This window comes from Oncorhynchus mykiss, chromosome 1 (genome assembly GCF_013265735.2).
Source record: "Oncorhynchus mykiss isolate Arlee chromosome 1, USDA_OmykA_1.1, whole genome shotgun sequence".
NCBI lineage: Eukaryota > Metazoa > Chordata > Actinopteri > Salmoniformes > Salmonidae > Oncorhynchus > Oncorhynchus mykiss.
In genome coordinates, this window is record NC_048565.1 from 14951311 (window position 1) to 15023399 (window position 72089).

A 72089-nucleotide genomic window follows, 5' to 3' on the forward strand; every position below is an offset into this window, starting at 1 on the left:
GATACAAAAAGATTTCCCAAGCTTTAAACATCCCAAGGAGCACTGTGCAAGCGATAATATTGAAATGGAAGGAGTATCAGACCACTGCAAATCTACCAAGACCTGGCCGTCCCTCTAAACTTTCAGCTCATACAAGGAGAAGACTGATCAGAGATGCAGCCAAGAGGCCCATGATCACTCTGGATGAACTGCAGAGATCTACAGCTGAGGTGGGAGACTCTGTCCATAGGACAACAATCAGTCGTATATTGCACAAATCTGGCCTTTATGGAAGAGTGGCAAGAAGAAAGCCATTTCTTAAAGATATTCATAAAAAGTGTCGTTTAAAGTTTGCCACAAGCCACCTGGGGGAGACACCAAACATGTGGAAGAAGGTGCTCTGGTCAAACGTTATGTTTGGCGTAAAAGCAACACAGCTGAACACACCATCCCCACGTCAAACATGGTGGTGGCAGCATCATGGTTTGGGCCTGCTTTTCTTCAGCAGGGACAGGGAAGATGGTTAAAATTGATGGGAAGATGGATGGAGCCATCTTGTCCTGTTGAAAAACAAATGCTAGTCCCACTAAGCGCAAACCAGATGGGATGGCATATCGCTGCAGAATGCTGTGGTAGCCATGCTGGTTAAGTGTGCCTTGATTTATAAATAAATCACTTAAAGTGTCATCAGCAAAGCACCCCCACACCTCCTCCTCCATGCTTCACGGTGGGAACCACACATACGGAGATCATCTGTTCACCTACTCTGTGTCTCACAAAGACTGGGTAGTTGGAACCAAAAATCTCACATTTGGACTCATCAGACCAAAGGACAGATTTTCACTGGTTTAATGTCCATTGCTTGTGTTTCTTGGCCGAAGCAAGTCTCTTCTTATTATTGGTGTCCTTTAGTAGTGGTTTCTTTGCAGCAATTCGATCATGAAGCCCTGATTCACACAGTCTCCTCAGAATAGTTGATGCTGTTGTGTCTGTTACTTGAACTCTGTGAAGCATTTATTTGGGCTGCAATTTCTGAGGATAGTAACTCTAATGAACTCATCATCTGCAGCAGAGGTGACTCTGGGTCTTCCGTTCCTGTGGCAGTTTCATCATAGCACTTGATGGTTTTTGCGACTGCACTTGAAGAAACTTTCAGAGTTCTTGAAATTTTCCAGATTGATTGACCTTCATGTCTTAAAGTAATGATGGACTGTTGTTTCTCTTTGCTTATTTAAGCTGTTCTTGCCATAATATGGACTTGGTCTTCTACCAAATAGGCTATCTTCTGTATACCAACCCAACCTTCTCACAACACAACTGATTGGCTAAAACACATTAAGAAGGATAGCAATTCCACAAATTAACTTTTTTCAAGGCACACCTGTTAATTCAAATCCAATTTTATTGGTCTTATAGACATGGTTAGCAGATGTTATTGCGAATGTAGTGAAATGCTTGTGTTATTTCATAGTTTTGATGTTTACACTATTATTCTACACTGGAATGAGTAGGTGTGTCCACATTTTTGACTGGTACTGTGTATATATATATATATATATATATATATATATATATATATATATATATATATATATATATATACATACATACATACATACATACATACATACATACATACATACATACATACATATAGTTGGAGTTGGAAGTTTACATACACTTAGGTTGGAGTCATTAAAACTCATTTTTCAACCACTCCACTAATTTCTTGTTAACAAACTATAGTTTTGGCAAGTCGGATAGGACATCTACTTTGTGCATGGCACAAGTAATTTTTCCAACAATTGTTTACAGACAGATTATTTAACTTATAATTCACTGTATCACAATTCCAGTGGGTCAAAAGTTTACATACACTAAGTTGACTGTGCCTTTAAACAGCTTGGAAAATTCCAGAAAAGGTCATGGCTTTGCACGCTTCTGATAGGCTAATTGACATAATTTGTGTCAACTGGAGGTGTACCTGTGGATGTATTTCAAGACCTACCTTCAAACTCTGTGCCTCTTTGCTTGACATCATGGGAAAAAAATTGTAGACCTCCACAAGTTTGGTTCATCTTTGGGAGCAATTTCTAAATACCTGAAGGTACCACATTCAACTGTACAAACAATATTACGCATTTATAAACACCATGGGACCACGCAGCTGTCATACCGCTCAGGAAGGAGACGCGTTCTGTCTCCTATAGAAGAACATACTTTGGTGCGAAAAGTGCAAATCAATCCCAGAACAACAACAAAGGCCCTTGTGAAGATTCTGGAGGAAACAGGTACAAAAGTATCTATATCCACAGTAAAACGAGTCCCATATCGACATAACCTGAAAGGCCACTCAGCAAGGAAGAAGCCACAGCTCCAAAAACGCCAACAAAAAAAAGCCAGACTACGGTTTGCAACTGCACATGGGGTCAAAGAGTGAACTTTTTTGAGAAATGTCCTCTGGTCTGATGAAACAAAAAAAGAACTGTTTGACCATAATGACCATAATTATATTTGGAGGAAAAAGGGGGAGGCTTGCAAGCCAAAGAACAGTGTTGTGGGGGTGCTGTTGTGGGGTGCTTTGCTGCAGGAGGGACTGGTGCACTTCACAAAATAGATGGCATCCTGAGGCAGGAACATTATGTGGATATATATCGAAGCAACAACTCAAGACATGAGTCAGGAAGTTAAGGCTTGGTCGCAAATGGGTCTTCCAAATGGACCATGACCCCAAGGATACTTCCAAAGTTGTGTCAAAATGGCTTAAGGACAACAAAGTCAAGGTATTGGAGTGGCCATTACAAAGCTCTGACCTCAATCCCATAGAACATTTGTTGGCAGAACTGAAAAAGCGTGTGCGGGCAAGGAGGCCTTACAAACCTGACTCAGTTACACCAGCTCTGTCAGGAGGAATGGGCCAAAATTCACCTAACTTATTGTGCGAAGCTTGTGGAAGGCTACCTGAAACATTTGACCCAAGTTAAACAATTTAAAGGCAATGCTACCAAATACTAATTGAGTGTATGTAAACTTCGGACCCACTGGGAATGTGATGAAAGAAATAAAAGCTGAAATAATTAATGTATATATCTATATAGCATTTTCGGGATGTGAAAACGTTCAGAGTAAACTTAAACGACTAAAACCAGATATAACATATGTAGAAAAATATAATGAACTAATAATATATGTTTAAAATAAGATCATCTTTGAGAACTAACAATCACCAAAAGAAAAGATAGACAGTCTGGAAGAACCTAAAATTCCATAAATTTGTATTTTTGTCATGGCATGGGTCCCACATTGATTTTGTTATAATGTTTGAGTCACTCATAAGCCACGGCAAAATGTGTAGAATTGCAGGAAATAAACTTTACAACATTTTTCACTGCAGCCAACCTGAGGGCCCCTGTTCGGTCAGCAACCGCATCATCGGCAGCCACCATAAGTCCCCTTTTGAGCCAGAAAAAACCCTGCCCACCTAAAAAATGTCTGTCTTACTAGCTAGGTTTCCATCCAATGTCGTTACAAACCACGTTTCCATCCACAGTTTTTATGCATATAAAGTCATACTGTATGATTGTATCGAAACAGGAAGTTAGGTTAATTTGTTAGTTAGACATGGTGGGATCTTTTTGTGTTGGTAAAATTAATAATGAGAGAAATGGAAGTGTAAACTCCTCTATGTGCAAATATTGATATAATAACCATCATATTGAAGTAAACTTGGAATCACGTGATGATATGGAGTGTGGTCCTCTCCCACACTACTCAGGAAACCATGCGGTTCATCAGGCTACAAATGGATTAAATGATGAACTTCTCCGGGTGGTTAAAGTGCACCGTGATCTTGATGTTCCTTTCCAATAAACATTGAGGGTCTTATTCTCTAGTGAGCGCACGTGCCAAAACCAGCGTAGGCACATTTACTATTTAACAAAACAGTTTTTGTAACAAAACAGTCGGTAGAGTTGAAACTGCAATGGAAACACATTGAACTTCAGATTTTTATTCGGTCCACTTACAGGAAACAATATATTTTGTGTGCACTGTCATCGTGCACTGATTTTTATCCACGTCCATTTGGTGGAACCACACCACAGGTGGGAAAATTTGTATATTTTCTTTCCCTTGAAAATCTGTCACCAATTGAATGGAAACCTAGCTAGTTTATCTTATTACATCCCTGTATAAACAGCCAACTGATGCTTTGGATAGTCAGAAGATAATGCACTGATCAGTAGGATGAACAGCTATAATGATGATGAGTCAGAAAGAACCGGGGGGGGGGGGGGAGGTGGAGAAAATATACCCCATTGGAGAACATATGACACACACACTCAAATGTGGTAACATTCTTATATTCTAGGCCTCTGTCTCTGGGCAGAGTTTGGATATTAATAGTGGAACAAGTGGAGTTAGGTTGCCATCTGGTGGCAATTCTTTGTTATGTCCATACTGTAAACTTTTCAAATCAAATCGGCAACATTTGAAGAGAATTTGGGTTCATTCCATTTGAATTATTGTTATGTGAATGGCTAGGTCAAATTTAAATTGCACCCAATAAAACTCCTGAATTGCTGAAGTTGCAATAGGCCCTGTTCTGTATCCAGTTTTTCATAATCCCACTGATTTAGAACCTTCACAATGACCAAGTCAGTTTTGGTCAAAGTTTCACTGTTTTTATTTTCATTGTTATTTGAAAAGAGCAAACAGGAACAGCCTAAGTGTCAGAACAATCGAACAAGGCTACCCACCACCAACCAGAGGGCCTCGGCCCTGCTGCATCCACACAGCACTCACTACTAGTCTTCAACAGGGAACACAAGACTTAATACACACAGACTTTGAACTCATTCCCAACACGACTGTAACTTCTGTATCACACAGACCAAAGTATTGACAAAGGAATGATATTGCCGATCACAATGTCCATACAGTTGACAGAGAGAGGATGGCGAGAAAAAAACCATGAAAACAAGTCAAAACTGCATTGGTAACAAATTAGATATTCAAACTGAGAAGGTCATTGTTATATTTGTTAGATCCAGTCAGAGAATTGAAGTTTCAATGAGGCCTTAATCATGTGACTAACATCGCTAGCATTAAATACAAGATTAGCACAGACTGAATGGAATGCAGACAGAAAAACACCTTGAGACGAAACAAATCGTATTACACCAGCAAACGATGTGATCTGGCATCCCAACAGCTGCTGTTCCCAGCTCAGGTGCAGCATTTACATTCTTACAAAATATGACTGTTTCTAGTACAGACATACTGTTTCTCCCCCACATCCACCCCCAAATTATTTAGTTAGTAGTTTTACACTTATCCCAGAAACACAATCACAAGTTTCGCTTCTTGAATAGCATCCAAAATGACTTATGGAGATACATTAGGGAGGGTATCAGGGTGATCAGCCAGATTAATGGGCCTGCTACTTTAGCCAGAGCAAAATGGCAGAGATATTGACATTGTTTAAAGGGTACAATCAATTTTTCCAATATGTGTAATCACAAGAGAGACACCTAGGAGTATTCTCAGCAGGATAGCTGCCCTTTTGAGAGAACTCTCTCTTCTGATTATCGGGAAAGTAACCTCACATTCTACTATCAATAGTTACCTCCTGGAAAGAAAGGTACAATTAACCAAGATTTTACAATGTATGTCATATCGTTGGGTTTCCCCCTAGCAATTGCTATGGAAACAAGTACAGTAGTGACAGAGACTTCCAGGGATCCACTTAAAAAGTAAGTGCTTCAGCAACTTGAGTATGGTTTGGAAACGTAATACACAATAGATTCAAAAACTTATTTTGACTAACCAAGGATTGGTAAAGGATTTTTTTTTTTAAATAATGTAGTATCTTGTTTTTTTGTTCTCTGGACAAAACACAGTGTAAATGTTTCAAAAAGTGAAAATGAACTTCATAAACATAAATACAATTTAAATCAGTCAACAGCAACCATGTGTAACAAAAAGCAAAGAACCAGCTCTGAAATTAGTCATTCTTTAGAAAATCCCATCATGTTTTTTTTCTCTTTACAGTTTAACTGATATGAGTAACATCTTCTCTTACAAAGTTGCAGGTAAACATAAAGGAGGGCGTGATATTTATGATCGCCAGTGGAATTGCATATTGATTAGCCTGCATTTCCTAAATAAGGTGCTATAATTAGAGACAAATTCCATACTGTCTGAGATTGTAAAAATGTCTTAAGTCTTGCTTTCTGAAAAACTCCTTTGTGTTAATAGTATTGTGAACATATTAGGTCTGGGTCTTCCAAATAGAGCAGGTACATCCTACAGTACAACATTCTGGTGCTGGTGCATAGTTCAAATGGGGTGGGGATATTGGTAGGCTGGTTTAGTTTACAGTAGTTTGTAAACACAATCAGGCTATTAGCCACTAGCCTAACTAATGGTCCAGGTATGATTCAAGGTGGACATCAAAATATATAGGATGACATGGCAACAGTATTTTGAGACAAAGAAATAAAACCTTGGCAACACCACATTGACCGGGTTAATTGAGATATTTCATTTTGTTCATTGTTGTCTTTGTTATGCACAGTTCAAGATGGGCAGAGGGGACATAGTGGTCCACTTAACACAATACAACGCATTGTCGCTGAGCTGATTTGAAAACATTATTCTGCTCACATTCACTCAAGCAGCTTTGGCATCAGACCCAGCACAACTGGTTTGGTCTTGTAATGTTACAAATCCCATTTCTTCCTCTTCAGATAGAATCAAAGGTCGGTTTGGTCACCAAAAACACCATGTCTTCTTCATACCCAGGCAGCTATACAACATGAGTGTTCATCAGAGGATAGAGCAGTCATTTTGATAGCCAGTTTTGCTGTTTTCATGGCCAAGAGAATAAGAAAAACAATGATATGCAATAATAACCATTGAAAAATATGCTTTGGGAATGTCTCCATTCTTTCCCTAGTCCAATATGTGTTCTTTGACAAGACCCGGACTTATCTGGCAAAGATAAAACAAAGACAGACAGAGCACAAGTTAGATCAATCAAGTAATAATGACACTAACAAGGTTTGAAGGTGTAATAATTGAATCAGGGGTCATTGTCTAATAACAAACCACACATGTTGACACAATAACATGTTCAATGTGATTGGTGGACCAAGTTACATGAAAAAAGCTGTCCTTTAAAGTTTGAGGTACTGTTATTTTATTTGAGTGATCTTTAGTCTCAGTATCAACTTGCAAAGTAAAGGACTTTGTATAGTTAGTACAGGAGTAACATTGCGTGGACTGTAGACATGGTATCTAACTCACTTTCTCAGGGACCTGGCTTCATATACAGTATCGTCCTCCTCCTCATCACTCTCCAGAGCAGCCATCTCCACGCTGTCATCATAGTTTGACAACAGGCCATATTTCTTCCGAGAGGTTGTTGTTTTCTTCAGCCTAAACATAACATAATTAAAATGTCATATACACACTGAAACAGGCATTCAAAGCTGAAATGAATTAGGCAACCATTGCTACCAACTACTAGTAGTATGTTAATATCAACTTGTTATACTCACCGCACAGCTCTCACGAGGAAATAGAGCACTCCAATTGTGGTGATTCCAATAAGGACATACAATGTTCTTTGTATCATTGAATTATCTACATTGAAAGCGTTGAAAAAGTTCCGGTGATTGTTCTTGGACGTCGTGTTGTTGGCACTCGAATTCGTGATATGTTTGGTGTTGATGGCAGTAGTAATGCCTGTTGGCGAAATCGTGGATTCCTCTGCTATGGTTGAAATAGCCCACAACGTCGGTAAAATAATCCTCATGACTCCTTGAAATGGCATTTTTGTTGTCGGTTAACACTAAAAAAATATGGAGTAACACTAGAATTAAATCGGCACGTTGTTTCAATCGAGGTAATAGCAAGTTCACTCGAGCATTTCGTTGAAAGCATACGTGGTTTTGTTTGTTTTGATAAGTACATTCATCCTCTGGGAAGTTCTTCCTGTAGTGACGCAGTTGTCCAGCAGTGTCACGGGTATTCGTGTACGTTTTAACGTTTAAATGTATACATGTCTTATTTTACTGTCAGGTGGGTCTACCTTCATTTACAATGTTTGGGGAAATGGAAAACGTAATGAAAGTAATAATACAATAGTAATTTTAACTAGAAACCTAATCAGCACAGTGTATCATGATTATCATCAGCCCAAATGCCGGCAGATGGCGATATTGAGTCGTTTAATCTGTAACGACCCAATATCGCCATCTGCCTGCATTTGGGCTAGATTATCATCTAACTAATTAATACATTGCTTAAATAGGCTCATCAGAAAAAAAACTATAATATATAAAAAGTGTATAATTATACATCTGACCAGAGAAATCTCAAGGCCCTAGTTATAGCCACACATTTTCCTGGTCAGGCTGTCAGGAAAAAAGGGCCCCTATCTATGACATGAAACAAAACTAGCAAGCTACTTACTACACAATGCAGTTAATAAAGAAGTTGGCTCTCAGCGTTACTAGTATTTAGGATACAATACATTTACTCAGACTTTACTGAATTTGACCACCAGTGCCCCCTCAAACTTGTAATGTATGATGCCACACAAGGTACCTTCCAAAAGTAGTTAGGGACACAAATGCTCAGGCTCATAATACTCAAAGTATTGTATGCAAGTTTTACCATTTCAAATCATTACTTTTTATTTTACCTTTAACTATTAACCTTTATTTAATAGTGCTGCTCATGTCCAGTTCTTTCATAAGCATTTGGACAGATAAGCTCAAATAGGAACTATGGTCATTCGTGTGTGTTTGTAATATATTGAAAATTATGAGCATGCAGGGCTCTATTGCAAAAGAGACCTTGGTCTCAATGGGAACTCCTGTTAAAATAGATTCAAGTTAGTTAGTATTTAGCCCAGAAACCAATGGGAGCAGTCTTTATAGATCAAATGCTTTGCGGGACAAAGAAGAAACAGGTGAAGAACCTAAAGAGGAAATGACAAGTAAAAAGCAGAGAAAATATTTATTGAAGGCACAAGAACCAGGTAAGTGTGAGCTATACAGAACACTACACAATGACAAAACAATTTACATGTGTTACAAAACAAATGTAATTTGTTTTCTATGACACTTAACTGAGGCTCAAGAATGGTCCCAAGCTATAATCAAAATATTCATGTTTCATTGATATAAAACCTATATTGCTTCTGAATAGATACTTTTTATGGTACAAAAAAGAAAATCATTATACGCAGCTTTTCATCCCCCCCCCGGCAAGCAACATCACCTTGAAGAAAATCTGCCATCTTTAGTGATCGAGGTTGTAATTATTTTAAATGCTTTGCAATTTTGCATAATTGGTAAACCCACTCTGGCTATGGCCTGGGGTATGCAAAGTACGTAAAAGGGCTTTATTGTCAACACATGCTACATATTGATATAGAAGCAAGTGTCACTTATCCTTAAGTCAGGTTGAGAAATTGTGATTCTTTTACATTGGAGTCCATGCATAGGTTAGCATGTAATAAACTGATATGGTCAAGGAACCTCAAGTGATTGAACAAAACGGCTGAGCCCTAAGACGCTGAAATTCTATTATTGCTTTTGCACCAGGTCAACATTGTGAGAAACTGAGGAGTTGATGCACAACTAAATTGTGAAAAACTAAAAGAACCACTTACTCAACATTTCCAACAGAAAATGATGCACAAGTGAAATATCTATGAATTAATACCGACCTTTCAAGTAACTGTTCATAAGTGGTCTACAACGTGTCCAATGTAGCCAGCGTATAGAGTCACTGCTGACGTATTTTGTCTGACGTGTGCAATTCCTACAAGTCTGAGGGCTTGTAAGCCAGAAACAACATACAGTGCCTTGCGAAAGTATTCGGCCCCCTTGAACTTTGCGACCTTTTGCCACATTTCAGGCTTCAAACATAAAGATATAAAACTGTATTTTTTTGTGAAGAATCAACAACAAGTGGGACACAATCATGAAGTGGAACGACATTTATTGGATATTTCAAACTTTTTTAACAAATCAAAAACTGAAAAATTGGGCGTGCAAAATTATTCAGCCCCCTTAAGTTAATACTTTGTAGCGCCACCTTTTGCTGCGATTACAGCTGTACGTCGCTTGGGGTATGTCTCTATCAGTTTTGCACATCGAGAGACTGAATTTTTTCCCATTCCTCCTTGCAAAACAGCTCGAGCTCAGTGAGGTTGGATGGAGAGCATTTGTGAACAGCAGTTTTCAGTTCTTTCCACAGATTCTCGATTGGATTCAGGTCTGGACTTTGACTTGGCCATTCTAACACCTGGATATGTTTATTTTTGAACCATTCCATTGTAGATTTTGCTTTATGTTTTGGATCATTGTCTTGTTGGAAGACAAATCTCCATCCCAGTCACAGGTCTTTTGCAGACTCCATCAGGTTTTCTTCCAGAATGGTCCTGTATTTGGCTCCATCCATCTTCCCATCAATTTTAACCATCTTCCCTGTCCCTGCTGAAGAAAAGCAGGCCCAAACCATGATGCTGCCACCACCATGTTTGACAGTGGGGTTGTGGTGTGTTCAGGGTGATGAGCTGTGTTGCTTTTACGCCAAACATAACGTTTTGCATTGTTGCCAAAAAAGGTCAATTTTGGTTTCATCTGACCAGAGCACCTTCTTCCACATGTTTGGTGTCTCCCCCAGGTGGCTTGTGGCAAACTTTAAACAACACTTTTTATGGATATCTTTAAGAAATGGCTTTCTTCTTGCCACTCTTCCATAAAGGCCAGATTTGTGCAATATACGACTGATTGTTGTCCTATGGACAGAGTCTCCCACCTCAGCTGTAGATCTCTGCAGTTCATCCAGAGTGATCATGGGCCTCTTGGCTGCATCTCTGATCAGTCTTCTCCTTGTATGAGCTGAAAGTTTAGAGGGACGGCCAGGTCTTGGTAGATTTGCAGTGGTCTGATACTCCTTCCATTTCAATATTATCGCTTGCACAGTGCTCCTTGGGATGTTTAAAGCTTGGGAAATCTTTTTGTATCCAAATCCGGCTTTAAACTTCTTCACAACAGTATCTCGGACCTGCCTGGTGTGTTCCTTGTTCTTCATGATGCTCTCTGCGCTTTTAACGGACCTCTGAGACTATCACAGTGCAGGTGCATTTATACAGAGACTTGATTACACACAGGTGGATTGTATTTATCATCATTAGTCATTTAGGTCAACATTGGATCATTCAGAGATCCTCACTGAACTTCTGGAGAGAGTTTGCTGCACTGAAAGTAAAGGGGCTAAATCATTTTGCACGCCCAATTTTTCAGTTTTTGATTTGTTAAAAAAGTTTGAAATATCCAATAAATGTAGTTCCACTTCATGATTGTGTCCAACTTGTTGTTGATTCTTCACAAAAAAATACAGTTTTATATCTTTATGTTTGAAGCCTGAAATGTGGCAAAAGGTCTCAAAGTTAAAGAGGGCCGAATACTTTCGCAAGGCACTGTACATTCATTACAACTAAACAGACCAAAAAAAGGCTCCAACATTTGAAAAGCACCTGTCCAAAAATTGCTAAATGGATCTCAAATTGAGAGGCACGTTGTCCAGACGAGTCCAGTTCCTAGACTACCATGACAGAGAGGGTGCCGTATAGCCGCTTTTAGCATTGACTGAATGTAACATAAGTCCACTAACCCCTCATGAGAAGGCCTTTGTGAACACTTATGAGTGACAGACTTTAGAAAATATTCACACATTTCTTAACATGTAAAATGACCATCATTCGTTCTTAGACGCAATTGTAAATGATATGACCGTCATTCATCTTGGCATTAAACCAACTGAGAAGCTTAATTCATAGATCACAGCAGCACAGTCGCAAATAGTCTGAGTGAGACTCAAAAGAGCCTTGTAAATGTGCAACAATGTGCGGGCAGACTCCCACACTGGTAGTGAACTATGAATAAAGCTGTGAGTCTCATGTTAGCTACAATAACTTGCAAAAAAAGCCTCATTTGGTTGAGCTGAAGTGTATGACAGAAGTTGTACAAATGTACTAAATCAAACAGTCACTGCATCAGAGGGAGGCAAGCAATTAGGACAAAAATCATAAATACACTTTTATCAGGAAAGCTCAGCCAATAGACCTTTTGCAAAGGCACAGTGGTTAAGGCAACCACTGACCAAGACCTGCAACCACTGACCAATTGGCCACAATTGTTATATTGGAATAACAATTGTGGCCAATATTAGATTTGTACAAAAATTATTGCATACATTTCAGAAAATTCTAAAAACAACCTACATCTAGAGATACATTAAACAAGACTAGGAATATGAATCACATAACCCATTGTACCGGCGTGTGGGTGTGTATGTATATATAGCATTGTGGATTGAATCTTGCAACTAGTTATCTCAACTTTTAAAACGAGTCAAAAAAATTATAAAAAAAAGACACCTTCATGATATATGGGGGGGGGGGGGAGAAATGGACAACCTTGTAATACATTTCATACAAAATGGTAAACCCATAAATCAGCTGTAAACCTGGTCTTTGCAAACAAAGGGTTTGAGAGGGGATTATGGCCAAAACAATTATCTTGTAAAATGCCCAAAATATACATTTGAAGGACGCAAGACTTCTTTAGTAAGGCACAGAAAACATCAGAAGGCAAAGACGACATGAGGCATCACAGAAGTACCTCAGTGCCTAGTGGTTCTGGACCCCAAAGGCAAATGGAACTTTCCAGTAGGCTGAAGTTTAGGCTAGGCGAGTGTCTTTAGTCAGACTCAGAAAGGCAAGTGTAAACTACTTGTGTGTGCAGAGAGACAGAGCAAGGAATTCATTCACCTCAAAAAGGCAAGATAATAGAAAACTAAGAATGTAAAACCCAAGTAAAACCAGGTGTTAAATTACTTTTTCCATAGGTCAATGTACATAGCTTTGCGTATATAAATATCATATACTAGGAATGATGTAAATTAATTCTGTGGTTGAGGCTACTATGAAGAGCCGAGTCACCACAACTCACTACGGCCCGTTAAGCAGTAGCGTTTTGGGCTGCCCCCTCAGATTGTGGATTTGGAGAAGGACACCCTCAGGTGGTGGTTCTCGCCCAGGTCGTGATTGTGGAACTTGATGAGGGACTCGATGGCCTCCTCCACTGAGTCCATCTGGACCAAAGCCATCTTGCGGTCTTTCCTAAAAAAACAATGCACCAAAACGTTTCACATACGGTCCGATATGCAGACATTCCTTAAAACATCATCCATACAACCAGATAGAAAATAGACGGGGTTTTTTAGAAATGGGGAAAAGATAACTTACTGGAAGAACTTGAAGGCCTTGACCATTGCACCAGAGCTCGCAAACAGCATCTTAAGGTCATCCTCAACCACAGAGGGACTAAAAAGAAAGACACAATTGTAAAACTTGACAAGACTTTAGCAGTAGTTCACAAAGACATCCTGTAGCTATTGGCTGAGTTTTTCCTGTACCATGAAAGTGGTACCTGAGGACTAGCAGCTATCGAAAGAGTCAGTGGGCTCATTGCAGCAGAAACGCCTCCAGTCTACTTACGGGATGTTTGAGAGGTGCAGGGTGGCTGAGGGAGGGAATATGTTTGAGTAGTTCTTGGAGCCGGGCTTCTTGAAGCGGTGCAGAGGGGAGTTGCTGTAGTCCTTTGTCAGGCCCTGGTCCTCGTGGCCCTCACGGGGCAGCTGAACGTTGGTGTGTTTGGACAGGGTGACTCGCAGCGCTGTCCCGTGTAGCCTCTGGCCATTCAGGTGGCTCATTGCTGTTGGAAGCAGAGGTTAAGCACTGAGTCTTCTAATCCAAGATGTACATCGCTCCCTACATATGGTTTTGTTTAGCACTACTTTTCCTGGATTATTCCTTTCCAATAAAGTTTAGCTGGGCCTTACCTAGCTGCGCCTGAGTCCCATCAGACATCTGGATCAGAGCATTCTCCTTCTTGTTGAACAGGATCTTCACTCTCATTACATCACCATATACACCTTCACATAAATTTAGGATGGGGAGAGAACAACAACTGTTTGAAACCATGTCTTTGAGCACCTTTAAGATTTTTACACCTATTTGGGCCACATTGGGAAGCTTGTGTATATGAATAACTTCAGTTCACAATCAAGATGCTCCTCCATTTAGTCAAATGAGAAGGGGGTGAAATGCATTCTAGCAAGAGAGACTGAAGCCACTGATCATTAAAATGTTGCATCATGGCCACTATTGTGAATTACTCAGAGGTACAGTTTGTGTGACTTCACTACACCATAAATGTTAATAAAGAGTAGACTACCGTGTGGACATCGGTTTAAATAAACTCAAGGCAGTGGAACTGTGAAACGTAGCTACACTTGGATGGAAAAGGGGAAAATGAGGGTTTTATGTAGTTTATCAAGGAGGAAATGACGTGTGTCTACCAAGTGACCCCTCCCTGTTGAATTGGTAAATAACATTGAAGACTGAAGACCATTAATGGTTTAAAAAAAACTCAAACTAAAAAAAACAGGGACTGAGTCAGAAATAAGGATCCTAAACAATGCAAAAAAATTGGCCATATGTACTCTGACCATTAACCAAAAGCAATTGATACAGCGTTCGTAAAAAGGGCATGCAAAATGAAAAAAATCCAGCATGCAAATTTACCATGAAAGCTATGACTGAACAGACAAATTATAAAATCTCATGTAAGTTACAGCATCACTGAATTTCCCACAAGATATTCTTATCAATTCAAATGCACAACCTGCAGTCTTGTAATTTCGACTATGCTTAAGAGAATAGTAAACTCTGATAAAAACAATTATTCATAAGTTCTCAGGTCATGAAATTGGTCAATAGTATTAAAGAGACTAGTCAGCAATATCTATATAGCGTGGGACCTAAAAATGCGGCCTTGAGAGATCGGCACAACATTTGCATTGCTTTTAAGGTCCACATATATTCTTTACCAATTTGGCTGAAGTTGACGACCAGACTCAAACCATATCAACTATAGACATTTCAGATAAGGAAACATTTTTGACCAATCTATTCCTTATAAAACATTTGCTATGCCTGTGGACAAACATTGAAAATGCTGCAACTTTCCACCAAGTTTCTCAAATCAACACGCAAAACGCATGAAACCAAAACATTTGAAACAAACTGGTTATGAAAAATAGAACTGAACAAACAAGTAGTAATAATTTTTAAAAAAGGTGCCAATGACAACATACCGAAAAGAATAAAGAGGCTTTGGGGCGTAACTCTCTTTATAAGACAGCAGAGGAAGGCAGCGGAGGGAGGAAGGGACAGGAAAAAGATTGGAGGCAGGAGAGTGGAGGAGGTTCAACATATCATCCACAGCGGAGGCAGTTCCACGGGGTTGGATCATGAGGAGGGTTAATAAATTGGACAGGAGAGAGGAAGGGGAGGGGAGGGGGGGGGTATGTAACAACATGATATGAGCAGAGATGAGTGGATATGTTTATATATGGTGTGTTGAAGATGTGGTGTGTTGAAGATGTGGTGTAATGGTTCAGAGAAAGAAAGTGGATACATGGGGCGTGCAGTCAGTTTGGCAAAAAAAAAAGGTTATATATATTTTTTAAAGAGGGTGAGATAGGGGGAATGGGGACAGAGAGAAACAAGAAAGAGGTAAAAAAAACAAAACAAGGTCAGTATACAAAGAAATATGAAGTGTTCCATCCAGCATAGAATGTGCTTTAAAAAGAGTTTAAATGATATAAAGATCACCAAACCTACAATGAAACTAGGAAGAATGATACACAAGTGGCTGAGACAATATTTATTCTATAATTCTGTCTGTTTAAGTGTACCATTGGCATTAACATAAATAGATACTCTTTAAATGAATGATTGTAGAAATATAGGTTGGGCTTAAGCTGAAGGCCATGCAAACGATAAAAGCAATGTTGGCTCTAAATTGGATGAAAAATGGCTCTACATGTATGTGATAGGTTACGGGAATGATTTCTCAAAGAACAATTTAAAGTGTATCATGTTTAGTAGATGACATTATGTTGAGAAATTGAACGTTAATAGAAATTCCACACAGTTTATGTACAGTATGTAGGTCCTACTGCCTGCTTTAATGAAAACGTGCCAATATTTAGAATTATAATAATGATAGAATGAGTCAACATAAATGTATCTTCTGCCTGTGAAACAGCAGTAACGGGATGGTACAACACAGGAGTGAGAGGAAAAAGGGACGAAGAAACCAAGAGCTCTGCTACACTGGACTTGTATACAATGCCTTCTTGAGGAAAAGGGGGGTGCTATATTAGGGTTGGACGACTTCAACCTTTGTCCTTTCGTGACTAGGTGCCCATAAAACCTTGTGAAATACATTAGCCACCCCCAATTTGTTTTTCTTTTTTTTTTAAAATACATTTAAACTAAGCTAAAATGACAATTGGGCAAAAGCGCGAAATCGAATGCAACTGGACGAATCATGACAAAAAGCCTGGAAGCGCAGGTAATGGTAAAAATGTTCTAATGTTCCTTTCTGGTGGAAGAGCAAAATATGACAAGTTAGTGTCTTACCGTAGAGAGTTAGGCTATAGGATAGATAGAAACAGTCTACCGTTTAAACAATTGCTTTATTTGCCTCACGAAACAATAGATAAATAAGTTGTTTGTTCTCTCTCATAAAGCTGTCATTGAGAATAGCCTATAGACTTTAATTCTTGTTCATTTGTGAAAGTCACATCAACTCGGGACGACACCTTTGTAGGCTACTATACATGTATTTGGGTAATAAGCTAGACAAGGTAGCTGAGAAGTGTCTGTTATTTAAAAAAATAAATAGGTTTAGGCAATAGCCTAAATGCCCAGGCATCCGACAGAGAAACATTTTTGCACTGCTTTCGTGAATTAAGCTAAACAATTGTCTGTCACATCACGAGGTCGTCACCATCTATCATGGCCGTCAGAAGAGGCTATCGTAATATCGCCCCAGCTCTATGCTGCTGTATATCACCTAGGGATGACTTCATGCATGTATGTGTGTGAGAGAGAAGGGGGGCAGAATTCTAAACATTTTCAATAGACATGGTACATTAACATAAATGTTTGAACACCGAGTGCCAGCATATAATACACAGCCATCAATGTACTTGGCATGTTTCATGTGGGCCCACTGAAGCAGCTCTCTCCACATACTGGCTGCAGTCCAATTCTCTACCCTTTTCCCCAAAGTGTGCACTCATTCACTTCCTCTCATGGATTTAAACGTAAGTACCTGGCGGGACGAAATATGGTGTTGAGTAACCCAGACTTATGACAATCAACTTCCTTTAAAAACACATGAAGGAAGAGAGAGCAAGTGCACACTTGGGGAAACAGGGTAGGAAATAGGAAGGAAAACCACATCTACAGAGAAGCTCACAGCTGGAGACCCCGTTGACCTGGGCCACCAGGGTGCGAGAGTGAGGCAAGGCAGGACTAACCTCTGGGTTGAGGTTACTGAGCAGCAGAACACAGTTGCCACCGGTGAGTTGGTGGAAGCCCATTCTGCCTGCAGCCACTGCAGCCCCAGGCATGGTCAGATGGGCCAGGCCTCCAGGAACCCCCTGCATCGTCAGGCCTGTGGAGGGAAGCAAATGAAGCAAGATAACAATTCAGTGAACAAGCTTCGAAATGGGTTGACAGATAAACGGCTGGACAGGAAGCTGCACAATTGACACTAATCTGCTCATAGGTAAAGGTCTGCAAAAGTATCAAAGTAGTCAGTGTAGCCACTCAATGGTAGTAGATGAGGACAGTTTCCCCCTTTAAATGTAAAGTTCTAGTGAACAAGTCTTATGTACAATCCAATGTTGGTCAGGAGCAAGCCGAGCGTCAGAGGAGGAGCCAACTAACCTGCAGCTTGCTGAATGGTGAAGGCTGGGGGGAAGGCGTGAGCTCCCGCATATGGGTTGGCCGAGATAATCCCAGGAGGACCTTGAGAAAAACACGTGGATACAGAGGAGTGTTAATCGATTGCTTGAATTGATCAATTTATTGTAAATTATACAAACATAAATGTTCAAATTATTGTACAGGGGAAAAAGTACAGGGGTCAGCCATATACAATATATACACACACAAAAAAAAGTATGTTGGCACCCCTTCAAATGAGTAGATTTGGCTATTTCAGCCACACCCATTGCTGATGGGTGTATAAATTGAGCACACAGCCATGCAATCTCCATAGACAAATATTGCCAGTAAAATGTCCTTACTGGAGAGCTTAGTGACTTTCAACGTAGCACCGTCATAAGATGCCACCTTTCCAAAAAGTCAGTTCGGCAAATTTCTGCCCTGCTAGAGCTGCCGTGGTCAACTGTAGGTGCCGTTCTTATGAAGTGGAATCGTCTAGGAGCAACAAAGGCACAGCCGCGAAGTGATCGGCCACACAAATTCACAGAATGGGAACACAGTGCTGAAGCGCGTAAAAATGATCTGTCCTCAAAACTCGAGTTCCAAACTTCCTCTGGTAGCAAAGTCAGCACAATAACTGCTCGCCAGGAGCTTCATGAAATGGGTTTCCATGGTTGAGCAGCCGCACACAAGCCTAAAATCAACATGCGCAATGCCAAGCGTCAGCTGGAGTGGTGTAAAGCTCTCTGCCATTGGACTCTTGCGCAGTGGAAATGTATTCTCTGGCGTGATGAATCACACTTCACCGTCTGGCAGTCCAACGGACTAATTTGGGTTTGGCGGATGCCAGGAGAACGCTACCTGCCCCAATGCATAGTGCCTACTGTAAACTTCGGTGGAGGAGGAATAATGGTCTGGGGTTGTTTTTCATGGTTTGAGCTTGGCCCCTTAGTTCCAGTGAAGGGAAATCTTAACGCTACAGCATACAATGACCTTCAAGAGGATTCTGTGTTCCAACTTTGTGGCAACAGTTTGGGGAAGGCCCTTTCCTGTTTCAGCATGACAACACCCCTGTACACAAAGCGAGGTCCATACTGAAATGGTTTGTCGAGATAAGTGTGGAAGAACTGGCCTGCACAAAGCACACAACACCAGTACCCGACCTCACTAATGCTTGTGGCTGAATGGAAGCAAGTCCCCGCAGTACTGTTCCAACATCTAGTGGAAAGCCTTCCCAAAAGAGTGGAGGCTGTTATAGCAGTAAAGGGGGGACCAACTCCATATTAATGCCCATGATTTTGGAAGGCGATGCTCAAGGAGGTGGTGCCAACATACTTTTGGTCATGTAGTGTAGCTCCCTACCTGTTCAGTTGTGTCTAAATGAAAAGCGAGAAAGGACGGAGGTATTTTAAACATATTTACCATAGTACTCACCGAAGGCTGCAGCCATAGCCTGGTGGTCGATTGAGGGATGGCTGTCCCCCGTGGGCAGGTCGGGACGCGTGTAGTCCCGGCTCTTGTCATTGTTGTACTTCACATTCAGGCTGGTCAGCTTGGAGAAGTTGATGCGGAGGGTGCAGCAGGCGTTGTAGATGTTCTGCCCATCTAAAGACTTCAACACAGGGCAACAGTTTCAACATTAAACTATCTATAAAAGTGTCCAAATAGCCAGGATTTGCTCATTCGTCTTTCAGAGTATTCCCCCTCCCATTTTCAAAATGTTAACACATTCAAGTCAGGATCTAAGAATACAATGAAGTGCTGTGTATTATTGTGACAGGTAGAGGGTGCTACTCACAAGTTTTGTGTGCTGAGCAGTCAGGCTGTCAGAGTACTGCAGCAGGGCCTGGAACTGGTTGTTTTTGGTGAAAGTGATGATCTTCAGCACCGCTCCGAACTTGGAGAAGATCTGCGAGCGACGACAGCATGGTCAGGGGGAATACAAACATAGACCTAAACATTCATACATGTAATGAGTGCGTTACCTGATGCAGCACGTCCAGGGTGACGGGGTAGAAGAGGTTCTCCACTATGACACGCAGGACGGGGCTGGCCCCGCTCATGCCGGCCGAGGCATCCACCCCTGCCATGGGCACGCCCCCCGTCTGCACTACGTTCACCGCCTGCAGTGCCGCCTGGGCTCTCTGTGGGGAGGGGAAGAGAGGGTGGTGGTTCAGTGGAAGAGAAAAGCTCAGGTAGAAATGTAACGAGTAGAGCTGATGTGACTCCCAGACTAGAGGTCGACCAACTTAGATTGTTCAACGGCGATACCAATTATTGGAGGACCAAAGAAAGCCAACACAGATTTTTTTTTAAATTAATTTTTTACAATATTTTTATTACATACGCAGATTTGTATATATTTTGTAATAATGACAATTACAACAATACTTGAATAAACACTATATTTTAAAATAAATATGATACATAAATAAAATCTATTTAGTCTCAAATAATGAAACATGCTCAATTTGCAAAAACACATACCTTGACTATTGGATGTTTGAATGGGCACTTTGAATTGCCAGCCTAATCTTGTTAGTTGAAGTCATAAACAGTGCTTTGATACAAGCATTGCTAAGAGCTGCTGGCTAATGCAGTAAAGTTTGAATGAATGCTTACGAGCCTGCTGCCGCCTACCACCGCTCAGACTGCTCTATCAAATCATAGAAAAACGAGCCTTTAGTCATTAATATTGTCAAATCTGGAAACTATCATTTCGAAAACTAAATGTTTATTCTTTCAGTGAAATACGGAACCGTTCCGTATTTTATCAAAAGGGTTACATCCATAAGTCTAAATATTGCTGTTACATTGCACAACATTCAATGTTATGTCATAATTATGTCAAATTCTGGCAAGTTAGGGCCGCTTGGCTTGTTGCGAACTAACTGTTGCACATACCCTGACTGCGTACAATGAACGCAATTAAAGTGAGACAAATTACCTAGTTAATATTGCCTGCTAACATGAATGTATTTTAACTAAATATGCAGGTTTAAAAAAAACTTCTGTGTATTGATTTTAAGAAAGGCATTGATGTTTATGGTTAGGTACATTCCTGCAGCGATTCTGCTTTTTTCACAAATGCTCTTTTGTCATCCGTTTGGCAAAGTAGGCAGTGATTCGATGATCAATTAACAGGCAACGCATTGATCATATGCAATGCAGGACAAGCTAGTTAACGTCAAACATGTGTAGCTAACTAGTGATTGTGTTAAGATCATTTTTTTATAAGATAAGTTTAATGCTAGCTAGCAACTTACCGTGGCTCCTTGCTGCACTCGCGTAACAGGTGGTCAGCCTGCCACGCAGTCTCCTCATGGAGTGCAATGTAATTGCAAAAACGCTGATTACCGATTGCTCTGAAAACTTGAAATCGGCCCTAATTAAAATCGGCCATGCCTTAGGTCGACCTCTACCGCAGACAGTCTGTTCTACACAAAACATTTAAATAAGTTAAGATCTTTAAGTTTCACCTCACTGAATAAACTCAGGTTAGCAATATAGCCCAAGTCCCTAGTTGCTTGACATTCACAAATGAAATAGCCGTAAAAAAAAAAAACGTTGTGTGTGTGTGTGTGTGTGTGTGTGGGGGGGGGGGTGACATGTTTGTATACACATCAGTGGAAACTCTGGGGCCTATTTGTGAGTGTAATACACCTGGTGGGAAGAAAAACACCCCATGGAGAGAAACTTCATATCAGCAAAACAAACATCTTGGAATGTTCATGTGCACCGCAGCAGTGTTTATGTTCACTGTATGGGTCAATGAGCAGATAAGACTAAGAGCGGAGTCATTTGAGCGGGGAGCAGGGAGAGCACAGCTGTGGCTTCCATTGGTCGCCATTGGCATGCAGTCTCCCAGGGGAGTGCCTCATTTGGAGGGCACATAGTACACACTACACACTCAACCACAAGATATGCAGGGAAAGGTAAACAAGCCTTTAAGCTTGTGAAACACACTGCAAAAGAAGGTAGAAGTTGAACAAATTAGCAGTCGAATGCCGACAGCTCCCTTTTCGCTAACATGGAAAATCTTAATTCTGATTGGCTGTTGTCAGCTACGATGCTGACAAGTAGACAGGTGGTTTGCTTGTGCAGCCACACAAGCCCTGGCAAGAACACAGTTCCCAATGAGTCATTCTGACCCTGAAAAACAGGAAACAGAGGGGCGAGCTAGAGCCCATAGCTTCCATGGCCGGTTCAAAATCTCTCTTAAGAGGAAACACACTTCATGTTGGCTCTAAGCCTCAAAGTCTAAGCTCAGCGCTTCCTACAAACAAAACAAAAAACAATCTGAATGAAGAGCCCTTGAGTCAAGTCCATATGTAGGCCTACAACTTCTCTTATGGCCTTCCAAAAGAGTATACCTGAGCAGATAAAGGGTTGTGAACAGTTGAGAAGGATGCACACTACATGAACGTGACTCACCACTTGGTTGGGGGAGTTGTCAGTCTTGAGCTCCTGGTGGTTGGAGTACTGCAGGAAGATGGGATGGTTGCGGATGACGGGCGTCACAGAGGCATAATAGCTGACCATGGCCTGGGCCGCGTCCTCCGTGTTCATCTCTACGAAGGCCTGGGCACACAGGAGAAAGCAAAAAGAATAACATCTGTGAACAGCACTACATCTTCCTTTCTGGATAACACTTGGCGGCTGCTACTACCACCACCACCACCATTAGCTAGAGCTAATGAGCCAGTGGTTCTCAAACCTCTTCTCGGGGACCCCCCAGACATCTCACAATTTTGCTGTAGCCCCTGGGCTTTAAATCAGGTCTATTAGTTCTGGAATAGAAATGCATGCAAGAACACTTACCTGGTTTTTCCCTTTGAGCATGAGCAGGTTGGTGACTTTACCAAAGGACAGGCCCAGGGAGATGACCTCAGCCTCGTTGATGTCGTCGGGGAGCTTGCGCATGTGGATTACACGCGACGGGATGCCCGGGCTCCTTATGTCACCTTTGAACTTCTTGCTGTCATTGCCATTGGCTGTGGAAAAAATGCAGAGCACAGTTTGGATGTACATCCTTTTGGAGAAATATATGTGTTGGAAGAGGTGATGCTCAACTTTAAAAAGTTTGTTAATTTCTTTGATATTAAAACAACAAAAAAATAGCGTTTTCAAAACTAACCTGCTGCGCAGGTCATTATATTGGGTCCGTTTGAGGCGCAGGAGAAAAGCTCGTCTGATCCTCTCTGCAAAGGGGAAAGGACATGTTGAGACCAATGCAGAATCTCCCCACCGGCATGAACTGATAAAGGGAAAAGGGAGAAATAACTTCCCATGTATATTGGCAACACAAAAGAAACGTAACAATAGCCACTAAGTAAACCATCCACGTTGACCTTGCAAAAACAATGGGGAAACAGATATTGACAATGGCACGGGTTGTCCCAGTCACAGGTCGTCACCATCACAGCCTAAACTAACAGATATGATCCTTCAACAGCCTTGCCTTCAAACAGGAGACCCATTGAGTCAAACACGGGCCAGCTGGCATCGCCTTGTGACAATGGGAACAGGAAAACAGGAAAGGGTCAGCTTCTTAGCTAACAGGAAAGGTTCTAGGACCACCCCTGAGCTACAAGTAGATGACCAAATGGTGAGGCCAACGTACCAACGTCATTCGCAGACAAAAGCAGAGACGAATGTGCATAGATGGGACCATATGCAGACTGACGGGGATCCAATGACAGGACTAGTAACCTCATTAGGTCCTCTATGGTCACACCCTGTCCCACTCAACTCCTACCCCCACTGCCTATGCATTGTATGTGCATGCACGCAACTATGGGTGTTGGGGGTCACAGTACTGGCATAGGTTTTAGTGAGAGAACCAGAGAGGGAAGGAGAAAAACAACTCAATTTCTGGGTCGCCAAACTGCAAGAATGAGGGCGGGGGAGGGAACAGAAACCAGAGTCACTGGCCTGGCGGTACATCACCCCGTAGTCTAGCCAACCCCGGGTGGTTACTAGTGGGGGTTGGAGACGGCTCAGATGGTGACCCGTTCACGCTTTCCTCATAGTGTGGGCCAAGCCCCCCAAAACTCATTAGCTACAAGCTCCATTCACCAATCTGGCCCTCATACCACCATGGCCACCTAATCAGCCCCAGCTTCCAATTGGCTGATTCACCCCCCTCCCTCTAACTATTCGCCAGGTCATTGCTGTAAATGAAAATGTGTTCAGTCAACTTATCTGGTAAAATAAAAATAAATAACCATCCGTTAGCTTTAAACAATCTTAAATGTTATTTTCTTGGTATCTTACCAAAGGGGCACAGTCCAAATATTGTCGTTAATCTATAAACCCATATTAATAAAGAAAAGAGTCAACCAAGCTCAATTCTGATTTAAAACATACATACAGTTGAAGTCGGAAGTTTACATATGCCTAAGAATAATAGTAGAGAGAATGATTAATTTCAGCTTTTATTTCATTCATCACATTCCCAGTGTGTCAGAAGTTACTCAATTAGTATTTGCTAGCATTGCCTTCAAATTGTTTAACTTGGGTAAAACGTTTGGGTAGCCTTCCACAAGCTTCCCACAATAAGTTGGGTGAATTTTGGCCCATTCCTCCTGACAGAGCTGGTGTAACTGAGTCAGGTTTGTAGGCCTCTTTGCTCGCACAGGCTTTTTCAGTTCTGCCCACAAATCTTCTATGGGATTGAGGTCAGAGCTTTGTGATGGCCACTCCAATATCTTGACTTTGTTGTCCTTAATCCACAACTTTGGAAGTATGCTTGGGGTCATAGTCCATTTGGAAGACCCATTTGCGACCAAGCTTTAAATTCCTGACATGTTGCTTCAATATATCCACAATTTTCCTGCCTCATAATTCCATCTATTTTGTGAAGTGCACCAGTCCCTCTTGCAGCAAAGCACCACTACAACATGATGCTGCCAGGGCCTTTGCTGTTGTTCTGGGATTGATTTGCACTTTCACATCAAAGTACGGTCATCTCTAGGAAACAGAACGCGTCTCCTTCCTGAGCGGTATGACGGCTGCGTGGTCCAATGGTGTTCATACTTGCATACTATTGTTTGAACAGATGAACGTGGTACCTTCGGGCATTTGGAAATGGCTCCCAAGGATGAACCAGACTTGGAGGTCTACAATTTTTTTTCTGGGGTCTTGGCTGATTTCTTTTGATTTTCCATTGATATCAAGCAAAGACACACTGAGTTTGAAGGTAGGCCTTGAAATACATCCACAGCTACACCTCCAATTGACTCAAATCTTGTCAATTAGCCTAATCGAAGCTTCTAAAGCCATAACATAATTTTCTGGAAACTTCCAAGCTGTTTAAAGAATCTGTCTGTAAACAATTGTTGGAAAAATGCACAAAGTAGATGTCCTAAGCCACTTGCCAAAACTATAGTTTGTTAACAAGACATTTGTGGAGTGGTTGAAAAACGAGTTAATGACTCCAACCTAAGTATGTAAACTTCTGACTTCAACTGTTCAAGATCCTATAAAAATGGGAGGTAGAGTGAAGTGCTTTACAACATGTGTAAGAGGCTGCACACCAGCTGTCCTCTATAGAACATCAACAAAAAGGGGAAACTGAAAAGGCTAGCGACCGTCCGCTAGCCAGCTCTTTTCAAGTGATCACCGGAGTACACAAATAAACAGACTTCCGCAGGGCTAAGACGCCAAAAGAATGCCCTCTCCTCTCCCCCACCAGCCACTCCAAATTCCACTAGGTTGGGACTCAATGAAAACCATACATGAGGGGCAGGGGGGCTAGTGTGGGTAAAGGTCTTTAAAAAGAGGCTTAGTAGCTAAATGCATGTTCCTGGTGCTGTTATGACACTTTAAATAGGATATTGCAGGGCTGGCAGGCAAAGTCAGAGAGCGGGCTTTGTCTGCCACTAATATCCCTCTCACGCACAGACCAAAATTCCACTAATTTACCATGCCCGTTTTTTTTATACCAGCTTATTGTATATCTGAAAGGGGTAGGGGGTTAAAAAAATACATGTCTAATTGAAATCCACCTAAAGACCTAGTCATGAATCCTGCATACAGGAAAATACAGGTATCAGGTCTGTGTGAATGGTTCTCTGCTTTTTTGCAGGTAAATTAATTTACACTTCCATTTTTAAACACCTCCCAAATTTGAAACGCAAACAGACCATGGTTTTAACACCATCACCCACCCCTCCAAATTGTCCAGTTACCCACTGATATGTATAAAGGGGTGGAGATATATACACACATGCAAGAAAGAGGTAAATAAAAGGCTATTTGAAAGGGGGGGGGGGGTCATATACACATCTTTTTTTCAATGGGTTATATACCACATCTTCAGTCTGAAATGGGTATAACATTCTCACCAATGGCCTTTACACTGGTGAGAAAAACGGTTACTGCAATCAATTGGCCAGATTGTCTCCTAGCCACTTTTTGATTAGACTAAAACGTATGTATTGGGCTGTGAAGTGTTAAGCCCGTTAAATATTATGTTCTATCAAATAAAACTACACGATCAGAACAGGCACCTTTGCCAGAAAACTCAGTTAAGCAGCAATGTTTCAAAATGCTGTGCTGAGGCAATAGGTTTACAAATGTTAATGAAGTGACTTGTGTTATAGAGAAGTTTGAGGGAGCCATCTTATCGAAGGCATAAATTAAATAGATTAGAAAAGGTGAGACAAAAAAAAATACATACTTTGAGAGTTAACAGGCGAGCAGGAGACAATTACACCTCAAGAATGGGGCCGTTACCGGGGCAGCCTTGAATGTCACTCTGTCATCATAGGAACCCTAGCCTGTGGCACCAGGTGAGGTGAACTGCTAGGCCAAACCAAACTCCTGACTTTTGGCCTGAACACAGAAACGGCTGATTCTCCTCGGACCAACAGCTAGGTGTACGTTTCTCCCAGCAATTACCAAGCTGCACACAATATTTGCGAAACCAGTTATGACGCCTCTAAAGAAAAGTTAATTAAGAACAGCAACTCAATGCTTTGCCTCTTGGAGCCACTAGGTCTGGGCTGCCGTGAGTTTAAATCTAGCTCATTACGTATATCAAATCAAATGTTATTGGTCACATACACATGGTTAGCAATGTTATTGCGAAAGTAGCGAAATGCTTGTGCTTCCATTTCTGACAGTGCAGTAATATCTAACAATTCCACAACAAATACCTAACACAAATATATGTAAAGGAATGGAATAAGAATATAAATATATGGATGAGCAATGACAGAGCGGCATAGGCTACGATGCAATAGATGTCATATGTATATACTGTATTCTATGAGTAATGCTAGATATGTAAACATTATTAAAATGGCATCATTAAAGTGACAAGTGCTCCATTTACTCAAGTGGCCAATGATTTCAAGTCTGTATGTAGGCAGCAGCCTCGGTGTTAGTGATGGATATTTAATAGTCTGATGGCCTTGAGATAGAAGCTGTTTTTCAATCTCTTGGTCCCAACTTTGATGCACCTGTACTGACCTCGCCTGCTAGATGGTAGCGGGGTGAACAGGCAGTGGCTCAGGTGGTTGTTTTCCTTGATAATATTTGGCCTTCCTGTGACATCGGGTGCTGTAGGTGTCCTGGAGGGCAGGTAGATTGCACTCTCTGGAGAGGCCTGCGGTTGTGGGCGGTGCAATTTTGCCGCCTTCACCACATGGTCTGTGTGGGTGGACCATTTCAGTTTGTCCATGATATGTACACTGAGGAACTTAACTTTCCACTTTCTCCACTGCTGTCCCATCGATGTGGACAGGGGGGTGCTTCTTCTGCAGTTTCCCCGAAGTCCACGATCATCTCCTTTGTTTTGTTGACATTGAATGAGAGATTATTTTCCTGACACAACACTCAGTGGCCCTCACCTCCTCCCTGTAGGCTGTCTCGTCGTTGTTGGTGATCAAGCCTACTACTATTGTGTCGTCTGCAAACTTAATGATTGAGTTGAAGGCGTGCATGGCCACACAGTCATGGGTGAACAGGGAGTACAGGAGGGGGCTGAGAACACACCCTTGTGGGGCCCCACAGCAAAGTGGAGATGTTGTTTCCTACCTTCACCACCTGTGGGCGGCCCACCGGGAAGTCCAGCACCCAATGACCCAGGGCATCGAGCTTAATGATGCGCTTGGAGGGTACTATGGTGTTGAATGCTGAGCTACAGTCAATGAACAGCATTCTCACATAGGTATTCCTCTTGTCCAGATGGGACAGGACAGTGTGACGGCGATTGCATCATCTGTGGACCGATTGGGGCGGTAAGAAAATTGAAGTGGGTCTAGAGTGACAGGTAGGGTGATTTGATCCTTGACTAGTCTCTCAAAGCACTTCATGATGACAGACATGAGTGCTACGGGGCAATAGTCATTTAGTTCAGTTACCTTAGCTTTCTTGGGAACAGGAACAATGGTGGCCATCTTGAAGCATGTGGAGACTGTAGACTGGGATAGGGAGAGACTGAATGTGTCCGTAAACACACCAGCCAGCTGGTCTGCACATGCTCTGAGGACGTGACTAGGGATGTGCTGGCTACCTAACAACATTTGCTAATGGCGACTACAATGATCAAAAACAGGTTCTTTACCATATTTTTCCTAATTAGCTTGCGTTGGGAAACAGAGGCCAAAGGAACAACATGCATGTAGAAAATGGGTTAGGGAAACATATTTGCATGTGCTGAATAGGTTCCATTCATCCCCATGCCCCCACCCTCTCCCATCCTTCAGGAATGCAATAGAGAACATCAACACAGCCAAGGTAAATAGCATTTTTTTTAATTACCCACTCCCCACACCAATTTGATAAAAAAATTAAGCGAACAATATGCAACGTTATAGGATTGTAGTTAGCCGATGGAAAAGCCCCAAAGGGCATTTGACGAGTAAAACAGTAGATAACACCTCCATAGTGGCATTTCAAGAACATGATGTAAAAGGGTTACAATTTTCTCCAGGATAACCACCGTTAACCACAACTGATCCAGTGAATAAACCAACTAAATACTGCACTTGCCTTCTTACAATATTACTAACTAAGCCTAACAGTAAAGGAACACCATTTGGTACCCATCTAAATGAGTTCCATCCAAGACCCTCCAGGCCTTTTTGATACAGTCAACAGGCCATTCTTTGAGGCCGGCAGTTTGTAATGACACACCTCGGGGGAGAACAGGAAACAAGAGGCAATTAGAAAACGGAAAAAAACACCCATATTCCAGTAAACTGCTCTCTTTTCCTGTGAAAATAAACCACTCCATATTACCACCTTAAGGTTCCCGCTGGCTTGTGCGTAACAAAATAGCCTTGTCATATACATGTGGTACCTGTAAGAATCTGTCTTTGTGCTAAGGGTCCCCGTGGCTAGGAACATACCACAGAATATTATCTATCTAAAAGAGCAGCGAGGAATGTGGTTGCTGTGGGGCGGCGTTTGAAGGGTAGACTGGAAGACAGAAGTAGCAGTGTTGTAGAACACAGACGACTAACACGCCGAGCTAGGAACACTTAGCGTTTGATCGCTATCCCAAACCCACATATCCTGGAGGAGACACTCAACATCAGGGAGACGAGGTAGCACTTACCACTGCGTGTCTGCACTCGTTCAAACTTCCACCATCTAGAAACATCTGCTTTTGCTCAAGCTAGCTAGCCCCGGCCCACAGACTGCAGGGCTCCAACAGGGGATATTGTGTGTGTTTAAAGTTGTTATTTTCCTGGGAAGGGTCTCAAGGGAGGGATGAGACCATCATACGAGTGGTACAGAATTAGAGGGGCTAAAAGTGAGTGGGACATGTACTGACGTAATCAGTGATGAGACAGAAGTCCCTAAAGAGAGAAGAGGGCTTGGAGGAGCCAGAGAGCTGGAAGACGAACATACCACAGAGAGTATTCCAGCCACAATGCCAAAGACAACCAATAATTAGACCCTACCGTTTCCACAGCAACAGCAATGTTCTCACCACACCGGATGCAAACAGTTTAAGAGATTTAAACTTGGCAACTGGTTACCAGTGACTGGGCATTGTGTGCTTTACTTACTTGACGTGTAGCGAAATGTAACAAAACAAGCAACATTAATTGTATCTACTACTAGTTTGTGAATGCCTCCTTTAGTTTCACAGCACTGTTTAAATAGCCAACTACCATACAAACAAAGGAACCTGTAAGGGAACTTGAAACCACAACCTTTGCAACAGAATATTCCCATTGCCAGATCCAAACTGGTTGTAGGCTTGCCTTCTTATGCTAGCTTCTTTGAATACTTTCATTTCTGATGCAGCAACACTGGGCATGGCTGTGTGACCCCAATGATCCAGATGACAGGACTAAATGTAGCCTTAGAAACAACTTGGCTACAATTTGAAAATCCTGCACAGCACACTGCTACATCTATAAATCATCCTAATCTGAAGACCTAGTCAAACACCTTGTTGAATAGAGCTGGGAATTGCCAGGGACGTCACGATACGGTATTATCACGAAACATAGGTGCCAATTCGATATGTATTGGGATTCGATACTGCTAGTTTTATTGTGATGAGGTTCTAAACATATTGCTCTCTATAAGTCTGCTGTAGAGAGACAAGAGAGCACGAGAAAATGAGTTGATTAGTCAGAAATAAATGCTGAAAAGTAGATCCATAGCACAGTATCTTGGACGATATAACTATCGATTTTTCGCCACACCACTAATGTCGAAGAGGAAAAAGGAGAAAAGAGGTGCCTACCTTTGTACCAACTGTAATATCATGGACACTGCTGTGAAGAAAAGAGAAGACAGGAATGTTAGAAGCAGTATAGATGAAAAATTGAAACTCCAAAAATCTAGGGTTAAGGAACTAAGAGGTTCACCATTGTGTAGTAAAGATTCAAGAATCCACAAAATGGTAGAGAAAAAGCAACAGCTAGCCAACTAGATTAGTTTATCAGTTGCAGAAAAGTTGGAAAAGCCAGTCAGTCAACATTTGCACAATGAGGCTGCTCAATATGTTTTATTGTCCCAGGTTCTAACCTTAAACAGGCGCTATACAGGCTGCCTAGCCAACAATACATATTGTTCTGTTAAATAAGAGCTGGATGTCACGTCTGATAGAAAAAGCTGAGTTCAGACCAAACACTTTCTTACTCACAGGCAAAAATCACCTACACTCAGCACTTTGGCCTGTACTGAAGTCAATGACTAGTCAAAAAGGGACTAGTTTTTTATACTACAGTAATGCTTAAATTCACAAAAAGTTACATGAGCTGATGAAGATTATCGCATAAAACAAAAATGTATAATTTTTCTTAATCCTGTGTGTTTACCACACACACACACCTTATTTTTATTGTTTATCCAAAAACAGCATAAGATTTTTCCATAGGCTTTCCCTGTTATAGGAAACCTATATAAATTTGACGAATTTTGCTTAACAAGTCACATAATAAGTTGCATGGAGTCAATTTGTGCAATAGAAGTGTTTAACATGATTTTTAAATGAATACTCATCTCTCTCTTTAAATGAATACCTCACCCCACCCATTAAATTATCTGTAAAGCCCCTCAGTCGAGCAGTCAATTTCCAAACACAGATTCAACCACACAGTTATTACTTACACTTTGGATGGTATCAATACACCCTGTCACTACAAAGTTACCGGCGTCCTTCCCAACTCAGTTGCCGGAGAGGAAGGAAACCACTCAGGGATTTCACAGGAGGACAATGGTGACTTCAAAACAGTTACTGAGTTTAATAGCTGTGATAGAAAACTGGAGGACGGATCAACAATGTTGTAGTTACTCCACAATACTAACCTAACTGACAGAGTGAAAAGAAGGAAGCCTATTCAGAATAGAACTATTCCAAAACATGCATCCTGTTTGCAATAAGGCACTAAAGTAAAACGGCAAAAAAATGTGGCAAAACAATTGACTTTTTGTCCTGAAAGTGTTACGTTTGGAGCAAATCCAATACGACACATTACTGCGTACCACTCTCTATATTTTCAAGCATAGTGGTGGCTACATCATGTTATGGGTAAGCTTGTAATCGTTAAGGACTGAGGAGTTTTTCCAGGATAAAATGTAACTGAATGGAGCTAAGCACAGCCAAAATCCTAGAGGAAAACCTGCTTCATTCAGTCTGCTTTCCACCAGGCACTGAGTTGAATGCACCTTTCAGCAGGACAATAACCAATCACACAATATGACAAATCTATACTTGTAAATTAGATTTCTGAATTTCATTTTCAATCAATTTGAAGACATTTCTAAAAACATGTTGTTTTCACTTTGTCATTATGGGGTATTGTGTGTAAACGGGTGAGAAAAAAAATATATTTAATCCACTTTGAACTCAGGCTGTAACAACAAGATGTGGAATAAGTCAAGGGGTATGAATACTTAGTGACTTCACAATCTAAAAAAAAATGATACGGTTTCTAAATAAGCTTTGTTGTACAATTAAAAAGGTCAAATGCACTGCATTTCAAATAGTCAGGAATAATCTAATGAATGCAGGGCTTGTGAAATTATACCTAAATTATAAGCCTTCCACAACCATAAGACCCACTAATAATGTAAGTATTTTATCAAAATCGTTTAACCTGCTTTTTTTTTACAATAATCACTGGTCTGGCTTTCAGGTAAAGTTGAAGTCGGAAGTTTACATACACTTAGGTTGCAGTCATTAAAACAAATTTTTCAAACACTCCACAAATGTCTTGTTAACAAACTATAAGTTTTGGAAAGTCGCTTGGGACATCTACTTTGTGCATGACAAAATTCATTTTCCCAACAATCGTTTACAGACAGATTATTTCACTGAATCACAATTCCAGTTGGTCAGAAGTTCACATACACTAAGTTGACTGTGCCTTTAAACAGCTTGGAAAATTCCAGAAAATTATGTCAATTAGCCTATCAGAAGCTTCTAAAGCCATGACATCATTTGAGTCAATTGGAGATGTATTTCAAGGCCTACCTTCAAACTCAGTGCGTCTTTGCTTGGCATCATGGGCAAATCCAAAGAAATCAGCTAAGACCTCAGAAAAAAATTGTAGACCTCCACAAGTCTGGTTCATCCTTGGGAGTAATTTCTAAACGCCTGAAGGTACCACGTTCATCTGTATAAACAATAGTACGCAAGTATAAACACCATGGGACCACGTAGCCGTCATACCGCTCAGGAAGGAGACGCGGTCTGTTTCCTAGAGATGACCGTACTTGTGCGAGAAGTGCAAATCAATCCCAGAACAACAGCAAAGGCCCTTGTGAAGATGCTGGAGAAATCAGGTACGAAAGTATCTATAGCCACAGTAAAACGAGTCCTATATCGACATAACCTGAAAGGCCGCTCAGCAGGGAAGATGCCACTGCTCCAAAACCGCCAAAAAAAGCCGGACTACGGTTTGCAACTGCAGATGGGGACAAAGATCATACTTTTTGGAGAAATGTCCTCTGGTCTGATGAAACAAATAGAACTGTTGGGCTATAATGACCATCGTTATGTTTGGAGGAAAACGGGGGAGGCTTGCAAGCCAAAGAACACCATCCCAACCATGAAGCACGGGGGTCGCAGCATCATGTTGTGGGGGTGCTTTGCTGCAGGAGGGACTGGTGCACTTCACAAAAAAGATGGCATCATGAGGTAGGAAAATTATGTGGATATATTGAAGCAACATCTCAAGACATCAGTCTGGAAGTTAAAGCTTGGTCGCAAATGGGTCTTCCAAGTGGACTATGACCCCAAGCATACTTCCAAAGTTGTGGCAAAATGGATTAAGGACAACAAAGTCAAGGTATTGGAGTGGCCATCACAAAGCCCTGACCTCAATCCCATAGAACATTTGCGGGCAGAACTGAAAAAGCGTATGAAGCATACGCAAGGAGGCCTACAAACACGACTCAGTTACACCAGCTTTGTCAGGAGGAATGGGCCAAAATTCTCCCAACTTATTGTGGGAAGCTTGTGGAAGGCTACCCGAAACATTTGACCCAAGTTTAACAATTTAAAAGGCAATGCTACCAAATAGTAACCGAGTGCATGTAAACTTCGGACCCACTGGGAATGTGATATAAGAAATAAAATCTGAAAAATCATTCTCTACTATTATTGACATTGCACATTCTTAAAATAAAGTGGTGATCCTAACTGACCTAAGACATGGAATCTTTACAAGGATACAAATGTCAGGAATTGTGAAAAACTGAGTTTAAATGTATTTGGCTAAAGTGTATGTAAACTTCCATCTATGAAAATTCCTTTTTAGTATTTTATGTGTTTTTTTTTTTTTTACCAGAACCATACATAATGCACATTCACTAATAATGACTAACTTCTTGTAGCAGGCATTCTAGAAAACATTTTAACAGGTCTCAAACGCTCAAGCACAAGCACACATGCTAGTGAGTAGCCAGCTAATCTTTATATTTCAAGTTTAGCCAATTTGGATCCACTTGCTAACTAACAAGACAGAACAGTTGAATTGTTTGGAACAGCATGCTAGCCTGTCCACTTTGTTCTGATATAATTGTGCTTCATGCTTATTGCACATTTACAAAACCGACTAGACAGCTAGTATAACAGTCTTCGGCTAAAATGGTGCTAGCAGTATGTGAAAAACCAAGTAGCGTCTGCGCTGTGCGCAATTTGAGGAGTTGAGACATAAAAAGGGTATTGTTAGGAAGGTTGATGTCTCCTCTAGTACAGTAAATTGTCTCAATGTGTTTCGTTGTCCATATGACTGATTCTGTTGGACCAAACTCAAACACTAATAGCGAGTTGAAACCGCTTGTCATAGAGGAAGTGATCTCGCATCTGTGTTGTTGTGAGAGCATGGGGAAGGGATTGGTGTGTGTAAACAAAGAGGAACAGGCGAAGCGAAAGGCAAAGCAAACTGTGCGTTTCTATGAGTTTATTTGGACCCATGCTTGTCACCTGCCTTCCCGCCTTTGGGACAATGACTTCCATTGTTAGGGCAGACATGAGCATCTCATCACTGTATTCAGATCTCTGGTGTAAAATGGGTAGGTGCACACAGCACAGAAGGAGACGAGACCAAGTGGACATAAAACACTGATGAAAACTTGACTCTTGCAATACAAGCCCTACTTGGGAGATCGTCAAATGGTTCCCCACTTCCAACTGTATTCACATGTTTAATGTACATAATATGTACAAGAAAGCATGTTAAAAAAAATGTAAATGAAGCATGTAAAAAATGAATATAGACCTATCATTCTATGAAAATAAAAAACTGTTTATTGATACACTACTGCTTAGAACTATTTAAGATGTGCCAAATAAATTGGCTCCAGCTCAGGGCTCCAGCTATGCACTTGGTTTGCCAACTTGTTAGCTAAGTGGCTAGCATGCAAGAGCAAGTTTCTTGGTTACAGCAGAGACAATACCCTCCTTGACCAAAATCCATGTTGCCCAAATTTGTTTAATACGTACATTTTATATTATCGTTTTTTCAGTTCGTAAAGAAATATTGCCCCTTGTCACCACTGCTGGTAATACCATACACACCAATATGGTACAGGGACAGTATGAAACAATCTGGATACCACCCAACCCTAGTCTATTTAAACGCATTCCCTTGATAACCCTCATGTTAAAGGCAAATAGAGAAAACAGTGAAAACATTCCCTTTCCCACAGCTCTGCCCGTGAAATATTAGTCGTATTTGGGGCCTTGGCCCCGCCGACACTCAGTTGAAGATTAACCTCTCATGAGCTACAAGCAGGAAACACAGCCCAAGAGCTCCCTCCCATCTCCAACCCTTCCTAAATCAACATTTGACAGATTAGCCACTTGTGATCACTAAAATAATTTTACCACTGGCTGAAAACAGCATTGACAAGGCACTGTTATTTAGGACAATTGTGTGCCAAATATGTCCCTCAAACTCCCCAGACCCAAATATTTGCAGCCATGAAAAATAAGTTGAGGTTTCGATGCCCACAGGCAACTTTTGCACAAAAATAAATACTTAGCACTTTACACATGTTGAAACCTATTGGAAAACAAAACTATTTTCCATTTCAAAATGATATGCTTTCAGAGTAGGCTTGACACTAAGTAGACTAATAAAGGATAAACTGACGGGAAGGGGGAGGATGAGCGAGACAATGCAGCAGCTCAAATTACAGGTCAAATCACTCACACCAAGTCATTGCATGCGGAGAAACCGGCTCAACACTCACCACCCTTATGGGGGTTATTCGGCATCAACAATGAGCATCTCACAATGCTACAAGAATGAGATGTAAAAATGTATTCCAACATACGCACAAAAAACCTAAAGGTTTATTATCAGATATTCACAACGAATTAACTGGTACCGTACATTTATAAAATATACTTAAATAATGACTTACTCTAGTTCAGTGACGTAAGTGGATCCCATGGGATACAAATCAGTCTCTGGACGGCTGGAAGGAAGAAATGTGGCGTTAATATCAAGCCTGGTAGCTAGCTAAGTCACATTATCTTGTCTTTTCACTTGACCTAAACTTCAAGTTGCTGCAAATCTAGCATAACGATGTGTCTAGCAATATTAATAAAAAATGTAATGTTCAAGTTTAGAATATTGTTCATCTCTGCAGTAGAAACGGACCTTCAGAACAACAAGATGCATAGCCACGTTGTTGCCAAGACTTTTAACTAAAGCTAGCAAATATATAGTTAAATTGTCAGTCATTTAACAGTCTGCTGTGCTCGCTAGACAATAAGGTAGGTTATGGAGAACGTTCTAGCTAGTTAAGTAACATCGCACTGCCACAGGTGGTTTCAAAATGTTCAGTGCAGTAGCTACAACATGCGCAAAAGGCAACACACATGAGCAAAACTACAGTGCTCAGTCCACGCAATATGCACCAGTTGCTTGAATGTCTTGCTTTTATAAGATAACGGTACAGAACAATTGAATTCAGACAAAAAGTAAAATGTTAATTTAAAAAATAAACACCCACATAGACTGCTGGTGCTAACTAAAACACCAAAGCAACGATCTAACATTAGTGGGTCTAGAACGGGTACACAGAAAGCAGTTTTACCATGTTTCCATCGCAACGGAAATATAACACCGCTCATTTTCGTTACAGGATATAGCAATTTACAAATAATTACTTAGTTAAATACGTGCATATTCGTTTGTAGCTCTTTTCTCATGAACATAACTTCTACCTTGAACTTACCCGTCCATTGCACAACACAAAACTAGATAGTTACACAGTTTGATTAGACCATCAAGTCTGTTTTGCTTGACCGACTTTTCTTATACCCTTACAAAATGGCGGAGAACAGAGAAACGAAACGTGATTAGCCCAGCTAGCTAGTAAATTTGTGGGCGTTTGAGACGAGAAGTGGGCGCTGCGCTGATAGGATAAGACGAGAGTTGCCAGAGAGGGGCGGTCTCAAACTAAGTTTAAGTTTGATTGTAAATGGTCAGTTACAAATCCATTCTGCATGATGATGAAATTAGTTTATGCATTTTCATAAATTTTATGCAGAATTTATTTGTGATGCAACTGCGTATATGTTTTCAGAGACCGTTCTGCAAGGTACCCTGGACGACTGTAAGGGAAATGGACAATCAAGTATTCTTCATATGCCTAAAGAAAAAAAATAAAGGACAATGATGCTATCAATTATGTCCATGTCAGTAAATTTTTTGGCAATCTATCCAAATTACTTGGCATGCTATGATTTCCAAAAAAACGAATATCCTACAGCTGGGCCTATAGGCACAAAGTCGTTCTTGTTTCGTAAGATGTAGGCCTAAATCTGTGAGCATGTCCTTGGCAAATGTATGAGATACTGGGAAGACAAAAACAGTCGGGAATTGATTGTTTAACACCTTCACCTCTCTTTGCCGATGTCAGTGCATAGGCTACCCTCTGTGCAGACGCAGCTGCCTGATCGGACATTTATCTAGGCGGATTGGATTTCAACCTTGTTTGGCATCAAAGGCTATGGGACTCTTTGATGTGGTAAAACCTCTGTAGTGGACAGGGAGACGAGCCCCCATACCACCTGGACCTAAGATGCCTCACTGCAATGGCAACATCCTATACAAAAAAAAATCAAAATTCCTCTACCCTTCATTTAAAATGTAACAATTAAACAATAAGACAACATAAGGAGAGATGGGTTGAATGCAATTTATGTAAAATGGCATAACTAGGCTACACTGACAACGACAACTGTGCAGATGAAAGATAATAATCTATTAAAATACAATGTACGTTTTTTTATTAACATGTACAGAAGATTTGCATCATGTTAACATATACTGAACAAAAATATAGACGCATCATGGAACAATTTCAAAGATCATGTAGAAATCTGTCAATTGAAATAAATACATTTGGCCATAGTCTATGGATTTCACATGACTGGGAATACAGATATACATCTGTTGGTCACAGATACCTTTTAAAAAAAAGTGGGGTCATGGGTCAGAAAACCAATCATGCGGCATGACACATCCTTCACATAGAGTTGACCAGTGGAATGTTGTCCCATTCCTCTTCAATGGCTGTGTGAAGTTTCTGGATATCGGCAGGAACTGGAACATGCTGTCGTATACGTTGATCCATAGCATCCCAAACATGCACAATGTGTGACATGTCTGGTGAGTATGCAAGCCCTAGAAAAACTGGGACATTTTCAGTTTCCAGGAATTGTGCACAGAGCCTCGCAACATGGGGCCGTGCATTATCATGCTGAAACATGAGGGGATGGTGGCGGATGAATGGCACGACAATGGGCCTCAGGATCTCGTCATGGTATCTCTGTGCATTCAAATTGCCATCGATAAAATGCCAATTGTGTTCCTTATCAAGGTTATGCCTGCCCATACCATAATCCCCCCGCCACCACGGGGCTCTCGGTTCACAATATTGACATCCCGCGGTTGTGAAGCCGGTTGGATAAATTCTCAAAAACGACATTGGAGGCAGCTTGTGGTAGAGAAACAAACATTAAATTGTCTGGCAACAACTCAAATCAATCTTTATTTGTCACATGCGCCAAATACAAGAAGTGTAGGTAGAACTTACAGTGAAATGCTTACTTACAAGCCCTTAACCAACACTGCAGTTTAAGAAGAGTTAAGAAAATATTTACCAAATAAACTAAAGTAAAAAATAACTAAAAGTAACACAATAAAATACAGTAAATAACAATAACAGCTCTGGTGGACGTTCCTGCGATCAGCATTCCAATTGCACGCTCCCTCAAAACTTGATACATCTGTGGCATTGTGTTGCGTGACAAAACTGCACATTTTACTGTGGCCTTTTATTGTCCCCAGCACAAGGTGCACCTGTGTAATGATCCTGCTGTTTAATCAGCTTCTTGACATGCCACACCTGTCAGGTGAATGGATTATCTTGGCAAAAGATACATGCTCACTAACAGGGATGTAAAAAAATTAGTGCACAACATTTGAAAGAAATAAGCTTTTTGTGTGTATGGAACATTTCTGGCATTGTTTATTTCAGCTCATGAAACATGGGATCAAAACTTTACATGTTGCGTTTCTATTTTTGTTCAGAGTACATACTGTACATACACTGAATAAATACTGGAAGGAATTAAACTTAATGTGAATGGGTTTAATTGCAGTGGAAGCTCCTCGACTCACCTGCCAACAGTATCTCACAAGCATCTCTATATATCAGGTAACACACCATAAATAATTACCTCACATGCTCCCTTTCAGAAAATTACCTTTCTGTTTGGGTGCAGGTGATACACCTGCCCATTGATGAATAATTGATGTGTCCACCATAGACCAGACCAGACTGAAGCCCATTGTTTCTCTAGGCTCATAGCCTACACCATTCATCATCACACAGCCAAAATACATTGAGCTACAGTACAGGTCTGTCTAGGGCTGCATGTTCTGAAAGGGAATATGTGAACAATTCTATTCTGATAGTTCCAAAGATGTACCCCTACCTAACAGTGTGAAATAAATACATGAGTAATAATGCAAGACATATTAATATAAAGTTGCTTCTTATTTATACAAATCCAAACATATGGTTCAGCTATCAGAGCCATAGATATACCTCAGGGATTCTTGAAAGACTGGACAATCAGAACTTTTTTTTCACAAATATTTTTCTTAATATTAACAACATTTAAAATAGCCTATATATTTTGATATTAGTATCAGCTATCCCACCATGTAAAGAAACAACCTGTTTTATTAAATGCAACTAACTGGATGTGCTAACTCTGTCAGACGCCATCAGACGTATTTCATACTTCCCGAGTGGAAAACTCGGGATCATCTTTCTACGAGTTAGCAAATTGGAAATGTCCAAGTTTCCTACTTCCAACTAGCACGGCAATAGAGCCGACATGGAAATTAATAATATTGAAAGTATTTTGAAAACTTCTCAAACAAATCTTTCCCTTCATAAAATTCCGCTAAATGTATACAGAACAAAAATATAAACGCAACATGTAAAGTGTTGGTTCCATATTTCATGAGCTGAAATAAACGATTCCAGACATTTTCCATATACACAAAACGCTTATTTCTCAAAAATGTTGTGCACAAATTTGTTTACATCCCTGTTAGTCAACACTTTTCCTTTGCCAAGATAATCCACCTGATTAACTGTGGCATATCAAGAAGCTGATTAAACAGCATGATCATTACACAGGTGTAACTTGTGCTGGGGACAATAAAAGGCCACTCTAAAATGTGCAGCTTTGTTACACAACACAATGCCACAGATGTCTCAAGTTGAGGGAGCGTGCAATTGGCATGCTGACTGAAGGAATATCCACTAGAGCTGTGTGCAGATCATTTAATGTTAATTTCTCTACCATAAGCACATTGTTTTAGAGAATTTGGCAGTACGTCCAACCGGCCTCACAACCGCAGACAACGTGTAACCATGCCAGCCCAGGACCTCCGCATCCGGCTTAGTCACCTGCGGGATCGCCTGACACCAGCCACCCGGACAGCTGATGAGACTGAGGAGTATTTCTGTCTGTAATAAAGCCCTTTCGTGGGGAAAAAAAAAATTCCAATTGGCTGGGCCTGGCTCCCCAGTGGCTGTGCCCATTGTGCACCACCCTATGGGACTCGCAATCACAGCCAGTTGTGATACAGCCCGGGATCGAACCAGGGTCTGTCGTGACACCTCTAGCACTGAGATGCAGTGCCTTAGACTGTTGCAACACGCGGGAGCCTACACTCCATCCAAATCATGGCCAATAATCCATTCAAATTTTTAGGACAATCCTAATAGTGTGCTGGTTATTATCGGCAGTGTCACACACGATTATGTTGGTCAAGTGCGTTCGATTGACTTGGAAACGGGTTCGCCGTTTCCAGTTTCATGTGCTGCCGTGTGCTGTTATATCTGCGCTTGAGCGCCACCGTGTGGTTAACTGACGTAGGGTTTCCACCACTTCCAAATTTGTCAGACGAAGCCCCGCGCCATTCATTCTCAAAAGGGGCACGCGGAGCAATACGCAGGTGATTGTGAGGTTGAAAAATCTCTGCTCTACTTTATGCAAATATCACGCGGCCACTGCTTCCGTTAACCAATCAGGTGAGGAGCAGATGTTTGCTTGAAAATATTCCGTTCATGAAACATAGTTCTACCTGTGATTAGTTCCGGGCAAGCACAACAACAAAAAAATCGAGGAAAGCCAGTCATCGATGTGGCTTTGTAAAAATACAGAGACACAATCATACAGTCAATGGCATGGAGGAAGATTGCAGAGATTGTTGGTGTTGATGGTGGGTGAAGAGAGATTATACGTTTGCTTGTGCTGCTAACTAGCTAGGAACATAAATCAACCTAAACCTAAAAACTGACCAAAGCCACAATTTGTGAATGTGTTGACGAAATTAAAATTGTGAAATTTGCACACCAAAGGTTAGGAATCACCAGTAACACGCAATACCATTGTAAATGGTACACTAAGCATGCATTTACCCTGTAGTATGCTACCAATTGGATTATGGTATTTTAACATTGTGATTCTCAGTTTATGGCGCTTTCATTTTACCTGTGTCACGAGATTGACGATTATAGCTCACTTTCTGTAAAATACATAGGCCTACTTGTAAAACATAAACATTGTTGTGCAAATCTATCTTCACCCACCATCAACATGTCTGCAATCCTCCTCCATGCCACTGAACTTCTGATTTTGTCTCTGTATTCTAAAAGTTTTCTCAGCAAATAAACGAGGCAGAATTACAACTCTCCATGCCCCATTATTTTCCTTTTAGACATTTTTAATTAGCCTACAAATTGTCAGTGACATATTTTAATGTACAGTAATGTATATAGAATGCAATTTAATGTCAGAAAAATGATGTACAAAATCTGGTTTATGGTTAGCCTCATATACAGTATCTACAGGTATCATTTTAAATTGAGAACATATAGCTAGCTCAACAATGTGCAAATGATGTGTGAGTTTAGCTATTCTCTGTTTCAGATGTACAATGACAATGGACACATGGATTGTATATGCCCATTAGGCTAGTAATGTCATCATACTCTAGGCCTGTCTGCATTGGTGATGCATTCCATTATGATAAGCTGCTAAATGGGTTCACTGCAGCTGATATCTTGAGACCGAGTGAATCAAATAAAACAGATTGGAAAGCTCACAACTGGACAAAAAGGTAATGTTCCTTTAAGAAAGCAACACAGGAAACACAGACAAATTAGAGACAGATCCCCTTCATACATTTTTATTGCAGAATTGTGATGTGTGATTAATGAACATTGACACTAGTTCATCTTGAATAATGTTTTTACATGAACAATTAAAAAAAGTTTAAACACTTCAATTAATCAACATTGAATGAATCAACATATCATTTCAAAATGTACAAATGATCTAACTTGTTTGTAAATGTTAGACATCTTAGTATGTAGGCTATTGTTACTAAAGCAGAATTTTGGACAAAAAAGATCATACCAAAGGTATGCTCCACTCCCTGATCTAAAGGGTGAGCAGACTTCTATTCCAGCCCAGCAATAATACACGTTATTATCAACTCATTAGGTTTGATACATTGAATTCTCCCAGCATACCTCCGGGAGAAGGATTGGCCTGTTACAGTTGTAATAAGTTTGTAGCCTACATTGTGTGTGACTTTTAACTGTATTTTAACCAGCAGTCTCTTGGGACATTCACTGGGACCTCTTCATCTGCAGACAGGCTTTCGCAGCTCTCCATGTCTCAGGAAAGACAACATCACAAAGCAACAGGTTTAATTTTATTTCAATTACACAGCCCTGATTATTATCTGCCCGTCTTCATAGTTCTCATCTCTAAGGACTAGAACTGGATACTCTTTTCATGATGTCATCCCACAACCCGCCCTATTTAACTATGACAGCTGGAGCAGAAAATTATTTCACCCTCTTCCATTGCTGATATCTACAAATGTATTTAGAGCCTGAGTTAATTTAAAATTATAAATATGCCTAAATCAAGATACCATGTTAATATGAAGAAAGCTAACTGATGATATTTCACATAGCCAAGTATGTAAAGTTGGCTAGCTAGCTATTTAGCTAGCAGCTCACTAGCCTGCACACTAATTAGCCTACATAGCTAGCTGGCTAATAATACATCGTTTAACATTTTCGAAAATGTACCGACTTACTTACTTGAATAGGTTCATGCCCACGCCAACGAAGCTGCCAATCTTTTGTAGCGAAGCGTTGTCGAGCGGAGCCACCTCTTCTGGTTGAGAAGTTTCACACGCTTTGAAAACATGCCATACTTTTCGCGGTGAATTTGAACGTTCTAAAATTCCAATGACATTCAAAATACTGTTGTCACAACATTAGATAATTGCTTGTTGATGTTTCAAAGCAAATGCACAAACTTAGTGTCGCAGAGCATATAAAAAATAGGTAATAAGATATTTGACAATAATCGACGTTATTGATTTTGCACTCTACAGCAAAGGCATAGGAGCAATGGAAGAGGTAAGGAGTTTTGCTTTACACTGATTTTGTTTTGCAAATAGGATACATTTATTTTCTAATATCTACACTAAGCTGTCCTCGGATGAGTAGTTTATAACATACATTGTGTCTGTTTTCAGATTTGATAGCCTCATTTTAGTAGGCTAAAATGTATATCCCCCCCCCCCCCCCCCCTAATAAACAATACTTCCTGGGAGGATTATTTAGTGTAACATTTGAGGTGTAGGTACTCCGCTCTGATGAGCTCCTGCCCAAGTCAAGCACTGGTTAATGCAAATAGTTGATTTAACTGTCACTGGTTGCCAGACACTCAAAGCTTACATTTTTATTTTTTGTTACTTTGAAAGCCCACCTGCCATGTCCAAGCAGGTGTTATGCTGGAGGATCTTAGGAAATTAGTCACTTGGGCTCACTCTCATGGCTCCCACTGTCCCCACAAGCTTTGGCACAAGGGAAAACTTAACCCAGGGGTTGGGCATCAGTGCAAAGTTAATTGGAGATGTGAGGTTGGACATGCCTTCGACTGGGCCTTGACACTTGCCACAGAGGTGAAAGTTGAGGAGGAAAAGACAGAGGAGGAGGTGGATGTAGGTCATAGGAGCAAGAGGAGGAGAATACAATGCCTGTCCTCGGAAGAGGAAGGGGAGATGGTATATACCCCATTCATTGGGAATATTACTGATGAAAATGGGGTTGAATCTGATATGAGCCTCTGTAGCCTTGTGACCCATGTGTCAAGAGAGGGAGGAGATGCCCCAGTGAGAATGCTGGAAGAGGCCTTGACTTTAAAGTCCAAGCAGCAGAGAACTGTGAAACAACCATTCTTTCCTAGGATGATTGTTAAGGAGCAACCCAAAGGAAATATCAACATGGAAGTTAGGTTGGAGCTAGAGCAAAATAACAATGAGACAAACCAAGAGGGAAGGGGCATTGAGAAGAGGACAGTTCTAAAGGAGGAAAGCCCAGGCCCAAATGAAAACCTCATTACAGCTCTTGACATCACCCCTCTCCAAAGCTGCCTTTCAGACATTGAGCGGGCCCCAGAAGATGAGGTGTGGGCGACTCCTAAGGGTGGACAGTGTTCCCTCTCCCCTCCTAAACCTAAGCCCCTATTCCAGGGCCAGGGTGAAACCCACAGGCAGGGCTCCTGTTGTGCTGCCGTCTTCCCACCTACACCTGAGAGATCAGGTGCGGCCTCAGGGCACTGTCCCCCTAATAAAGGCAAGGTGAAGGCAGCACCCAAGAAACCAGCAGAGAAAAGTGAGTACATCTGCTGCGGTAATGATTATTATTGGACAGATTTACTAATAGCACCTGCTTTGTACAGAGGTTATGGTAAATATATTTTCATGTGAGTAGGACTTTACATTACAGCACAGAATATAGTGGTTATAACACCAAATCAAATTTTATGTCACATGTGCCGAATACAACAGGTGTAGGTAGACCTAACAGTGAAATTCTTACTTACAAGCACTTGACCAACAATGCTTTAATCCAGTCCTCAAGGGCCTGATTGGTGTCACACTTTTTCTCCATCCCTAGCAAACACAGCTGATTAATCAAAGTGCATTCTAAACTGAAGATCATGATTAGGGGATTAGTGGATTCAGGTGTGTTAGCTGTTGCAAAACTGTAACACCAATCAGGCCCTCCAGGACTGGAATTGCCCACCCCTGGTTTAAGAAGTTAATAAAAAAGTGTTAAGTGAAAAACATGAGTAAAAACATTGAAGAAAAAAAGTAACAAATATCAGTAGCAGTAAAATAACAAGCGAGGCTATATACAAGGGGCATCGGTACAGAGTCAATGGGCGGGGGCACCAGTCAGTTGAGGTAATATGTACGTGACTATGCATAGATTATAAACAGAGAGGAGCAGCAGTGTAAAAGAGGGGTCTGGGTAGCCCTTTGATTAGCTGTTCAGGAGTCTTATGGCTTGGGGGGGGTAGAAGCTGTTATGAAACCTTTTGGACCTCGACTTGGCGCTCCAGTACCGCTTGCCGTGTGGTAGCAGAGAGAACAGTCTATGACTAGGGTGGCTGGAGTCTTTGACAATTTTTAGGGACTTCCTCTGACACCGCCTAGCATAGAGGTCCAGGGATGGGAGGAAGCTTGGCCCCAGTGATGTACTGGGCCGTACGCACTACCCTCTGTAGCACCTTACGGTCAGATGCAGAGCAGTTGCCATACCAGGCAGTGATGCAACCAATACTCTCGATGGTGCAGCTGTAGAACCTTTTGAGGATCTGAGGACCCATGCCAAATCTTTTCAGTCTCCTGAGGAGGAATAGGTTTTGTCCTGCCCTCTTCATGACTGTCTTAGTGTGTTTGGGCCATTGTAGATTGTTGGTGATGTGTTCACCAAAGAACTTGAAGCTCTCGACCTGCTCCACTACAGCCCCGTCAATGAGAATGGGGGCATGCTCGGTCCTCCTTTTCCTGTAGTCCACAACCATCTCCTTTGTTTTGATCACGTTGAGGGAGAGGTTGTTGTCCTGGCACCACACAGCCAGGTCTCTGACCTCCTCCCTATAGGCTGTCTCATTGTTTTTTTTTAAATATTTTTTTTGAATTTTACCCCCCTTTTCTCCCCAATTTCGTGGTATCCAACTGTTGTAGTAGCTACTATCTTGTCTCATTGCTACAACTCCCGTACGGGCTCGGGAGAGACGAAGGCTGAATGTCATGCGTCCTCCGACCAGCCGTACTGCTTCTTAACACAGCGCGCAGCCAACCTGGAAGCCAGCCGCACCGATGTGACGGAGGCTACACCGTGCACCTGGCCACCTTGGCTAGCGCGCACTGCGCCCGGCCCGCCACAGGAGTCGCTGGTGCGCGATGAGACAAGGAGATCCCTACCGACCAATCCCTCCCTAACCCGGACGACGCTAGGCCAGTTGTTCGTCGCCCCACGGACCTCCCGGTTGCGGCCGGTTACGACAGAGCCTGGGCGCGAACCCAGGGACTCTGATGGCACAGCTGGCGCTGCAGTACAGCGCCCTCAACCACTGCACCACCCGGGAGGCCCTGGCTGTCTCATTGTTGTCGGTGATCAGGCCTACCACCATTGTGTAATCGGCAAACTTGATGGTGGTGTTGGATACGTACCTGGCCATGCAGTCATGAGTGAACAGGGAGTACAGGAGGGGACTGAGCATGCACCCCAGAGGGGCCCCCATGTTGAGGATCAGCGTGGCGGATGTTGTTCCCTACCCTTACCACCTGGGGGCAGCCCGTCACGAAGTACAGGATCCAGTTGCAAAGGAAGGTGTTTAGTCCCAGGGTCCTTAGCTTAGTGATGAGCTTTGAGGGCAATATGGTGTTGAATGCTGAGCTGTAGTCAGTGAATAGCATTCTCACATAGGTGTTCCTTTTGTCTAGGTGGGAAAGGGCCGTGTTGAGTGCAAGAGAGATTGCTTCATCTGTGGATATGTTGGGGCAGTATGCAAATTGGAGTTGGTCTAGGGTTTCTGGGATAATGGTGTTGATGTGAGCCATGACCAGCTTTTCAAAGCATTTCATGGCTACAGATGTGAGTGCTACGGGTCGGTTGTCATTTAGGCAGGTTACCTTAGTGTTCTTGGGCACAGGGACTATGGTGGTCTGCTTGAAACATGTTGGTATTATAGACTCAGACAGGGACAAGTTGAAAATGTCAGTGAAGATACTTGCCTGTTGGTCAGCACATGCTCGGAGTACACGTCCTGGTAATCTGTCTAGCCATGCGGCCTTGTGAATATTGACCTGTTTAAATGTCTTACTCACATCGGCTACGGAGAGCGTGATCACACAGTCGTCCGGAACAACTGGTGCTCTCTTGCATGTTTCAGTGTTATTTGCCTCGAAGCGAGCATAGAAGTAATTTAGCTCGTCTGGTAGGTTTGTGTCACTGGGCAGCTCATGGCTGTACTTCCCTTTGTAGTCTGTAATAGTTTGCAAGCCCTGCCACATCCGACGAGTGTTGGAGCCGGTGTAGTAAGATTTAATCTTAGTCCTGTATTGACGCTTTGCCTGCTTGATGGTTTGTCAGAGCATAGCAGGATTTCTTATAGGCTTCCGGGTTAGAGTCCCACTCCTTGAAAGCGGCAGTTCTACTCTTTAGCTCAGTGAGGATGTTGCCTGTAATCCATGGCTTCTGGTTGGGGTATGTACCCACAGTCACTATGGGGATGACGTCATCGATGCGCTTATTGATGAAGCCAGTGACTGATGTGTGCTTCTCAATGCCATCGGAAAAATCCCAGAACATATTCCAGTCTTTGCTAGCAAAACAGTCCTGTAGCTTAGCATCTGTTTCATCTGACCACTTTCTTATTGACAGAGTCATTGATGCATCCTGCTTTAGTTTTTGCTTGTAAGCAGGAATCGGGAGGATAGAATTATGGTCAGATTTGCCAAATGGAGGGCGAGGGAGAGATTTGTACGCATCTGTGTGTGGAGTAAAAGGTTGTCTAGATGTTTTTTTTCCCCCTCTGGTTGCACATTTAAAATGCTGATATAAATCAGGTAAAACAGATTTAGGTTTCCCTGCATTAAAGTCCCCGGCCACTAGGAGCACCGCCTCTGGATGAGCGTTTTCCTGTTTGCTTATGGCCGTATACAGTGCGGTCTTAGTGCCAGCATTGGTCCGCGGTAGTACAATTGAAGTTGGAAGTTTACATACACCTTAGCCAAATACATTTAAACTCAGTTTTTCACAATTCCTGATATTTAATCAGAGTAAAAATTCCTTGTCTTAGGTCAGTTAGGATCACCACTTTGTTTTAAGAATGTGAAATGTCAGAATAATAGAAGAGTGATTTATTTTAGCTTTTATTTCTTTCATCACATTCCCAGTGGGTCAGAAGTTTACATACACTCAATTAATATTTGGTAGCATTGCCTTTAAATTGTTTATCTTGGGTCAAACGTTTCGGGTAGCTTCCCACAATAAGTTGGGTGCATTTTGGCCCATTTCTCCTGACAGAGCTGGTGTAACTGAGTCAGGTTTGTAGGCCTCCTTGCTCGCACATACTTTTTCAGTTCTGCCCACACATTTTCTATAGAATTGAGGCCAGGGCTGTGTGTCCTTAAGCCATTTTGCCACAACTTTGGAAGTATGCTAGAGGCCATTGTCCATTTGGAAGACCCATTTGCGACCAAGCTTTAGTTTCCTGACTGATGTCTTGAGATGTTGCTTTAATATAGCCACGTAATTGTCCTGCCTCGTGATGCCATCTATTTTCTGAAGTGCACCAGGCCCTCCTGCAGCAAAGCACCCCCACAACATGATGCTGCCACCCCCGTGCTTTACGGTTGGGATGGTGTTGTTCGGCTCCCCCCTTTTCCTCCCAACATAATGATGGTAATTATGGCCAAACAGTTCTATTTTTGTTTCATCAGACCAGAGGACATTTCCCCAAAAAGTATGATCTTTGTCCCCATATGCAGTTAAAAACCTTAGTCTGGGGCGGCAGAGTAGCCTAGTGTTGGACTAGTAAACGGAAGGTTGCAAGTTCAAACCCCCGAGCTGACAAGGTACAAATCTGTCATTCTGCCCCTGAACAGGCAGTTAACCCACTGTTCCTAGGTCGTCATTGAAAATAAGAATTTGTTCTTAACTGACTTGCCTAGTTAAATAATAATAAAGTCTGGATTTTTTATGGTGGTTTTGGAGCAGTGGCTTCTTCCTTGCTGAGCAGCCTTTCAGGCTATGTCGATATTGGACTCGTTTTTACTGTGGATATAGATACTTTTGTACCTGTTTCCTCCAGCATCTTCACAAGGTCCTTTTCTGTTGTTCTGGGATTGATTTGCATAGAACGTGTCTCCTTCCTTAGCGGTATGATGGCTGCGTGGTCCCATGGTGTTTATACTTGCATACTATTGTTTGTACAGATGAACGTAGTACCTTCAGGCATTTGTAAATTGCTCCCAAGGATGAACCAGACTTGTGGAGGGCTAAAAAAAAAATTCTGAGGTCTTGGCTGATTTCCTTTGATTTTCCCATGATGTCAAGCAAAGAGACACTGATTTTGAAGGTAGGCATTGAAATACATCCACAGGTACACCTCCAATTGGCTCAAATTATGTCAATTAGCCTGTCAGAAGCTTCTAAAGCCATGACATCATTTTATGGAATGTTCCAAGCTGTTTTAAGGCACAGTCAACTTAGTGTATGCAAACGTCTGACCCACTGAAATTGTGATACAGTGAAATAATCTGTCTGTAAACAATTGTTGGAAAAAGTACTTGTCAAAGTAGATGTCCTAACCGACTTGCCAAAACTATAGTTTGTTAACAAGAACGAGTTTTAATGACACCAACCTAAGTGCATGTAAACTTCCGACTTCAACTGTATATAGACAGCAATGAAAAATAAACTCTCTTGGTAAAAAGTGTGGTCTACAGCTTATCATGAGATACTCTACCTCAGGTGAGTAAAACCTAGAGAGTTCCTTAGATTTCGTTCACCATTTGTTAACAAATATGCATAGGCCGCCGCCTCGTCTTACCAATAGGCCGTTGTTCTATGCTACCGAAAAAGCTTAAAACCCACCAGCTGTATGTTGTCATCATTCAGCCACGACTCGGTGAAACATAAGATATTACATTTTTTGATGTTCCGTTGGTAGTATATACGTGCTCGTAGTTTGTCTATTTGATTGTAAGTTGGCTAATAGGACCGATGGTAAAGGTAGATTGCCCTCCGTATTCTTAAAAGGCACCCGGACTGTCGTCCATGATACCTCCGTCTTTTCCTCCTGCAGGGATGGACAGGGATGAGGGCCTTGTCGGGTGTCTGGAGTAAATCCTTCCCGTCTGACTCGTTGAAGAAGAATTCCTCCAGTACGGGGGGAGTAATCGCTGCCCTGATATCAAGAAGCTCTTTTCGGTCATAAGACACAGTGGCAGAAACATTATGTACAAAATAAGTTAGAAATAATGCAAAAAAAAACATGCACAATTGGTTGCGGGATCGTAAAACGGCGGCCATATCCTTCGGCGCCATTATCGATGGTAATAGTATGATTGTTTACATTGTAGTTACTCACATTTAAATTACTGTAATGTTTATTCAATGTAAATGTTGTCTGGGGCAAGGTTAATAGTGTGACTGTTATTTTTCTATCTTCCAGGAGGGCCAAAGAGAGCAGAGGCCAGCCTGGGCAATCTCATGACCTTTGTCATGTGGCTAAACTCTCAAAACCATTCGGGGGCCCGCTGTCCAGGCAGCCTGCCTATCGCCGAGCTGGACAGGTTATTGGTTGCCTTCTTCCAGTATGTGTGGGAGGAGTCCCGCCTGCAGGCCCTGAGCAGCAGCACTCTTACGACATACGCTCGTATGCTGGACCGTGATCTGCAGAACCAGGGCTGCAGCTTCAGTATCCGGAAGTCAGCCGAGTTCACAAACACCATTAGGGAACTGGATAGCTGCTGCCAGCACTTGAAACAGAGAGAGTGGGACAGAGATATCCTGGTGATCCAGAGCTTGAGGAGAGAAGAGGAGGCTGCACTGAGGCAGGCAGGGGTCCTGTCTAGGGCCACACCGGATGGGCTGCTCAACCTGGTCCTGCTCAACAACCTCAAGGCCTTTGGGAAGTTCCACCTCCAGGGAGTCTGGCCCGGGCGAGTCTCCGACTTTCACACGGCCACGGAGACCCACCCAGGGACGGGCGACAGGGAAAAACTGGAATACCTGGAGTGGAACAATACTAATTTCCCAGAACAGAGCCCTGTACGGATGCACGGCCTGGCCGACGACCCAGAACGCTGCCCCCTGTGGGACTACAAGCTCTATGTATCCAAGCGTGTTGGAAGCCACCTGATCGCCTCTGATGCAATGTACTGTTGCCCACTGAGCCAGTATAGGCCCTGGGATAATTACTGGTTCAGCCGCCATGCCATGCCCAAACCTCGCCTGGAAAAGATGATTAAGTCTCTGAGCCACCATATACTCTCCGTTCGTAATGGGAGGGCAGCAGCCGCATATTAGTCAGCAGGTACTAATAGAAGAACATTGATTGTATTTTAAATGTATACTGTATGTGCATACATACATTCAAAGTGTGATATCCTAGCATGACGTGTGTTTAATTATACCATTGAATGTTGTATGCTATGTTATGGTTGAAATACTCATAAATGGTATTACAAAAAAAATCTTATATTCATGACAATGATTCCTCATATTTCTAAGTTACACCAGTCTCCAGCCACTCTCATAACTGAATGAAGGTTATTTGCATTAACTCGTGTCATAAATACTGTTCTCCTAAATTACATACTGTAGCCTGCATGAGAGAGTTACAGAAATGAGGAGCGAGAGAGGACCTCAATCACAGAATTCAATAGAACACAACTCTATGCTTACAATCACAACTCTTACTTGTCCCAAAGATCGCCCACGCAATGCTACACTACTACCAGCTAGTGCTTTTTATTAGGCTAGATTGCAGTAGACTTTCGTCTTGACTCTTTAGTGCTGAACATACACATGAAATGAAACTGATTTATTATTTATTGAATGACTTTCAGGACAGGAGTATACACAATCTAGTACGATACCACAACCTTCTACAACATTGTAAAATGCTTTAAGAATGGCAATTTGAAAATGTTGTGAGAAACATTGTGAACTGTAATTCAAACGTTGGACAAGGGAAACCTTTTTATCCTAAATCAAAACGTTGATTGCATACTAGTTGGGTCAACGAGAGAGAGAAACAGGATATGGAAAGGAATAACATTACTATTTGACTTAAAAAATGTAACCTTTATTTAACTATGCAAGACGGTTAAGAACAAATTCTTATTTACAATGATGGCCTACACTGGCCAAATCCGGACCACGCTGGGCCAATTGTGCACCGCCCTATGGGACTCCCAATCAAGGCCGGTTGTGATACACCCTAAATTCAAACCAGGGTGTCTGTAGTGATGCCTCTAGCAATGAGATGCAGTGCCTTAGATCCACTCGGGAGCAAAGACTGATTGTAAGTTAAAGAAGCCTCAGGTTAATCTATTCCTACACGGAGTTCCTTTCTTACCACTAAAAATAGGGATATCAGACAAGGATTTCTGAATATGAAATTGTGGAAACCACTCTGGGGAGCTGATTTTTTTGTTGTCTTGTAATTGTTCACACAACCAAGTACCTGTGAAATCTATCCTCTGTGTGTATAGGTCTAGTACTATATATCTGAAGCAGGGCCTGCTTACCTCCTTGCCCGACCAAATCAAATATTGATCATTTATTTGACCGAGACACGCGCTGACAGAAAGACCCATCAATCTCAGCTAAAGCATCCGAGCGAGCAAAACAGTGCCCCTCTGTCTCAGTATGTGTAGACCATGTATCTGATTCTGTCCGGACCAAAATAGTATGGCATACTATTTCTGGCGAGACAGTATCAGATACATGGGCTACATACAGTGGGGGGTATTTAGTCAGCCACCAATTGTGCAAGTTCTCCCACTTAAAAAGACGAGAGGCCTGTAATTTTCATCATAGGTACACTTCAACTATGACAGACAAAATGAGAAAAAAAATCCAGAAAATCACATTGTAGGATTTTTTATGGATTTATTTGCAAATTATGGTGGAAAATAATTATTTGGTCACCTACAAACAAGCAAGATTTCTGGCTCTCACAGACCTGTAACTTCTTTAAGAGGCTCCTCTGTCCTCCACTCGTTACCTGTATTAATGGCACCTGTTTGTACTTGTTATCAGTATAAAAATACACCTGTCCACAACCTCAAACAGTCACACTCCAAACTCCACTATGGCCAAGACCAAAGAGCTGTCAAAGGACACCAGAAACAAAATTGTAGACCTGCACCAGGCTGGGAAGACTGAATCTGCAATAGGTAATCAGCTTGGTTTGAAGAAATCAACTGTGGGAGCAATTATTAGGAAATGGAAGACATACAAGAACACTGATAATCTCCCTCGATCTGGGGCTCCACGCAAGATCTCACCCCGTGGGGTCAAAATGATCACAAGAACGGTGAGCAAAATCCCAGAACCACACGGGGGGGACCTAGTGAATGACCTGCAGAGAGCTGGGACCAAAGTAACAAAGCCTACCATACGCCGCCAGGGACTCAAATCCTGCAGTGCCACACTGCTTAAGCCAGTACATGTCCAGGCCCGTCTGAAGTTTGCTAGAGAGCATTTGGATGATCCAGAAGGAGATTGGGAGAATGTAATTTGGTCAGATGAAACCAAAATATAACTTTTTGGTAAAAACTCAACTCGTCGTGTTTGGAGGACAAAGAATGCTGAGTTGCATTCAAAGAACACCATACCTACTGTGAAGCATGGGGGTGGAAACATCAGTTTTTCTGCAAAGGGACCAGGACGACTGATCCGTGTAAAGGAAACAATGAATGGGGCCATGTATCGTGAGATTTTGAGTGAAATCCTCCTTCCATCAGCAAACGCATTGAAGATGAAACGTGGCTGGGTCTTTCAGCATGACAATGATCCCAAACACACCGCCCGGGCAACGAAGGAGTGGCTTCGTAAGAAGCATTTTAAGGTCCTGGAGTGGCCTAGCCAGTCTCCAGATCTCAACTCCATAGAAAATCTTTGGAGGGAGTTGAAAAGTCCATGTTGCCCAGCAACAGCCCCAAAACATCACTGCTCTAGAGGAGATCTACATGGACGAATGGGCCAAAATACGAGCAACAGTGTGTGAAAACCTTGTGAAGACTTACAGAAAACGTTTGACCTCTGTCATTGCCAACAAAGGGTATATAACAAAGTATTGAGATAAACTTTTGTTATTGACCAAATACTTATTTTCCACCATAATTTGCAAATAAATTCATTAAAAATCCTACAATCTGATTTTCTTGAAGAAATTCTCTAATTTTGTCTGTCATAGTGTACCTATGATGAAAATTACAGGGGGTCGCTCTTTCAAATACTTTTTCAGGTGATATAGCTTCAGCAGAGGGGAAGAGGCGAAGCGAGATGGATCACTCTCGCCAAAATCTGTCAAGAATAAGCCCAATGCATTGCTATGGGCATAATATACAGACATAAACTTGGTGCCTGCCTTCTGGCATTTGGGACAAAGACTCCCATTGTTAGGGAAGAGATGATCACATCTCGTCATTATATACAGATCTCTGGTTTCAGCCTCTTGTGAATTGGAAAGGAAAGTTGGTGAGTGCACATTGTAGTTTGCTGGATTGCACGAAAGGAAATTGATGTTTGGCCCAAATGATATAATTACTCCTGTCTAAATAAAATCATTAAAAATACTTCACCAGGGAGCATGACCTAGCCACAGTGTTCATGAGCTTCTTTACATTAGTTTGTTGTGGTTTGTTTTAAATCACAAGTGTGTCGGCCTATGCCTAACCAGGTAGCACAAACATCTGGACTGATTCCGGCATGCCAGATCTAAAACTGCTGGCCCAGCTACCGGATCCAGCCCCAGTCTGAAATGAATGACGGTACAGACTAGGCCCGAGTCATTCGGGCCAGATACGGCAGCCTGAACTGAATCAAAGTTGCCATTTTGGGGACAGAAACGGCCCAGGAATGCCCAAATCCACTCGAGTCTTAATCGAAATTACGGATTGCCTCTTAACCGCTGGTCGTGCCCTTATGACATAGTCTGAACATCTCAATTGTCAGTAGAAACCACATTTGTTTAAGCAAGTCAGCCATATCAGCTATGTTTTTTTTAAAGGCAGTAAATGAGGCTGAAAGAACTGTTTCGCTGCCAGACAAGGCTCTGCTAATAGCCAGGTGTAGCAGTGGTAGGGTGTTGGGACTGCTGTTGGGACAGCTTTAGGCCCTAACAGTTTGTGGGCACAGTTTGTCACCGTTATAGTGCAATTAATGTATTGTTTAGTGACTTTGCTGGCATGAATCCACATTTTTTTGTTGTTTTTTTGCCCCACCAAGATTTACATGCTAAAATCATCACTGTATAAGTGGTAGAAACGCCTTCGCTCTGTACATTATCTGGAACAAAACTCAGGCAGTACCAAGTTGTCCATTATTTCTAGATAATGTAAAGTGTTGATCCCTTACATGTATGTATGTAATGAATATAAATGTATGTATTTTGCTCTGGGTCTTTCTGTTGTTTCCTTGCTGTAGCCTTGGACGTGAGTCTTTCTTCTGACAGCCTCGGATCAATTTCCCTCAGAAAATAACTATTTTCTGTGATCTATTGTCAGGCTATGTCATAATAGTATTCTAATTCCTAATTATATGGTAAGGCCGCTGTTTGTGTCTCACACCAGTCTATCTTATGTCCCCTGCCCAATATTCATGGATACAGCTCTCACATGATAAACATATGGTTTGTGCTATTCAGAATCCTTTGGACGTCCCTACCCCATTGAAGTTGACTTTAAAATGGTTAAAGTTAGGTAAGAGATTTGGTTATGGTTTAGTGTAGGGACATCCCAAGGATCCCAGATAGCACTGACCATAAACATATAGGAGCTATGGATGCAAGGACTGGCCATCCATTATATATAAATTATAGTTTTAACCATGTTTTGAGGCTATACAGTGTTTGTTTTCAGTGAAACAGGCCTATATTTGGTTCTGATGGGACAGTTCAACTAAGCTTATTTTTTCAAAAATCAATTGGCCTAGTGAAAGTCTACACACACCCTTGAACAGTTCACATTGAAGATGGACTCCTTTACTGTCCAGCCACACAAGCTCAGGCTGCCAGCCTTCAGATTCACATTTAGAGTTTTCTGCGCACGGTGGTGGAAGGTGGAGACAGTCCATCAGAGATGCTGAGGGTGGAGAGGCAGAGTCTCCTGGTAGGAAGACAAACAAGAAGACATGCATTGTTGAGCACATCACTTTACATGGGGTTCAAGTGAGGAATTGGGTCAGATAGAAACACTCATCATTCAATAGAATGTTGTTTTACATCATACTTATAGTTTTATTTTTTTTATAGATTTGCTTTTCAATGAAAGAAGACAGCAGCTGATTGGCTCACAGGGTTGGTAGGTAGGTTACTTTCTAAATGTAATCCGTTACAGTTACTAGTTACCTGTCCAAAATTGTAATCGGTTTTGGATGACCTAAACGCCGTAATGTAATCTGATTACATTCAGTTACTTTTAGATTACTTTCCCCTTAAGAGTCATTTGAAGAATACAAAAATGAATGTTACCAATTGAACCATATCTATTGTAGAATAAATCAATGTTAAAGTTTACATAGCTGGCCATATATGGATGTTAAATTTTACTTTATGGTTTGGTTATGCAGGCTTCTTCCAACCGCATCACATTCTACTACATACGATTAAATTATATCTTTACATTAAAAACCAAAGTTTATCAGAATTCCAGTCATTCCAATAAATGTTATACCCTTTGATCTTCAAGAATAGGACTTGGAAATATGAAAGTATAGATTAGCCTAATTGTTTTACCTGAGCATAACCCCAAAACTAAAGATTAATTAGCTAGCCCTACTCTGTTTATGATTTTGTTATGAAGGACTGAAAAAAATTGAGAACATTTATTTTAATAAAATAAAAATTGGGCTCATTGATTTGAGTTGAAAAATAAATGCTGTGCTCATGGAATGGCATGCTTTGAGCATTTGAAAATGAAATGCATATACTGCATTTGCTATAGGCCTATTGTTTACCTTTTTGTTGGTGACAGTTTGATATCTTGACAATATGCAGCTGTTTAAACGGCAAATCCACAGATGAAACGGCCTCTCCGCCTCTGTTTTGGTAAAAAGCTGAGGGATGGGCCTGGAGACATGTAACCACTCTTAGATTAATTGACAGAGCTATGGATACAAGGACTGACCATCCATGATATCAACATTATTGTTTTAACCATGTTATGAGGCTATACAGTGTTTGTTTACATTTGGGGCAGCAGGTAGCCTAGAGGTTAGAGCGTTGGGCCAGTAACCGAAAGGTTGCTAGATCGAATCCCCGAGCTGACAAGGCAGTTAACCAGTGTTCTTAGGCCGTCATACAAAAATGGATGTAGCAACTACAGATTGCCCCCTGCCTATCAAAAGTGTGCGAGTTTGCGCATGTGTCCATTAGGCCTATGGATAACATTTATTTTTTATCAGCATGAATTAGATTGAGCAATAAAAGCCCCACTTTTATTCCATAGGGTGGGATCCGCACTATGGCTGTCCACTGGTTTCAAAAACAATGATTGATAGGTAGCTTAAACTTATTGAATTTAACCATTATTGCGTTGGAATACACATTTACATTTGTGAACAACCATCCACAACGACTACAATCTGTAAGGCGCAAATAGCGGTAAGGAGGACAGCAGTGCTGTAGTCTACAGCGATACGGATATCACTTGATTGATATCTACATAGCACATTGATGTGAATCAAACCGCTGCTCTCTAAGCAATAGTGTGATTCACATCAATGTGCTATGTAGATATCAATAATAAGTGATATCCGTATCACCGTAGACTACACCACTGCTGTCATCCTGACCTCCAAGCATTTATTCAAGTTGGATAATCTTTGGATGCAGACAGCAGTCAAACCATTGGAAGACATAACTTGTACTGTAGCCTACAAAAGCCTATTCCTGCTCTTTTCCCCTGATCCATCAAATACATTTGGTGTATTTATGGTTAGACTCGCTCACGTTGAACAAATTTAAACTTGCTGATTTGAATGTCATTGAGGAAACAGAGCACTGTCAAATATTTTTTTCATAAACATCGTTTCTAGAATTTAAAAGTAATCTAGTTTTTCAAAAGTATCTGTAATCTGATTACAATATTTTTGCTGGTAAAGTAGCCGGATTACAGTTACAGGTTTTTTGTAATCCCTTACATTTAACGTGTTACATGTAATCCGTTACTCCCCAACTCTGCTGATAAAGTACTTAGGATGGAAACAAGATTTTCAGACAAAGACATGTTCAACATCGTTATTGAATACTTGGAACGTCACAAGGACTGTGTTGTCTACTTTGCTAAGAAACACTTGATCCTCAAATGAAAGCATCTCGTCCCACACGAGATGCTTTCATTTGAGGATCAAGTGTTTCTGGCGCTTATGAAGTTGCGTCACAGCTACACCAACATGCACCTGGCTCAACTATTCCGCTGTGGTGCAAGCACTGTCAGCAATGTTACCATCACTTTCATTCACGTGATCCACAAGCTCTTTTACATTAGCATCACAAAGACTGTTCCAAGTCTGCGTCTTTTCAGGGGTCCAGCAGAAACTGCAGGATGGTCATTGACTATACGGACAGAAGTTAATACTCCCAGTCCGATGGATCTGAAGCAAACCTGATTCTCACCCAATATGTTATTGTCTTCTCACTATTCAAACCACCCAATCGAATAAACAGCTTATGAGGCTCTTAGCCTATAGATCACATATTCGTGTCATGACAAAACTCAACATATATTTTGGAATTTCTGTGCATCTTTGACAATCGCTAATCAAAATCCAAAACCAGCAAATTTTTTCACAAAAGTTGTCTGAGAGGGACCAAGTGTGAAAATCTTAGACACACCAGGAAGAGGAGCGTGGTATGCGGTTCGACTTGAAACAAGGAAGCGTAGTAGAATCCATCAGTGGCAATTTTAGCATGTAAATCTTGGTGGCGCAAACAAATAAAAAAATTTGTTGGGATGCATGTCAGCAAAGCCACTACACAACACGACACATTAATTGCACTATAACGGTGACAAACGGTGCCCACAAACTTTTAGGGCCTACATAAAGATGTCCCAACAGCACAGTCCCAACAGCAGTCCCAACAGCGTACCACTGCTACACCTGGCATTCAAAAAAACATCGCTGATATGGCTGACTTGCTTAACAAATGTGGTTTCTACTGACAATTGAGATGTACAAACTATGGCATATGGGGACGACAAGCGGATAAGAGGCCATCCGTAATTTCGACTAAACATTAATGAGTGAGCTACAGTAGGATGGACGTAGTCAATATAACTATTTGTTCAGCACTTGAAATGTACAGTGACAGAATTCAGAACATGGGCCGTTCTTTCAGTGTTCTCCCTGTATACCAAGTCAGAACTGCAGGATAAATAAAGGGGGCTTATAAGAAGACAATGAAAACTCTTACAATATTCAATGATTACATTACTCTAAAACAGGTTGTAGGCTACATGTGCACCACCAAGTCAACAGTAGGTGAAATTAAGGAAAAATAGACCAAATTATTAGGGTGAGGAAAATGGGCTACAAACAGACATTAATTTAGTATTACTTTCTTAGCTACAGTATACATATCTTCCTGGCATATTTCATAATTTATGCAGCAGCATACAATACATTTTTGATTTTGATTTGAAGTGATTAGTGACAGTTTAAATACTCTGATCCTTGGTGACTCCAATGACTCCAATCACTAACGGCCCTCCTCTGCCTGCAGGAGGAGGAGCCGTGACAACTCCTAATAATACCAATGATGGAATGTCTCAGTATGATGATAATTAGAGTTGTGGTATTTGTTATACTTCAGTGGAATGCCAAAAGCCTTATTGCTAACTGTCAGGAGTTTAAGAAATGTGTAATAGATTTAGAGATCAAACCTGATATGTGTTCAAGAAACATGGCTTAGACTACATCTTGATTTTATTATTCCTTGTTATTGTTCAATCAGATCTGATAGATCAATTGGACAGGGTGGTGGTTGTGCTACATTCATAAGAGAAGGTCTTGTATATCGTAATATAACTGTCCTATCTGAATATGAATGGGTGATGGTGGGAATCTACAGTGCCGGTAGTAATATTAAGTTACACAATTTTTACAACCCTTGTCGTCAACTATCTGTAGCGATGTTTGATGAAATACCAGGGGAATTGTGCTCTATAAAGATATGGTGCAGTGACTTTAATACACACATGGGGAAGCACACATAAAGATGCTAATGGTACTACTGTGGAAGATGTGATGGAAACGAGCATTAGTATGTTTTAACAATGGATGTGGTCCAACAGTTAATGTTGTTACAGGGGTTACATCCTGCCTGGACCTCACACTGGCTTCTAACTATATTGTATCTATGTGTGAATGGAATGTAAAGAATGATTCTACTGTTGGAAGTGGTCATTTCCTGATTTGGTATACCATGATCTTTGATGTTACTATTCTAGATAGGGCACCATTCAGAAGAGAGGGCTTTCATATTGCAGACTGGGAAAAGTTTGGTGATCATTGCTTAAAGTTTGTTCGACAGTTGTCTTTAGAGAGGCTGGTTGATGTATGTGCTGCCTCTGATTTTGAGTGCTGCAAATGTATATGTACCAGTGAGTGAAGTGGGTGAGAAAAGGAAGATGGTTCCTTGGTGGACTGAATAGTACACTGTGGCTATTCAAGAAAGAAATAGGGCTTACAGAGTGCTGCATAGGAATATGACTCCTGAGAATATAGTTGATTTCCAAAGAAATGTACTAAAGCTCTTTGGAAACCTTGGAAATTAACTAGATTCTCAGGAGTTATATTCCTACGCCCGTAGGAGCTTTCTCCATCCAATTAATCTATCAGCCTGTGTTGCTTTCCCCCATAATTCACTGTGCTGGAAATAGGGCTGTGGTGGTCATGACATTTTGACAGCTGGTGTTTGTCAAGCAAACAACTGTCGGTCTCACAGTAATTGACCGTTACTTAACATAAACACGTTTAGCATCTCCTGGCTTCCACACATAGCCTACAAGCCACTGATGCAGACCTTTGGAACATCTACATTCTAATAAATCCATTTAATATAGCCTACACCTTCACAATAAATCCATTATTTATTTTAGACGGGTCTAAAGAAGCAAGATTTGAAGAAAATGTAGTGTATTTCAGAAGAACAGAATAGCATACTCTGAGTTGTCCTTATGTGAGGTCCTTATGTGGCTATGCCAAATGGCTGTGGGCTACACTAGTTCATTTAGCGGACAAGATTTTATAGTATGAAGAATACAATTGAACAAAGCTGAATAAAATCGAAAGGATATTTTCTCCAAACGATTTGAGGGAGTGTGCACATGAGGCTATTCTGTGTTGAGCGGTTAACAAAGAAATAGGTACTCCTATATGATTCATTTAGAGTTATTAATGTAACTTTAGTTGTTCTACAAATGTCGAGCTATATGTTTTGATGTTTAATACATTGTAAGGCTGCATTATGCAACTAATGATGATTTGGAAAAAGTCGCACGAACGGCATGACCTCTTCTTTGTTTTTTGTGCAGGCTGTAAACACTTCATCAGTCTTTCATTCACAATCTGACAACACTTAATAATGCCTCAAATTTCACGCCGGCATCCCCTTTGTGTGGTCGTAATGCACCCTAAAAATCTTTGCAATGTGCTTAATATTAGGAGAGTTGAGAAATATATATATATATATAGTAGGCCTAGCCTATAGAAAGCTGATGGGATCCTCCTCTTTTTAATAGAGGCCATCACTCTGTTTTCTTGCACAATTGCATAGCCTATAGAAATGTTGCCAACATGAGCTCATGGGCTCTCATGAAGTGTTTGATTAGATTTTGGATTAGATTTTCATTGATGTCAGAGTGATTAGAGAGACAATAGAGTTCTGAGTACCAGGCAGTTAGCAAGTTTGGTAGGCTACTAATGGCCATCCGCAGCATCAGAGCTTGGAGAAGCCTAATTACCGTGACTAAGCGGTCAAGTGGAATTTGACTGCCTTCATGACTTGTGACCGTATTACCGCCAGTGTGGCGGTAATACGGTCACCTCAAAATCCCTACAAATGGTCATTAAGAGAAATGCATGGAGACAATTCTGCTCTACAATAGGCAGGGGTACTGAGCTGTGGGGTGCATGGTCTATGCTGAAGAAGATGACTAGAAGAAGCAAGTCCACTCAAATTCCAGTTTTGGTTGTGTTAAAAAAATGTCCGTAACTGATATAGAAAAAGCTGACTTGTTGGCAAAGACATTTGCTAGGGTACATAGTGGGGTTATTTTGGATGAAGTATGTAAGCAATGCAGGTGTGAGATTTTAAATGCTCATGTTAATGTGTATAAGAAAAAGGAACACTTGACTTCTTTGGATGCTGTTTTTACCATACATGAGATGCATTCAGCCTTAATTGGCTGTGGATATACAGCCCCAGGTCATGATCAATTGTGCTATGTAATGTTTAAGCATCTACCTCATGCATGTTCTCCTGGGATTATTTAATAAGATTTGGAGTGAGATGGTTATACCTTCTGGTTGGAAATGTGCAGTAATATTACCTTTTGTAAAGCCTGGTAAGGACCCTTTGTGTGCTGATAGTTACAGACCAATAGAACTGACCTCTAACTTGTGTATACTGATGGAAAAGATGATAGACAATAGATCATATTTTGTCATATGTCATATTTTCTGGAACAGAGAGGTTTATTTTTTATTTATTTAAGTAGGCAAGTCAGTTAAGAACAAATTCTTATTTACAATGACAGCCTAGTAATGGCTACTGTCTTTGACATTGAAAAGGCCTATGACACTATGTGGAGAGAAGGCCTACTGATTAAGATGGAAAGACTTGGTATTGGTGGGAGATTATATAACTGGGTTTTGTCCTCCTTATTTATTTGCTCTTTTCGAGATAAAATAGGATCCATTTTATCTGATGCCTATGGAGTTGACAATCCTGGTGAGATGCCTTTGGATATACAGCGTAAAGAAAATGGTAGGTTGAAAGGCTGTGAGGTTGAGCATCCCACTGCTACCATACGGCGGCGCACAATTGGTCCAGCGCCGTCCAGGTTAGGGGAGGGTTTGGCCGGGGTAGGCTGTCATTGTAAAATAAGAATTTGTCCTTAACTGACTTACCTAGTTAAATAAAGGTTAAATAACAAATAAATACTGTTCTAGATGACTGTTGGGAATATACTAGTAGACAAGGCAGTGGTTTTGGTTGGACAGTTGGAAAGCTTGCTGATGAAAGTGGTTTGAGGGAGTTGGAGGTTGGCCAGTCTGTGGTCATAGGGTATGTTCCTCCATGGCTACTCCCAGATCTCATTGTTGATCTATCCTGGGTAGAGGAAAGGAAAGAATGGTCAGTAGTCAGTGATATAGAAAAACTGGTTGATGCTTTTTTACCGCTTTTCACAGATGGATCTAAGCCCAGATAGTGGGCACACAGCAGCAGGCGTTTTAAGTTCCCAAATTTGATGTGCGCATATGTAGAAGACTAATAGATGAACTGTCAGTATACTCAGTTGAACTGTTGCCGACAATAGTTGCTCTCCAGTGGGGGCTATCGCGTTTCAGGTAAGACCAAAATGCAGACTTTGTTGAAGTAACAATGTGTATTACAGCAACAGGGGCAAGCAAATGACAGGTCAAGGCAGGCAGGGGTCGATAATCCAGAGTAGTGGGGCAAAGGTCCAGGACGGCAGGCAGGCTCAGGTCAGGCAGAGGTCGGTAATCCAGAGTAGAGACTAAGGTACAGGATGGTAGGCAGGCTCAGGCAAAGTGGTCAGGCAGGCGGGCTCAGAGTCAGGACAGGCAAGGGGGGAAAAAAAGAGAGAGACTGGGGGAAAGCAGGAGCTGAGAAAACCGCTGGTTAACTTGTCAAACAAGATGAACTGGCAACAGAGAACACAGGTATAAGTACCCAGGGGATAATGGGGAAGATGGGCGACACCTAGAGGGGGGTGGAGATGAACACAAGGACAGGTGAAACAGATCAGGGTGTGACAGGTGGAAGACGTACAACCTGTTAGAATTATAGTATGCTCAGATTCTCTGTCTGTATTGAGTAGTTTATCATCTGGTAAATCTAATAAGAGTGACCTACTATTGGAGGTATTAATGTTATTATGGAGAATTGAGTGAGATTCTGCTGGGTCGCAGCACATTCGGGTGTAGAAGGGAATGAAATTGTAGACTTTAGGCTCCTTAGCTGCAGCAAGATATTATTTATATTAATTAATTTACACTCCAGCACAGTAGCTGGCGGAATGCACCTTTAATGTTGGTTTGCGGACCGCCATTACATCATAGAAGAAGAAGACACACCCACAACTTCAACTTCCTTTTCGAAACCCCAACCGACACCCACCCAGTTTACCTACAGTCAGAACAATATCTCAATCTTCTGAAACCAAATGGCTGGTAAGTACTGTATAAATGTGCCTTATAAAGATACGTTTTGCTGAACGTTTTTGATATGAGAGAATGTCTTAACTTTGAGGACAGAATTTCAATTTCACTTTCATTTCTACCAGTCAAGAGTAATCACTAGCCAAAAACTCAACTCCACAACCTATGATGGAGTTGCGCAACGACAAACTGCACCTCCGACTACATCGACTCGCTGTCAGTCAATAGTAAATTGTCATTATTTAATGCCTACTGAAAAATACTAAAGGCTGATCAGGGAGGACCTTGTAGAACTGGTACTAGTAGAGAGCTATAGGTGCCAGTGGATACGGTACAGCTGCCACAGGTCTGTCCGGCAAGAACACGTCAGATGTCTTCAGATCAGGTTTATTACAGATAAGGGTTCACCACACTCCTTGTATTGGCAGGAATGCAATTCATATCTTGATGGAATTGAAGCAACAGACTGAAACTTGTATCTTCTTATTTTCATTGTGCTCTTCTGTCTGGATAGTCAATCAATTGAATGATGTCCGGGAGCAGTTTGTCAGCCTGGTGACAGAGGCTAATATCAAGGCTCTACTAGACAGACTTCAGCATCCACATGAAGGCAGAAGATTTATCAACAAGTTGGAGGCAGAAGAGGTGATACAAAAAAACCCTGAGAGGGCCGACAAGGCATGTTCTCTTATTGATATGGTGATTAGTAAATGTGATGCTGCTTGCAAGATGATGTTAACCACATGGCATAATCTAGACCCCTCCAGCCAGATATTGAACACACCGGCACATGTCCTCACAAGCCAAAGGGCACTAGGTCAGTACTACTTACCCATTTCACTTCTCCCAGACCAGCTCAATTTCAAATAGAATAGCCCTGTTTACATTGATATAGCACTGTTTATACAAAAAATGTGATAAAAAAACATGATCTACTTTATCAAACACTGTATAATGCTCAGTAAATTCTGTTGGTATATCATAATATTTACAAAATGCACAATAATTTGCTATTTTGTTCGGGGTGCAACTTTGTTTTTATAAGTGGGGGGGACATACCTTTTGTGTGTGTGTGTGTGTGTGTGTGTGTGTGTGTGTGTGTGTGTGTGTGTTTTTACCCCCGTCGTTGGAGAAGCCCTCCAAACAGCCTACCCGACCGCTCAGAGGCATCCGCATGGTCCTGAAGCACACCGCTGCCTCGCTTTGTATCACATTCCAATGATAAAACTGGGGGGGACAAAAATGCAATTTCAGAATGTGTGTGTGTGTGTTTAATGCCAAGATCTTATTAATTGCACACAACAAATGTGATCGTACTACAGACAATGATGTTCTATGTTCAACAAACAAAGTAAACGGAACAGGATGTTGCAGTGAAATGGTTGCAGGCACCATTATTACATTAGTATTTTCTCTTTGATATTTCCATCAAAAGGATCCTCCTCAAGGATGCCTCCATGTCAAGGTTCTCCTCCAGCATCGTCTCGTGTCATGGGTGCTGAAAGAATGGCAAATGAAATAAAAACTACAGTGATTAATTATAACTACAGTAAGTGGGTGCCATTTGTAATTCTAAGATTTTACATGGAGAATTGTCAAATTACGCTTTCCACTGTTCATAACCAAACACATTTATAATGTGATCTCATTACTTATGTTGTGATGTAACTGTTTCACCTGTTATGCCTCCAGCTATGCCTATTCACCAAGCCCACCCAAACCTGAAGAGGAAGGCTGAAAGCATTGGAATTGGGACTGTTGGAAGCACTGTAAATAACGCCAAGAGGCCCAAAATTGAGGACCACCTTGAGAAAAACATGAAGACCGCACCCAAGGCACCTGTACCCAAGAAGCCTGCTGCAGCTAAGGAGCCTAAAGTCAAGAATCCTACTGCAGCTAAGGAGCCTAAAGTCAAGAAGCCTGCTGCAGCTAAGGAGCCTAAAGTCAAGAATCCTACTGCAGCTAAGGAGCCTAAAGTCAAGAATCCTACTGCAGCTAAGGAGCCTAAAGTCAAGAATCCTACTGCAGCTAAGGAGCCTAAAGTCAAGAAGCCTGCTGCAGCTAAGGAGCCTAAAGTCAAGAATCCTACTGCAGCTAAGGAGCCTAAAGTCAAGAATCCTACTGCAGCTAAGGAGCCTAAAGTCAAGAAGCCTACTGCAGCTAAGGAGCCTAAAGTCAAGAAGCCTGCTGCAGCTAAGGAGCCTAAAGTCAAGAAGCCTGCTGCAGCTAAGGAGCCTAAAGTCAAGAAGCCTGCTGCAGCTAAGGAGCCTAAAGTCAAGAAGCCTGCTGCAGCTAAGGAGCCTAAAGTCAAGAAGCCTGCTGCAGCTAAGGAGCCTAAAGTCAAGAAGCCTGCTGCAGCTAAGGAGCCTAAAGTCAAGAAGCCTGCTGCAGCTAAGGAGCCTAAAGTCAAGAAGCCTGCTGCAAAAAAAATAGTTAAATAAAGATTTAAAACATAAGAGCACCAGGTGCATATGCCTAAAATTCTTCTTATGAGATGTGAAGTTTTAGGCATATTGCCTTTAAAACATTCAAAGCACGAGCTCCGTGTCTCCGTGCTCTGTGTCACGTTCACTCTCCATGTTTGTTTGTGTTGCAAATTTCCCGTGTGGAAGAACGCAAAGCGTCGTCCAATTGACAAAAAATATTGCCGTAAATAGTGTGATTTGCGACACAATTAAATAAATGATAGAGCATTATATGAAACGATAGACGTTTTTCTATCGTCAGACGATATATATATCGTCATATCGCCCAGCCCTATTATCGATCATAGTCTGCCGCTGGAAAAACATGTCTTATGGCTTCACACCCCTTTCTATAATGTGAATAAAGAGTTACTTGTCTAACAGAACACAGAGGGTGTTCTTTAATGGAAGCCTCTCAAATATAATCCAGTTAGAATCAGGAATTCCCCAGGGTAGCTGTTTAGGCCCCTTACTTTTATCAATGTTTACTAATGACATGCCACTGACTTTGAGTAAAGCCAGAGTGTCTATGTATGCGGATGACACAACACTATACATGTCAGCTACAGCGACTGAAATGACTCCACACAACAAAGAGCTGCAGTTAGTTTCAGAGTGGGTGGCAAGGAATAAGTTAGCCCTAAATATTTCTAAAACTAAAAGCATTGTATGTGGAACAAAAACACTCACTAAATCAACTAAATCTTGTAATAAATGTGGAAATTGAGCAAATTGAGAAGACTAAACTGCTTGGAGTAACCCTAGATTGTAAATTGTCATGGTCAAAACATATTGATGCAGTAGTGGGTAAGATGGGGAGAAGTCTATAATAAAGTGACGCTGTCTTAACACTATCAACAAGGCAGGTCCTACAGGCCCTAGTTTTGTCGTACCTTGACTACTGTTCAGTCGTGTGGTCAGGTGCCACATAAAAGGACTTAGGAAAATTGCAATTGGCTCAGAACAGGGCAGCACCGCTGGCCCTTGGATGCATACAGAGAGCTAATATTAGTAATATGCATGTAAATCTCTCCTGACTGAAAGTGGAAGAGAGATTAACTTCATCACTGCTTTTATTTATTTATGAGACTTATGAGACATGTTGAATGCACCGAGCTGTTTTTCTAAACTACTGGCACACAGCTCGGACACCCATGCATACCCCACAAGACGTCTCTTCACAGTCCCCAAGTCCAGAACAGACTATGTGTAACGCTCAATGAGTGAATGGGTGTGGAGTCAGGCGCAGAGAGCAAAGGATGCTGGAAAAAACACGCTTTAATGTCCCAAAAAAAATCACAGGAACAAAATAGTATACCCAACACAGGTATAACTACAAAACAAAATAGTACCCTATCGTGAAATACAAGGACAGCGAGAAACCCAACAAAACACTAAACACTCTAACACATACAGATGAACAAGCCCGCACAAATGGAAGCGGGCTAAACAAACTTAAATAACCCCACCCTAACAACCAAACAAGGAACAGGTGAAACCAATTAGACAAAACCAAACGAACACAGAACAAAGGATCGGTGGCAGCTAGTAGACCGGCGACGACGACCGCCGAGCGCCACCCGAACAAGAAGGGGAGCCACCTTCGGTAATATTCGTGACACTATGGGAGGCACACAGTACTACCTAGAGCCATGACTACATGGAACTCTATTCCACATCAAGTAACTGATGCAAGCAGTAGAATCAGATTTTAAAAAACAGATAAAAAAAAACACCTTATGGAACTGCGGGGACTGTGAAGCATCACAAACATTGGCACAGACACACACACACACACACACACACACACACACACACACACACACACACACACATAATAACATACGCACTATACATACACATGGATTTAATACTGTAGATACAGTGCCTTGCGAAAGTATTCGGCCCCCTTGAACTTTGCAACCTTTTGCCACATTTCAGGCTTCAAACATAAAGATATAAAACTGTATTTTTTTGTGAAGAATCAACAACAAGTGGGACACAATCATGAAGTGGAACGACATTTATTGGATATTTCAAACTTTTTTAACAAATCAAAAACTGAAAAATTGGGCGTGCAAAATTATTCAGCCCCTTTACTTTCAGTGCAGCAAACTCTCTCCAGAAGTTCAGTGAGGATCTCTGAATGATCCAATGTTGACCTAAATGACTAATGATGATAAATACAATCCACCTGTGTGTAATCAAGTCTCCGTATAAATGCACCTGCACTGTGATAGTCTCAGAGGTCCGTTAAAAGCGCAGAGAGCATCATGAAGAACAAGGAACACACCAGGCAGGTCCGAGATACTGTTGTGAAGAAGTTTAAAGCCGGATTTGGATACAAAAAGATTTCCCAAGCTTTAAACATCCCAAGGAGCACTGTGCAAGCGATAATATTGAAATGGAAGGAGTATCAGACCACTGCAAATCTACCAAGACCTGGCCGTCCCTCTAAACTTTCAGCTCATACAAGGAGAAGACTGATCAGAGATGCAGCCAAGAGGCCCATGATCACTCTGGATGAACTGCAGAGATCTACAGCTGAGGTGGGAGACTCTGTCCATAGGACAACAATCAGTCGTATATTGCACAAATCTGGCCTTTATGGAAGAGTGGCAAGAAGAAAGCCATTTCTTAAAGATATCCATAAAAAGTGTCGGTTAAAGTTTGCCACAAGCCACCTGGGAGACACACCAAACATGTGGAAGAAGGTGCTCTGGTCAGATGAAACCAAAATTGAACTTTTTGGCAACAATGCAAAACGTTATGTTTGGCGTAAAAGCAACACAGCTGAACACACCATCCCCACTGTCAAACATAGTGGTGGCAGCATCATGGTTTGGGCCTGCTTTTCTTCAGCAGGGACAGGGAAGATGGTTAAAATTGATGGGAAGATGGATGGAGCCAAATACAGGACCATTCTGGAAGAAAACCTGATGGAGTCTGCAAAAGACCTGAGACTGGGACGGAGATTTGTCTTCCAACAAGACAATGATCCAAAACATAAAGCAAAATCTACAATGGAATGGTTCAAAAATAAACATATCCAGGTGTTAGAATGGCCAAGTCAAAGTCCAGACCTGAATCCAATCGAGAATCTGTGGAAAGAACTGAAAACTGCTGTTCACAAATGCTCTCCATCCAACCTCACTGAGCTCGAGCTGTTTTGCAAGGAGGAATGGGAAAAAATTTCAGTCTCTCGATGTGCAAAACTGATAGACATACCCCAAGCGACTTACAGCTGTAATTGCAGCAAAAGGTGGCGCTACAAAGTATTAACTTAAGGGGGCTGAATAATTTTGCACGCCCAATTTTTCAGTTTTTGATTTGTTAAAAAAGTTTCAAATATCCAATAAATGTCGTTCCACTTCATGATTGTGTCCCACTTGTTGTTGATTCTTCACAAAAAAATACAGTTTTATATCTTTATGTTTGAAGCCTGAAATGTGGCAAAAGGTCGCAAAGTTCAAGGGGGCCGAATACTTTCGCAAGGCACTGTATGTGGTAGTGGTGGAGTAGGGGCCTGAGGGCACACAGGGTGTTGTGAAATCTGTTAATATATTGTATGTTTTTAAAATTGTATAAACTGCCTTAATTTTACTGGACCCCAGGAAGAGTAGCTGCTGCTAATGGGGATCCATAATAAAGACAAATACAAATAGAGCCCCACAGTGGTCACCATTCATTTTAGAACCACTTCAAACAATGTCTGTGTTTCATGTAGGCTTTCCCTAGCGGGCAAGATTACTTTATTAAATATATTCAGCTCTATTTACTCTCAGATTCTAAAATGCTAATTAGCATCAAAGTAGACATCATGCAAGACTACAAATCCCTGCAGACTCCTGCATGTTATCTCTAACTGACACGTTTGCTGTTAGCTAGCTAACCACTAGCTAGCTACCTTGATCCAAAACGAAAGATATATTGAACATTTTACAAATAATGTTTCATATTTGATTTAACTAATATTTGTTGGCTTCTTTATGCATTTGGTCTTGTGTCTTGTTCAGAATACTATCCTAGTATCAGTCAGATCTTTACAATGTGCCATGAATAGTATGATAGATAGATAGCTAGCATCTTTGCAGAAAACTATCTACCTACCTTGATGATATTATTATTTATTTATTTTATTTAACTAGGCAAGTCAGTTAAGAACAAATTCTTATTTACAATTGACGGCCTACCCCGGCCAAACCCTAACCCGGACTGCGCTGGGCAAATTGTGGGGGGCCCGAGTGGAACATATCCTTATTTTACCAGATCCTCTTCTCTTTCAACCGGTGGAGGTCTATATTTAATCTCTTATAATGTCTGCCAACTATATGAACAAAGTGAAATCTATTTCAATTAACGGTGTCAGAATGCACTGCTGTATTAAAGCAATTCAGAACTAACTTTTTGACATATTAACTCATTGCAGAATGTAGGCTATCTATAAACATGAGTAAGCATATTTACAAGAATGCACCTAGTCATCCACCAATCACGCCAATCACCTGAACTCCAACAATTACATTGTTTTAAAGAATTTAAATAATAAGCAATGCATACATATGCCTTTAATACATAAACATCTGACTTGAAGTAAAGATTAAATTATTTCTTAATAAATGCCACAAACCTGGGACATCAAAGAGCACCATATGAACTATTATTACTATCAGAGAACGCAATGTGGGTTT

General features: G+C 41.4%; 4 protein-coding genes across 11 annotated transcripts; 2 read left to right on the top strand and 2 right to left on the bottom strand.

Moving 5' to 3' along the window:
- Positions 1-4639: 4639 nt before the first annotated feature.
- On the bottom strand, positions 4640-8003 carry LOC110487385 (protein FAM174C). Of its 2 annotated transcripts, XR_002468256.2 has the most exons (3): positions 7542-8003; positions 7288-7419; positions 4640-6972 (listed from the first exon to the last, which is right to left on the bottom strand). XR_002468256.2 is itself a non-coding variant. In XM_021559344.2 (2 exons), exons 1-2 carry the CDS (start codon positions 7814-7816, stop codon positions 7284-7286), a joined length of 411 nt encoding a protein of 136 aa, XP_021415019.1. In that variant the 5' UTR covers positions 7817-8003. The 2 variants fall into 2 exon arrangements, 1 of the variants encoding a protein (XP_021415019.1); XM_021559344.2 differs by lacking the exon at positions 4640-6972 and having other exon boundaries at positions 7284-7419.
- A 4085-nt stretch (positions 8004-12088) lies between these two features.
- On the bottom strand, positions 12089-37193 carry LOC110487509 (polypyrimidine tract-binding protein 1). Of its 6 annotated transcripts, XM_036948221.1 has the most exons (17): positions 37046-37169; positions 36227-36280; positions 36053-36099; positions 30591-30621; positions 23013-23076; positions 22697-22869; positions 22310-22456; positions 19861-20019; positions 19674-19784; positions 19298-19487; positions 17876-17956; positions 17464-17600; positions 15226-15259; positions 13909-14001; positions 13565-13781; positions 13313-13390; positions 13045-13186 (listed from the first exon to the last, which is right to left on the bottom strand). In XM_036948221.1, exons 5-17 carry the CDS (start codon positions 23026-23028, stop codon positions 13054-13056), a joined length of 1569 nt encoding a protein of 522 aa, XP_036804116.1. In that variant the 5' UTR covers positions 23029-23076; positions 30591-30621; positions 36053-36099; positions 36227-36280; positions 37046-37169; the 3' UTR covers positions 13045-13053. The 6 variants fall into 6 exon arrangements, with proteins under 6 accessions (XP_021415136.2, XP_036804116.1, XP_036803919.1 ...); XM_021559461.2 differs by lacking the exon at positions 36053-36099 and having other exon boundaries at positions 12089-13186; positions 37046-37193; XM_036948024.1 differs by lacking the exon at positions 36053-36099 and having other exon boundaries at positions 30591-30618; positions 37046-37193.
- A 5433-nt stretch (positions 37194-42626) lies between these two features.
- On the top strand, positions 42627-52117 carry LOC110487584. Its single transcript, XM_036948336.1, has 3 exons — positions 42627-43843; positions 44191-45103; positions 50964-52117. The coding sequence occupies exons 1-3, from the start codon at positions 43835-43837 to the stop codon at positions 51818-51820; spliced, it is 1779 nt and encodes a 592-aa protein (XP_036804231.1). The 5' UTR covers positions 42627-43834; the 3' UTR covers positions 51821-52117.
- A 12710-nt stretch (positions 52118-64827) lies between these two features.
- On the top strand, positions 64828-67782 carry LOC110487655 (protein PELPK1). Of its 2 annotated transcripts, none has more exons than XM_021559606.2 (4): positions 64828-64945; positions 65448-65750; positions 66369-66482; positions 66626-67782. In XM_021559606.2, the coding sequence occupies exons 1-4, from the start codon at positions 64939-64941 to the stop codon at positions 67372-67374; spliced, it is 1173 nt and encodes a 390-aa protein (XP_021415281.2). In that variant the 5' UTR covers positions 64828-64938; the 3' UTR covers positions 67375-67782. The 2 variants fall into 2 exon arrangements, with proteins under 2 accessions (XP_021415281.2, XP_036804324.1); XM_036948429.1 differs by lacking the exon at positions 64828-64945 and adding an exon at positions 65115-65318.
- Positions 67783-72089: the final 4307 nt, after the last annotated feature.

Bases quoted from the DNA above. Each gene is read 5' to 3' on its own strand.
- LOC110487385 (XM_021559344.2), bottom strand. From the start codon at position 7,816: ATGCCATTTCAAGGAGTCATGAGGATTATTTTACCGACGTTGTGGGCT. The intron at 7,420-7,541 runs GTGAGTATAACA...TGTTATGTTTAG, and splicing joins TTCCTCGTGAGAGCTGTGCG to GCTGAAGAAAACAACAACCT.
- LOC110487509 (XM_021559461.2), bottom strand. The intron at 20,020-22,309 runs GTGAGTCACGTT...CCCTCCCCACAG, and splicing joins ACAACTCCCCCAACCAAGTG to AGAGCCCAGGCGGCACTGCA. The intron at 13,782-13,908 runs GTAAGGCCCAGC...TGCTTCCAACAG, and splicing joins TGGGACTCAGGCGCAGCTAG to CAATGAGCCACCTGAATGGC.
- LOC110487584 (XM_036948336.1), top strand. The intron at 45,104-50,963 runs GTGAGTACATCT...TCTATCTTCCAG, and splicing joins CAAGAAACCAGCAGAGAAAA to GAGGGCCAAAGAGAGCAGAG.
- LOC110487655 (XM_021559606.2), top strand. The intron at 65,751-66,368 runs GTCAGTACTACT...TTCCATCAAAAG, and splicing joins CACAAGCCAAAGGGCACTAG to GATCCTCCTCAAGGATGCCT. The intron at 66,483-66,625 runs GTAAGTGGGTGC...TTATGCCTCCAG, and splicing joins AGTGATTAATTATAACTACA to CTATGCCTATTCACCAAGCC.